Source organism: Argentina silus (assembly GCF_951799395.1).
Source record: "Argentina silus genome assembly, chromosome: 9".
Lineage (NCBI taxonomy): Eukaryota > Metazoa > Chordata > Actinopteri > Argentiniformes > Argentinidae > Argentina > Argentina silus.
In genome coordinates, this window is record NC_139663.1 from 3,342,943 (window position 1) to 3,412,222 (window position 69,280).

The 69,280-nt window shown below is 43.4% G+C and overlaps 8 protein-coding genes across 12 annotated transcripts in view; 4 read left to right on the forward strand and 4 right to left on the reverse strand.

Annotated features, from left to right (window-relative positions):
• The window catches only part of rab40c (RAB40c, member RAS oncogene family), a 20,481-nt gene extending 15,388 nt beyond the window's left edge, over nt 1–5,093 (reverse strand). The window contains exon 1 of the mRNA XM_083676845.1: nt 3,413–5,093. Within this exon, the coding sequence (XP_083532971.1) occupies nt 3,413–3,554 (142 nt within the window). The 5' untranslated portion in view covers nt 3,555–5,093. The remainder of the gene's footprint in view (nt 1–3,412) is intronic.
• Nucleotides 5,094–8,944: 3,851 nt separating this feature from the next.
• On the reverse strand, nt 8,945–17,382 carry pigq (phosphatidylinositol glycan anchor biosynthesis, class Q). 4 transcript variants are annotated; one of them, XM_083677790.1, is made up of 15 exons: nt 17,338–17,382; nt 16,286–16,507; nt 15,699–15,885; nt 15,383–15,570; nt 14,842–15,038; nt 14,564–14,695; nt 14,067–14,187; nt 13,594–13,720; nt 13,310–13,463; nt 12,046–12,157; nt 11,824–11,904; nt 11,356–11,470; nt 10,715–10,776; nt 10,264–10,431; nt 8,945–9,460 (listed from the first exon to the last, which is right to left on the reverse strand). In XM_083677790.1, exons 2-14 carry the CDS (start codon nt 16,436–16,438, stop codon nt 10,279–10,281), a joined length of 1,782 nt encoding a protein of 593 aa, XP_083533916.1. In that variant the 5' UTR covers nt 16,439–16,507; nt 17,338–17,382; the 3' UTR covers nt 8,945–9,460; nt 10,264–10,278. The 4 variants fall into 4 exon arrangements, with proteins under 4 accessions (XP_083533916.1, XP_083533915.1, XP_083533913.1 ...); XM_083677789.1 differs by having other exon boundaries at nt 10,249–10,431; XM_083677787.1 differs by having other exon boundaries at nt 8,945–10,431.
• An 8,734-nt stretch (nt 17,383–26,116) lies between these two features.
• eef2kmt (eukaryotic elongation factor 2 lysine methyltransferase) lies at nt 26,117–29,385 on the forward strand. The gene is made up of 8 exons (XM_083676365.1): nt 26,117–26,313; nt 27,203–27,265; nt 27,383–27,463; nt 27,579–27,680; nt 28,006–28,139; nt 28,354–28,598; nt 28,715–28,864; nt 29,268–29,385. Exons 1-8 carry the CDS (start codon nt 26,218–26,220, stop codon nt 29,372–29,374), a joined length of 978 nt encoding a protein of 325 aa, XP_083532491.1. The 5' UTR covers nt 26,117–26,217; the 3' UTR covers nt 29,375–29,385.
• An 869-nt stretch (nt 29,386–30,254) lies between these two features.
• Nucleotides 30,255–34,055, reverse strand: alg1 (ALG1 chitobiosyldiphosphodolichol beta-mannosyltransferase). Its single transcript, XM_083676364.1, has 13 exons — nt 33,777–34,055; nt 33,501–33,578; nt 33,200–33,303; nt 32,909–33,057; nt 32,667–32,756; nt 32,334–32,444; nt 32,119–32,240; nt 31,744–31,782; nt 31,528–31,587; nt 31,321–31,431; nt 31,101–31,215; nt 30,773–30,848; nt 30,255–30,393 (listed from the first exon to the last, which is right to left on the reverse strand). Exons 1-13 carry the CDS (start codon nt 34,033–34,035, stop codon nt 30,256–30,258), a joined length of 1,452 nt encoding a protein of 483 aa, XP_083532490.1. The 5' UTR covers nt 34,036–34,055; the 3' UTR covers nt 30,255.
• Nucleotides 34,056–34,782: 727 nt separating this feature from the next.
• cUnh16orf89 (chromosome Un C16orf89 homolog) lies at nt 34,783–38,170 on the forward strand (the record flags this gene model as incomplete). Its single annotated transcript, XM_083676429.1, has 8 exons — nt 34,783–34,951; nt 35,449–35,601; nt 35,768–35,918; nt 36,277–36,394; nt 36,539–36,701; nt 37,112–37,216; nt 37,376–37,465; nt 37,762–38,170. 8 exons carry the CDS (start codon nt 34,783–34,785, stop codon nt 37,863–37,865), a joined length of 1,053 nt encoding a protein of 350 aa, XP_083532555.1. The 3' UTR covers nt 37,866–38,170.
• Nucleotides 38,171–38,288: 118 nt separating this feature from the next.
• On the reverse strand, nt 38,289–51,111 carry ift70 (intraflagellar transport 70). Of its 2 annotated transcripts, none has more exons than XM_083676219.1 (19): nt 50,983–51,111; nt 50,431–50,496; nt 49,786–49,995; nt 46,502–46,558; nt 46,249–46,384; nt 45,939–46,043; nt 45,431–45,559; nt 45,098–45,147; nt 44,162–44,314; nt 43,676–43,741; nt 43,486–43,539; nt 43,090–43,155; nt 42,697–42,767; nt 42,029–42,239; nt 41,020–41,091; nt 40,682–40,785; nt 40,190–40,268; nt 39,338–39,467; nt 38,289–38,922 (listed from the first exon to the last, which is right to left on the reverse strand). In XM_083676219.1, the coding sequence occupies exons 1-19, from the start codon at nt 51,034–51,036 to the stop codon at nt 38,786–38,788; spliced, it is 1,950 nt and encodes a 649-aa protein (XP_083532345.1). In that variant the 5' UTR covers nt 51,037–51,111; the 3' UTR covers nt 38,289–38,785. The 2 variants fall into 2 exon arrangements, with proteins under 2 accessions (XP_083532345.1, XP_083532344.1); XM_083676218.1 differs by having other exon boundaries at nt 42,697–42,773.
• A 153-nt stretch (nt 51,112–51,264) lies between these two features.
• LOC310809684 (uncharacterized protein) lies at nt 51,265–55,727 on the forward strand. Its single transcript, XM_083677082.1, has 7 exons — nt 51,265–51,481; nt 51,709–52,476; nt 52,868–52,932; nt 53,087–53,148; nt 53,362–53,459; nt 54,389–54,501; nt 55,386–55,727. The coding sequence occupies exons 1-7, from the start codon at nt 51,289–51,291 to the stop codon at nt 55,683–55,685; spliced, it is 1,599 nt and encodes a 532-aa protein (XP_083533208.1). The 5' UTR covers nt 51,265–51,288; the 3' UTR covers nt 55,686–55,727.
• Nucleotides 55,728–56,182: 455 nt separating this feature from the next.
• Nucleotides 56,183–59,477, forward strand: LOC310809472 (uncharacterized protein). Its single transcript, XM_083676741.1, has 4 exons — nt 56,183–56,257; nt 57,966–58,112; nt 58,495–58,624; nt 59,224–59,477. The coding sequence occupies exons 2-4, from the start codon at nt 57,995–57,997 to the stop codon at nt 59,447–59,449; spliced, it is 474 nt and encodes a 157-aa protein (XP_083532867.1). The 5' UTR covers nt 56,183–56,257; nt 57,966–57,994; the 3' UTR covers nt 59,450–59,477.
• Nucleotides 59,478–69,280: the final 9,803 nt, after the last annotated feature.

The window sequence follows — 69,280 nt, forward strand, 5'->3', positions numbered from 1 at the left end:
CACAAGCAACAAACCCTGAAAAACCAGAATATATAAAGCATCTGTTGTTGTTATCCAGGCTAAGGTCATGACTGTGTAGTTTTGCTCTCAGAAGGGGTGCTGCTGCTGCTGTGTGTGTGTGTGTGTGTGTGTGTGTGTCTGTGTGTGTATGCGTGTGTGTATTCCCCATAATACGGGTCTTGTTATGGGACTGTGAGGTTGTAAACTTAGAAGAGACGGATGTCCTCAGCTTCTTCCCTGAGGATGGCACACCGCTCTCACTACTGGATGACTTCAACATCCAGTCAGAGAAGCTTCACTCGTCTGGAGTACTTGACCTTCTCTCCTCCTTCGACCTTACCCTGTCCCACTCTCCTCCGACTCATAAGGCGGGCAATCAGCTCGACCTTGTCTTCACCAGATCCTCCCATACTTCCAACCTTACTGTTACCCCTCTTCCAGTTTCTTTTTTTTTTTTATTGTTTTTAAATATGTTTTTAGGGCATTTCTGCTTTATTGGGATAGAGACAGTAGAGATTGACAGGAAGGATGGGAGAGAGAGGAGGGATGACATGCAAGATAGGTCGAGGGTCGGAATCGAACCAGGAACCTTGCGATTACGTGGTAAGCGCATTAGTGTGCTACGCCACTAAGCACCCCCCTCTTCCAGTTTCTGATCATCATTTTGTTTCCTTCTCCCTTCCCCTCAAATCCAGCCCCTCCCAGTCAGACTCTACCCACACTGTATGCTCTCGCCACAACCTGCGTACCCTCTCCCTCACCGCTCTCTCTTCCTCTGTCTTATCCTGCCTACCCTCTGTTGAATCCTTCTCCCTTCTATTCACTGATGCAGCCTCCTCCACCCTCCTGTCCACTCTTTCCTCATCCTTCGACTCTCTCTGTCCACTGACCTCAAGGCCGGCACAATCCTCTCCATGCGCTCCTTGGCTGTCTGAAACCCTGCAAGCTTGTAGAGGAAATGGAGTAAAACCAGCCTCCCTGATGACCTAAAACTTTATCTCCCTCTCCTCCTCAACTACACCTCCTCTGCATCAGCTGCTAAAGCTTCTTATTACCATTCCAAAATTCAACCCTCTGCCTCTGACCCAAGGAAACTGTTCTCCACATTCTCCTCATTCCTCAACCCACCTCCTCCCTGTCTGCAGATGAATTCTGTCATCTACTTTGAAAAGAAGGTTGATGAAATTAGCAGTTCTTTCTCTCTACCTTTCTCTCTACCTCTCGCCAACACCACTCCTCCCAAACCCACTGCGCTACACTCGATCTCTGGTTTATCAGCTCCCCCCTGATGAGATTCTAAAACTGATCACATCCAAGCGGGCAACCACCTGCCCTCTCGATCCTATCCCCTCCCCCTTTCTCCAATCCATTTCCAAAGACCTCCTTCTGTTCCTTACCGCCATAATCAATTCCTCTCTATCCACAGGATCTGTCCCAGCTGCCTTTAAGACAGCCAGAGTCAAGCCTCTTCTCAAGAAACCAACTCTTGACCCATCTGCTGTCCATAACTACAGACCGGTATCCCTTCTCTCCTTCTTATCTAAAACCCTTGAACGTGCTGCCTCTAACCGACTGTTTCACTGTCTCCTTCAGTACAACCTCCTTGACCCTCACCAATCCAGCATTAAGGCTGGGCAGTGTACTGAGACTGCTCGCCTTGCTGTCACGGAGGCCCTCCACTCTGCTTGAGCTTCCTCCCTCTCCTCTGTTCTCATTCTTCTGGACCTGTCTGCTGCATTCGACACAGTAAACCACCCGATCCTTCCCTCCACCCTCTCAGAACTGGGCATCTCTGGCTCTGCACTCTCCTGGTTTGCATCCTACATGGCCGATCGCTCTTACCAGGATCTGTCCTCTCCATGAGCCTTCACCACTGGTGTCCCCCAGGGCTCTGTCCTAGGGCCCTTACTGTTCTATACCAAATCTCTTGGCTCAGTAATTTCCTCACATGGTTTCTCCTACCACTGCTAAGCAGATGACACTCAACTCTTTCCCCCCCTCTGACTCACAGGTGGCAACACGTATCTCTGCGTGTCTTGCAGACATTTCTGCTTGGATGTCAGCCCACCACCTCAAGCTCACCCTTAACAAGACTGAGCTGCTCTTCCTCCCTGGGAAAGCCTGCTCTCTCCAAGACTTCTCCATCACAGTAGAGAACTCTACTGTGACCTCCACCCAGACAGCCAAGAATCTTGGGGTGATCCTTGACAACCACTTATCCTGTGCGGTGAACATCACAGTGACAGCACACTCCTGTATATCCTTCCTCTACAACATCAGAAGGACACGTCCATTCCTCACCAGAGAAGCAGCACAACTCTTGGTCCAGACACTTGTGATCTCCCGCCTTGACTACTGTAATGCACTCTTGGCAGGGCTCTCTGCCTCCATCATCAGACCTCTGCAGCTCATCCAGAATGCTGCAGCCCGTCTGGTGTTCTCCCATGTCACCCCCCTCATTTGTACTCTTCACTGGCTCTCGGTAGCAGCTTGCATCAGATTCAAGACCCTGGTGCTCGCCTAACGGACGGCAAAGAGAACAGCCCCTCCCTAACATGCAAGCAATGTTCAGCCCCCAAACCCCTGCCCGATCACTCCGCTCTTCCACTTCGGCTGGCCACCTGGCACTGCCGCCTCTATGTGGATGCAGCAGTCGCACTACTCGGTTGCGGCTTTTCACTGTCCTGGCGCCCCGCTGGTGGAACGAGCTTCCCACTGCTGTCAGGACTGCAGAGTCACTACCCATCTTCCGCCGTAGACTGAAGACCCATCTCTTCAGGCTACATCTTGACTGCAACTCCTAAAGAACTCTTTATCCCCACTACCCCCTGTACAGTTTCTCTACTGTAAATAAAAATCAAAAAAAATATTTCTAAAAAATGATTCCTAAAAGTAATTCTTCCTTCTTCTAGCATTGTGACTGCCAATGGCCCCTAGTCCTAGCATAGATTTTTTTTCTTATGATGACTGATGTATAGATGATTCACTTACTTAGACAAATGTACTTGTTGAAACTCGCTTTGGATAAAGGCTTCTGCTAAATGTCTAAAATGTAAATGTAAAACCAGGGGTGGTGAAAAGGTCTGGTCTATTTAAACATCTTATTATAGCCATCCACCCAAACACACTGTGTTCCTACCCATGCATAACACATGCACACACATATACTGTACATGCACACACACCACTTATCATATAGAGAAAGTACATGCATGAGACAGTAACCTATCTGTGTGTGTCTGCTACAGTGCATAAGTATCACACAAAAGTATACCTGATTTTCTGAAAAGAGAAAAATGCTAGTGTTTTGTTATCAATGACTGCATTTGACTGAAGCAAAAACATACAAAAGACAATAATTCCTGATTCATAAACAAAATCACCATAATCTCCTGTGCAATGAGTGACTCACCGCTGCTGTAGGCATAAGGGGACTCCGCAGATCCATCCTGCAGGCTATCTAGTATCTCTCCCTTCCCCACATCGCTATCTCCGACCAACAGAAACTTGAGCAGGTAGTCGTAGCTCTTCACCGGGCTGCCCTGGGTGCCCATCTTCCCTCACATCTGCGCCCACACAGGGGTGGGGGGGAGAGAGGAGTGAAAGGGTACGTGGGTAGACCCTTTAACGAATGCAAAAGGAGGGGACCCCTTTGTTATCTTGCCCGGGTCCAAAACAAAGGGAAGTTATGTCATGAACCTGTCTGGCAATGACAAAGTGTGGAGAGTCTATGTGGTCCTCTTCGTTTGAATTCTTGTTAAGTTCCACTGTATGGTCGATATTGAGTATTGAAAGAGGTTATGCCAGCTTGAAATCCTTTGTAGCTTGACAATTGCAGCAAAAAGCGTTGTGTCATAAAAAAAGGTAAACAGAATGTTTCTAACTTGAAGTAGTCCTTAAGGAACAAGCTATCTGTCAAGAATGGGTAGCTGAGAAGCACAACATCCCCTGGCCACAATTAGTCAGGTTACAGGTGTTGGTCAAAAAAAGAACCTCGATGAGAGCAAGCACCTGGTAAAAGTCTTTCCAACTGATCAAAATACCCCATTTGCTAACCTCAAATGTATAACCTGCATTTAACCATCCAATTGTTTTACTGTGGAACTGGCAAAGCACCTCTTCAAGCAAAACATCTGTTAGAGGTTAAGACTACGTTAACATTTAAAATACATAGCTGTTGCTTGATCAACAGACGGTAAGATAAATCTTGTTGTGAGCAATTTGGCAGGAGCCTCTCTCGAGAAGAAAAACACATCTTTGTTCTGGGGACGTCAACTCGATAGACCTGAATCAACCAGCTAGGTACGCTTACTGACAAGCTAGCTTTGCTAGCTGGGTCCAAGTGCTCATTGTTCGCATAACGTTAACTTGCTATAATAGCTAGCTGCGTATGGTTTCTGTGTCACAACAAAGAAAGTCCAGCCAAAATATGTATACTGTGACACTAATACAGGCAACGTCGTTGGCTAACATTAAACAAATGCCTATATAGTAGTTATTGAAGCTTGCAATTAGCAGCCTTGTTGAAGAACGTCTAAATAGTCAGCTGAGCTAGCTGGAGAACAACAACAGCTTTGCGTCGCTGGCATTGACAGGAGAAGCTAACTAGGCTAGCTGGTAATGCTACTAGTTGGCTAGCTGGCTATCCATGGCATGACAAGCTGACAAGTGTCAAGTTAATTCAACGACAGAGGGCAACTTACTAGCCTAGTCGACAGCACATATATGTCGTTCGTTTAGAAAATATATAGCTTACTAAACAGTCTTAAATCATTTTGAACTAGCTATACCAGCTAGCTGACTATACTGGTTAAGGAGCTAGTAAGCTAAGCTAGCGAGCCGAGGCGATAACTTCACCCGAGTGAGTCCGAGATTGAAATTCAGGCCCCTCTCTGTCCGGACAACATAACTTCACGATCTTTTCCCTGGTTCGTAGTTGCTTGTATTACTATTCCCTCGTCGTATAAAAGTACAGTTTAGGATATTGGCTCCTGTGCAAGTCAATTTAAAAGCATTTGATAATCTCAGTCCATGTGATCATCCAATTTTCCTCCACGCTCAATCATATTTGCGATAAAGCACAACACTGCTGCTGTTGACAGATCGACACACTGTGCACTGTCTGCCACTCGATGTTCCCGCCCCCTGATCTAAGTCCCGCCCTTCCCCACCTCTGACTGGATACTAATTTACACAGTATGATGCGATAGGTTTTAAGCAAACTCCATCAAACAAGCTGTCAACAACAGCAACCATGGCTTAGAGTTGAAGTGTGAGTAATTATAAATGAATGGAATAATAAGACATAAAGTAATGTAAATAAAATATCACGACTGGCCACAGTAGTGTGAAAACAGGCCTACAGTACAGTAGGTTTGCATGCCAGAAGACCTTGCGAGGGGAAGCTATAGTTGGCTGAGGAGGATTTGAATCTGTGTCAAACCTGTTCATGACTCAGCTGTCTTGCCGCTGCCAGGTTGTCTCCTGAAGACAAACACCCACCAATTGAATAATGAATGAATGACACACAACCAGGAGAGAGAAAAAAAATATGTGAATAGCAGCAACATGAGTTGCTTGGACCTGGATGTATTTCCACTTGTGTATGTCTATGGAGAAGCCAGGTAGAGCTGCAGCCTTAAGACTCTGGGAGACTTCCAGGGTCACACATGTCATTTTAGGGTTTGGGGTATAGATAGCAATCACAATCTAGAATCAGGGTAATTTCAACCTCAAACTGTGTTTTTTAAGAATATTCAGGTTTTTCAAATCACATAACAAACTGGCAGAACAAAGAAATGTGGTCCATCCCTATGGGAATATTTGTCCTATATGTGAAAGCCATGGCATCACTCATTGAAGTCCTGTAGTGTATGCTACAGATACAGCACCTCATTATACCCACAGTCACTCTAAAGCAACAATACATGGTATCATTTTGAGTTGTGTGACCTGTGTGCTTGGAGGAGTACATAGAGAAAAAGTATTATTCTCAGTCCCTATGGAAAAAAAGATGAGATTTTCCTATCTCAACAGGACTTAGTGAAGGGAGTGTGTGACAGCTGTCAGAGGGTTAATAGTGTGGTTAAAGGGTAAGAGGTTTCGCCGGTTAAGGGGAAATGTTGCTGAAGTAATCCCCCTCCCCCTGAATAGATTATCATGCAAATGACTGGAAGTCTTTGTGCCGGCCCATTTAGATTTGAGCATGGAGAGGCTCTCTAGGGGCACAGAGGGACATCTGGACCCTACACTGCTAGAAAACACACACCGTGACATGTGTACAACCAGTCACACACACACACACACACACACACACACACACACACACATGCACATACGCGCGTGCACATTTTTGGCATTTAGCAGACGCCTTTATCCAAAGCGACTTATAACAAATACATTTGTTTAAATAAGTGAATAATCTATACATCAGTCATCATAAGAAAAAGTAATCTATGGTAGGACCAGGGGCTATTGGCAGTCACAATGCTAGAAGAAGGAAGAATTTATTTATTTAAAATTTTTACAGGAGAGAAACTTGTACAGTGGGGTAGTGGTGATGAAGAGGTCTTTAGGAGGGACAGTTGAGATGTAGCCTGAAGAGATGAGTCTTCAATCTACGGCGGAAGATATGTAGTGAGCTGTGTCCAGCTACAAAACACGCAATCACACACACACACACACACACACACACACACACACACTCACTCAAAATATGGCAACTATTCTCTTTAAAATAAGCAGATTTTCCCTGATAAAAACCTAATGCTTGATTAGAGGGTTAAACCAATCATACTTCCATCAGATAAATGTAGATTCTGTATAAGCCTCTTCTGAGCCGTAATAAAACAGATTCCCTACAGGGTGTGTGTGTGTGTGTGTGTGTGTGTGTGTGTGTGTGTGTGTGTGCATGTGTGCATGTGTGTTCCATATCATCAATCACCCAGATTTCCTCGCCAGCTGTGTGAGCCATAAACCTGGCAAAGCGAGACTAACCCTAAGCAAGCCTCATACAGTAACAGTGATGTCATTCTGGTCTAGATTAGATTAGATTAGATTAGATTAAACTTTATTGTTTTAGACAAATTTATTGCACAGTTGTGGAGTACAAGTACTGAAACAACAAAATGTAGTCTGGCATCTAACCAGTGCAAATAGTGGCATAGTGCAAAAGACATGAAATTGTAGACAGTGTATAAATAAATTGATATAATAAGTTAATATACATGAGATGAATATCAATATGATATGTACAGTTGAAGGGCAATAGGTCTTGAATTATCTTACATATGTAAGGTGTATAATTAGAGATCAATATAATAAATATGGTATGTGAAAACAAGCAGTAGTGCAAAAGCTAAATTGAAGCCCTGAGTGGTGTGCAGCCAGTAGAGGTATCGGGGGAGGGTACACTGATACTGGGAGTCAGTTGGGGGGGGGGGGGGGGGGGGGGGGGGGGCTGGGCTACCACCGGGATTCTGAGTTCAGCAGAGTAACAGCTGCAGGGAAGAAGCTGTTCCTGAGCTTGCTGGTGAGGGAACGGAGACTCCTGCACCGCCTCCCGGATGGGAGGAGGGCAAACAGTCCATAGCTGGGGTGAGAGGTGTCCCTACTGATGCTTTGCGCCGTCCGCAGACACCGCCTACGCTGGAGGACCTCGATGGCAGGGAGTTGGGCACCGGTGATTCAGTTTTCACCGCAGGGCATTCCGGTCAGAGACAGAGCAGCTGCCATACCACACTGTGATGCAGTTTATCAGCTCTCGATGGTGCACCAATAGAAGTTGACCAGGATCCTAGGAGACAGATGGGCTTTCTTCAGTCTCCTCAGGAAGTATAGAAGCTGCTGCACCTTTTTGACCAGGGTGGAGGAGTTCCATGGGTCCATGAGAGGTCCTCAGAGATATGGACACCCAGGAACTTGAAGGTGGAGACACACTCCACCTCCGTCCCACTGATGTAGATGGGGGTGTGCCTGCAGCCCCCAGCTTTCCTGTAGTCCACAATGAGCTCCTTGGTCTTCTTGGTATTGACCTCCTCAACTGTAGGCAGACTCGTCGTTGTTACTGATCAGGCCTACCACCATGGAGTAGAGGAACAGTTGGGTTACTTAAGAGCTGATCTTGAATCAGATGTTACAGACAGTCTATACCCCCTTTATGCCAGTGAAATGGAATATAAATCAGGTCCACTCATACATCCTAACTACAGTAGCTAATTAGTAATGCTCTGTAGGATGAATATCACAGAGGCAAACTAAAGAGTGAGAGAGAATATCAGAGCTCATAATATCAGCTCTCTGTGATTCTTGTATTTCATTCCCAAACAAAGTTTAGATATTCAAATAATTCCAAATTGCCCCTACCTCCGAGGCACTCCAGTTTTTAAATAAGGGGAGAGGTTTTAGCAATATGGTAATTCTGAACTCTAATTATAATCTAATTATAATTAATTCTTCACCTTGCTTACTAATAGCCTGTGGAATTCTTGCCATTTTGCTAATACTGTACCTGTCTAATCGCCTCTGATCTACAGTAGTGCCTTGAGGGTTGATTAGGAATTCAGATAGTCAGAAATAGTTTGTCCATACCTCTGTGTTTCAGAGTGGGATAAAAGAACCAAGCAGCCCAACATTTTCGTTTCTACTTCCTCTACCCATCGCTTTGAGTTGTTGAGCCTTCTTCTTTTTATAACTCACTAGGGAACACAGCTTGTTTCCCTGATGGGTGGAAAATGCTGACTTTAGCTCTTGATTAATCTAGACATGAAATCTGATCTTACATACAGTAAAACTTACATCTGCTGAATGACTTGACACTAAAATCTAATGTGCTGATTATTAACTAAAATAATTAGGTTATGAATGTGAGTGATGAAGTTCAGAAATCAGAAATGGCAGGGTTCACATTATAACAGAAGAAAAACAGACATCTGTTTTTTCAAAAGACATTCAAATAACCTTGGAATTTATTGAAGGGCAGTGGAACACTGACAGAGGTATAATTGACAATAAACAGCAAAAGAGTAGTAAACATGATCAAGTGGAATCAAACTAAAACATCAACATTATAATCCATGGTTCTGATCTATGATTTATATTGTGTATTTCATTGCATGGCACAAAAATCATTTTATGGGGAAAAAAGGAAAAAGGAAGACAAAATTAGCATATATAGTTCAGTACTACTAGTCATTAATTGGTCATAAATGTACTGTAGCTACTGTATCATTATGAAGGATTCAAGGGTAGTCACTATTATTTGACACACAGTTAGGCACATGACTCATAGACTGGCACCTGTTTGGACAAACCTATGGGCCCTGACCAGGAACAGCAAAGACGTATGGGTCTGTTTTACAACATGTAGGTACAACACAACCATCGACGTGCCCCCTGTGATTGGCTCTCCCAGGACAAACCCTGGCTGCTGATTGGAGTGTTGGTGAGAAATTCCTTTGAGCTAGAAAACAACAGGGGGAATGTTCAGGAGGCCACAGAATGGTGCAGATAGAAATATGATGTGTAGGGTGGACTGGACATGCTCTGTTCAAAGTGACACAGAAATGACTCTGTTCTAGGCATTTTGTTTCTATGTTCTGAAGGTTTCATACTATTGAACATACCCATTGACAGTGAACAAGACAAACTAGCTAATACGGTTAAAAATGCAATATTTGGGTGGGGGGAGCACATCATTGGCACATCATTAGCATAGAAAAGTATCTAGAAACTAAAATAACAATAAATACTAAATGTGTTCAATAAAGTCTTTCACTGACATAAATTCTCTATGGATAAGAATATCTCTACACATTAGGAGGACAGCAAAAACAATCAGTTTGTCAAACGTTGATGTCAAACGTTAATCCAAATATAAAATCAATCTAGAGTTAAATAAGACTATCTATAATCAGTGCAGTTACTGCTTTTCAATACCTGATTTCAAGGAGGACTTCTAGTCCCTTCATAAGCACTCATGAGCAACAAGAGTCTCACTCTGTAACATCTTCTCACAGTATTGTTTGTTCACTCTAAATGAACACCCCGTCAACTCCATTTCACTCACTCACGCATGCTTACATGTATGCACATGTTGCACACACACACATCTCCCTCCCTCCTCCCCGTCACTCCTTTGGTATCCTACTCATGGTTTGTTCATGCCTGTGTCTCTTCAATCCTGGTCCCTCGTACCATCTCTCTCCCTTTGTCTCCCCTTGTCTCTCTGTCTACAATTATCTCTCCCACCTGTCTCTTTCCCACCATTGTGCAGTGGGCTCAGTCGATCTTGGTGTCCTTGCGTCTCCAGGGGTAGATGAGCTCTCCCACAAACAGCTTCTTGACCAGGGCGCCCCACGTGTCTTTGGGGTAGCAGCTGTAAGTAGGGGTCCGGTAGGTCTGCACTACCGTACTACACTTCAGAGGGTTCATCTGGACAGGAGAGAGAGGGAGTGAGAGATGAGAAAAAAAAAAAGAAAGAAAAAAAAAAGAGAGAAAGTGTGTGAGAGAGAGAAATCGAGAGAAAAAGAGAAAGGAAGAGACAAAGAGAATGAGACATGAGCCAAAGAGAAAAAAATGTCAGTGACAGACAGCGTGAATGCGAAGGAGATAAAGAGAGAATGAGTGTGTAGATAAAAGTTGATGGAGTGACAAAGAGAGAAGGAGAGAGAGAGTGAGAGAGAAAATGTGGAAGAGAAAGAGAGAGATGACCTACCTCCATCATCAGGTGAAGCGGTGTGCCAGGCTCTTCACACAGCACCCTGAACCTCACCCCCTCTGCAGGGAAACCAGACACCAGCTCTACTTTAAAACACTTATCCATCCATCCATCTGTCCTCCAGCCACCATCCAACTACCATTCCATCAATCTCTCCATCCGTCAACCCACACATCCATGCATGCTTCCCTCTCCATCTATGCAGTCCACCCACCCCCTCACCCATCGACTGATAAAAGATTACCCATCCCATCCACCCATCCATCTATCTTAGTTACATCCACCCACTCATTAAAATACCCATCCATCAATCAATCTCTTGCTTGCCCGTTTGTAAGGCCTGAAAACGTCTGTGAACTATGAACGTCATAGTTGAAGGAAGGTAATCACCTCCCCACATTTCATGGTTCTGTCCAGTCCACCTACTCACCTACTCAAACTATCCACCCACCCATCCATCCACCCACCCATCCATCCATCCATCCATCCATCCATCCATCCATCCACCCACCCATCCATCCATCCATCCATCCATCCATCCATCCATCCATCCATCCATCCATCCATCCATCCATCCATCCATGAACCCGTCCATCCACCCATCCATCCACGAACCCGTCCATCCACCCATCCCTCACCTGCCAGTCTGTAGGGCCTGAAGAGTCGTAGCCCCATGGCAAACAGAGGGAAGGAGTTGATCAAATCCACACTGAGGTGGAGTACGCCCTGGAACAACACCACCACCAGGCGGAGCTAGAGAGGCAGAGAGTAAAGGGGGTTTAAAACATCCAAATGTGGCACAGGAACTGGGCAATACAAAACAACAGAGCAGTGAAAAGAATGATAAATGTTTGCTGTTCCAAACCTTCCTATTTATTTGAGGTAGGGATTCAACTGCTGTGTTACGAGCAGACCTGTGTCAAAAGAGTATTTGTTTCCTTTCAATTACTTGAGGTGTGCTTGATTTAGTTTGAGTGGCAAAGGTTTGCACTTGGTTATAATTCAGTGGACAAGCTAAATCTAGCAAACCTGCAGTAATTGGCAGAATACTTTTTTTTGATGAAAGTCAGATTTACTTGCTCAACTGAAGATGATACAAGACTTACCAGAGTAAAGACCAGGTAGTACAGAGCTGTAGTGGGCAGCAGGAACAGCAGGATGGTGAAAAGCAATGTCCCAATGAACAACTGGGAAAACAAACAGAAAAAAATGGTTGACACACTTAATGCTTGTGTGTGTGTGTGTGTGTGTGTGTGTGTGTGTGTGTGTATTATTCCTGACCCAAGTGAGGGGGTGAGAACCCAGGTTTGAGTGTGAGGAATGTGTACCTGGTCCAGGTCGTAGGAGCACGAGTCCACTCGCTGTCTCAGAACGTTCCACTTCTTCCCTCTGAAGAGCCTCCACAACGAAGACAGAGCATATACCTTCAGACAGTACAGCCTGCCAGAGGGAGGGGGCGAGAGAGAGAGAGAGAGAGAGAGAGAGAGAGAGACAGAGAGGGAGAGAGAGAGACAAAGAGAGAGACAGAGAGGGAGAGAGAGAGACAGAGAGAGAGAGACATAGAGAGAGAAAGAGAGACAAAGAGAGAGACAGAGAGAGAGAGAGAGCTTTAGTGCCATTTTGTAGGTGGTGGAACTCCCCAAAATCAGCTGGTTTTCCATATTCTTTGGTCCAGAAATGAGTCAAATTCCCACTATGTGCCTTCTCCCATGTTGAGGTGGTACACATGATACTGATACTGCATTGCAGACAGTACTACACACAGAAGTGAGGGAGGATATTTTTAGACTACATTCAGACTTAATTTAAGTCACTCTCTAAAACACGTTTACAAGCATTCCAAGAGCTCTTCCAACATAAATGAGTAACAAGGACAGGGGTAATATAAGTTCAGTGGGTGCGGCAGGTAAACTATCTTTAAACTATATACATAATTCACCAAATACTCTTTTAAACAGACTAGATATTTCCATACATTTTATGAACATTTTGGTATAAATCTGTAACCCACAGATCATATTTCATAAGTACCTTTTTGGGGAATTATAGCTTGCCAAACCAGTTATATGACTATCAACGACAGACTCTCACTTGGTATGGATAGCATGCATGAAAGCATGCAACCCCAAGGGCAAAATGACAACAATGCCTTTGTGGAACTGTGGAAGGTGGACTTCCCCATCTTCAACTGTCATCACAAACTTCTTTCCATCAATGGAATATAACCTGGGTATAAATAGGCTGAACAGGTGGATGTGGTGTGTGTGTGTGTGTGTGTGTGTGTGTGTGTGCATGTGTCACTAAGTCTTTGATAAGGGTGCGAAAATGAGGTCACACCTGAGGGTGCTTTACCCGGTTCTACCCGACTGCATTTCTACAGCGATGAAGAAAGAAGTCAGACATGTGAGAAGATTGCCCTCTACAGGTAAGACATGACAGTGCCTAAATCAGAAGTGCCGATACAATCCTCAGTCAGCCCAGCAAAGCAAAACGTCTTTTGTAAATTCTGTGTTTTACCTTGTGTGTCATAGGCCTATACTGTAAAGACAGATTCTAGCCTTACCTAGCTCAATTGAAACAGTTGAAACGTACCTGGCTCCATACACATAGAAGCAGTAGATGTGGAAGGTGAGCAGAGCTATGATGTCAGAGAGCACTGAGAGGGCAAAGGTCAGGCCCAGACAGGCAGACAGGCCCACGTACCACAGGATCATTTCAATGAACGGAGACATCAGGTGGATGTAGCCTGGGGAAGGAGGGCAAATATGGGACACAGACGCAGTGTGTGTGTGTGTGTGTGTGTGTGTGTTGATCCACAGCAGAATGTGGTAGAGGATATGTATATGTGTGTGTGTGTGTGTGTGTGTATTACTCACTGATCCATAGGTGGATGTGGTAGAGGAAGAAGCGGCCTAGCACCTGGTCCAGAGCTCTGTTCATCTTCAGCCCCGCCGGAGCTCCCATCAGCCACTGCAGGAGCTCCTCCAGCTTTTCAGCAACGTGCTACGAAAACATGGTACGAGAGACCTACCAATGAATTCAACGATGCTAACGCATCACAAAACATCAATTGGTGCCTCACAACAACGGCTGCCTGGCGAATGCGTGTTTGTTTGTTTGTTTAGAAAGTTCAAACATCTTTATAGACGGTAAGTTTTATAACTGTAAGTCGCTTAGGGTTAAAGTGGGTTAAATGACCATACCATTTCTACACTGCATGCTACCACAACTAAAACGACCCCTTCAAATGGCTATAGTGAGAAATGGTGAAGAGAGTCAGATCAAAGACATAGAAACACGTGTATAACCGTATACAGCATGTGTCGTGGGTGCTTTGTGGGAGCCTTACGTCAGCCGCTGGCACCAATGTGTTGGCCAGCTTGCCGATGCGGTTCTCTCGGTAGAGCCAGGATATGAGCAGCAGTCCCAGAGCCACGTCCACCAGGAACGATACAAAAATGTTGGCTTTCCTATGGAGAGGGAGAGAGAGAGAGAGCTGTATCAACCGGTGCACCGTACAGACAACGTTTAAGTTTACATGGACCACACCGACACAAAGGACAAAGTTAGCAAGATCTAAAAATGTGGTGGTAGTGGCAGGAGTGAAACTGATCTTGTGGGTATCTCTCTTTCTCACTCTCTCACTCCCCCCCCCCCCCCCCCCCCTCTCCTCCCCCCCCCCCACTCTCTCTCTCCTCTCTCTCTCTCTCTCTCTCTCTCTCTCTCTCTCTCTCTCTCTCTCTCTCTCTCTCTCTCTCTCTCTCTCTCTCTCTCTCTCTCTCTCTCTCTCTCTCTCTCTCTCTCTCTCTCTCTCTCTCTCTCTCTCTCTCTCTCTCTCTCTCTCACCTCATGAAGTCTGTGTGTTCCGTCGCTCTCCTCTGTGAGTAGACAGTCTGCAGGTGCTCTGTCCTGTAGCTCAGCTGGACGCAGGTAGACAGCTTACTGGAGACGAACCTCACCGGGCGCAGGTTCAGAATCCTGGAAAAGAGAAGGAGTGAAGAGAAATAATGTCTATTGAGAGTTGCCAATTATTGTCTGTATGTGTGTGTGCACCGTGTGTGCATACATGTATGTGTGTCTGTGTGTGTGTGTGTGTGTGTGTGTGTGTGTGTGTGTCCTCTCACCTGCAGCTGCAGAGCCAGGTCCAGAGAGAGTGCAGCCAGGTGATGAACATACACACAGGCACTGAGGCCTGTTTCATCAGTTCCACTATGATGCTGGCCTCACGGCCCTCCGTCTGCCAGTGGGTCAGCTTCAGAGGCCCGTCGTCATACTTGTCTAGGAAGAACAGCGGCTCGCTCTGGGCTACCGTCTGGAACATCTACAACAACACCATACAAATGAATTTGACAGTACTGTTCGCAACAATATGAGATGATATCAATTCAATCCGATAAAACATGAAACAGATACACAACTTTGTTATTTCTTTCAGGCTCTATTAATAAAGTAGCACAATCATATCATGTACCAGACTTGGGTCGAAAGGTATTTGAAATACAGCGTTTGCTTGTCTGGGGTGCTAGATGGGAAGGGATTTTCACTTTTGGGACTATTCCATTGGTATCATTGTAAGTGCAGCTTAGAAATGATATCGTGACATATTATTTGAACCTAGGTCAGCTATGTACAACATGTAACAGATGTACACAGCTGGTACTCCACCTGGCGCAGCTCTGACGAGGGCTCAGCCTGGGGGTCGCGTATCCCGTTCTCTACTGGGTGGAGCTGGGACAACATGACCTTCCTCTGCTCGTAGTGGACGAAGATCACTTTGTCTTCATCTCCGTCACCTTCACCATCACCATCACCATCACCATCCTCCTTCAGCTCCTGCTGCACGGGCTTCCCGTCTATGGTAGGGACAGCAGGACAATCTTATCACTGATTAATTATCGCCGATGATATCAACGGAAATATCTTAGCCTATATGAAAGTTTATGACAGAAAAAGTTGAGTGAAATGTTTCAGTTAAACTCACTCTCATCTCTGCAGAGCACCTGGCACCTGAAGCCGATCTGACCCATGATGCGGCTGAGCTGGAGCCAGCGTCCCTGGGGGAAAATGGTGCTCAGATCCCTGAGGAAGCTCTCCATGCCCTCCTGGCCCTCCTTGGGCATGCTCCAGGAGCCCAGCACCGTCAGCTTCACCTTGCTCTGCTCCTGCATCTGGCTCAGGGGCACAAAACCATGGGAATAGGCTATATCTGTCAAATTTCAATCAATCAAATGTATTTTACTTTACTTTATTGATTCAACATGACAGTCGAACACATAACTGAAATTACATGAGGATTTACATGCATTAAAATGCACAGGATAATAAATAAACATCATAAAACATAGATATATGTAGCTGACGCTTTTATCCAAAGCGACTTACATTGCAGTGAGTGCATACATTTCAGTATATACGGTCCCAGCAGGAATCAAACCCACAACCTAAGCGTTGTTAGCGCCATGCTCTACCAACTGAGCCACAGGGGACCACATATGACACACAATGTTTTAGAACTATACAGTCAAAGGTTGTGATTCAGGTTATAGTCCATTTATTAGTGCCACTGACCTGGCTGATGTACTCTTTAACTTGCCCAGGGATGAAGGGGTAATGGATGACGGCCAGCACCACGGCTGAGTCTTGCCCAGGGATCCATTGTCCCACCAGCAGCCCGCTCTCTGCCCGGTTACAGCACTGAGGGAAAAAGATCTTCAGCACCATGACGGCTGCTCGTATCCAGGCAAGCTCAAGTCAAGTCCCCTGGGTTTGGAGATGGCTTGGGTCACTTATCTGTGGAATAGCAAATGGATAGCACTGAATAAGCCGAAGAGTAATGTGTTGGTTTTAGTGAAAGGTGAATGATCAATACAGTTTAATTTAGGCCTATGATATGTCATCTAGCTAGTGGAATTATGAGTGTCTAGTATAAAACTATTAGAGAAAATATGTTGTCAATAATTATCAAATGTTAGGAGGGCAACCCCATAAAAAACAGAGTTCAGTTTGTTTCGTCCTCTACTGCCCTCTTTTTGTCCTTCAAAATATTGAGCCTTGTACACGTTTCTATGGCAACCAAGCCTGAGGCATCTTCAATTGATTTGTCAGGCTTTTTAGCAATCTACCACCACATTTGAATTTGAATCTGAATTATACATTTATAAAGTATCTTCATTTCTCATTGACTTGTTCTGGCATAGACGTGCTGAAACAAATCTAACTAGATATCAACATTACGAACATACTCCGTTTCTATTAGCTAGCTACCTGCTAGCTATTTTTGCATTGATTGAGCAAATGTTGCTGTCAAAGTAAGAAAACCACGGCCTGGCAGTCGACCATCGTCCAAAGGTTAATAGTTTGCTCACTAACTTTCATCTATCGTCTTATCTGCGGAGATAAATAATTATTACAGCTAATTTTAAAACTGCTAGCAAACGAGATAGCCGTTATTAGTTAGAGTTTGCGCAAAATCAACACACCGACTCTGTTAGCTGCCTCCCAGTCCCTACATGTACATTTTCACAGCGCATGAATAGTACATTTGAATATTATATAAATACAATTCAAACAGCTGGTAGCTACGCAGAAACGAATCACTTGCCCACTACAAGACGATTTACCCTTGTTAGCAAGTTATCTTGAGTAGGCAGCCATCTTTATTGTTGATAGTCCGTCACGAACTACAATCCGGGTAGAAAAACAGTGCAATAAAAGAATTAAAAGAGTTCTCGCAATTATCTGAATATTTCGCGAACAAAAATATTGATGATTATGAGATTTAATCAAAATAAATGACTTTATTATAATTAAATAACCTAATAATATTCCACACTCGAAGCATGCAATACGTTTAGGCTGTTTTAAATCTAAAAAGTAGGATATTCTCCGCATTGACAAAAACATCACATTATTCATAGGCTATAACATTTTATAATAAGGTCAGAAGTACAACTTTATCCACGAAATTACACTACTCACCTGCAATGTTGAAAATGTGTGTTGGCTGCCACTGACGTTATCCTGCTGAATGAGGAAAAACTGTAAGAAAGTTATCTCGATCCTCTCAATGACACTGCAAGAAAAGAGCGGGCTGAAAAACCTTTGGCAAGATAATTTAATCTATGACAAATTGTACGAGTTTACATGGTGCATCAGTTTGACATGACATGTACAGTACATGACGTTCAAACTGATAAAAATGCCTTTCAATGTACAGTTAAGGCACATTTGTAAAACTTTTTGTAAAATGGGTGATCATTTGGGCTAACCGTTTTTGAGATAATAACAGGGGTGTGGTGTTAAAAGTAATATTATCTGAGTGAAGATGCTTAGGTGCAGAAACAGAGACAGATCACATTTCATTGAAAATATGCATCTCTTTTCCTGCATATGAAAAATAAAAGTTTGATGATTAATATTCATAATTTCGTCTAAATAACATTTTCAAATGGGATACATAAGAACACTTTAATTGCATCCATGCTTAAAACCACACACACACACACACACACACACACACACACACACACACACACACACACACACACACACACACGGAGTAAGTATATTTCGCGAGGGGATGCTGCCTAAAAATGCCCTTAATCAAGCAACGGGACGGGAGAATAACATTGTGGTTAGCGTGAGTGAAAAGCGTTGAATCCAAAATTTATTTTTTAATTGTGTGACTGCTGTTTTTTAATTACTACTGTCTTTCATATTCGAGCATTATGAAACCCCTTTAGATGGTAACAGTGATTAAGGGCTATACCAATCAAAGAACGGAATTGAATTTTATTATCTACGGCTTTCTATTTCACTATTGGTCCGTATTGCTTGGGTTTTAATTATCTATTATTATCTATTACGTATTAATTATCTATTACCATTATCTATTACCATTGTTTGTATCATGTTAACATGTAGGCTACTGCTGTTTATTTATTGTTTTCCGATTTCACTTTTCTTCTCTTGTACTATTGTTTCTCAGATTTTTATGTACTGCACTCAGAGCTGCAGTCTCTGTACGAAAATGTGCTCTATAAATACATTTTTTTTTTAATTATTATTATCATTATCATTATTATTATTATTATTATTATTATTATTATTATTATTATCATTATCATTATCATTATCATTATCATTATCATTATCATTATTATTAGTTTACACAAGTTGAATTGTCCCGTGATCAGCATGGCAACAGCCTTATTGTGACGTCATAGTTATTTTATGACACCTGCTTCAATGTCAGTAGGCCTACAATCGTACAGTTCAAAAGCCGTCACTGCTTTGTCAAACGTGTTTTATGCTCAACGAAGGCGACTCTACGGTTCAAGGACGTTTTCATATTTGCTTTGATAATGCCGAACAAAAAAGAGGTAACTATTTCGTGAATGTGTTATTGTGTTGATGTGACTGGATCTCAACATGTGTGATCTGATTGTGTATTTTGAAGGCTAAGAGGAAAAGTAGTGGCAAGAAGACCATGGTTGAGAAGGCCACCAACACAGGTTAGAGATTATCTTTATAATGTCACAACACTTCCCTATGGTGGGGAGATTGTGTTATTCTGTTCAAAGTGTTTAAAATGCACACAATTATTAATTCAAATGTGCAGTTGGATGAAAGACGTTTATTAGGAATGCTGCCTACCAATTTGGTCAGTATTTATGCAAGATGTATTCTATCATATAGAGGCCATATATACTGTATTTACATACAACTTTTATTTTCTCCTTGTATTTGCCAGCAGCTCCCTCCCCTCCACCTGGGCCCCAGTCTCCAGACAGGTTTGAGAACCGAGCTGCAGTGATTGAGCTCTTGGAGGAGAAGGCACATCAGAGTGCCAACACCCGCTCAGACCAGGAAGAAGAGGTCTACCCCATCCTCATCAACTTCCTGAGGAGTCTGACTGATAAGTATGTTTATGTCTCTATGTAATGGAGGTTACTTTCAGTAGGAGGACTGTGCTCTGGGCAGCCTAGTGGAAATCGGAGGACGGGCTCATTGTAATGCATGGAATGGAATGAGGAATAGTATCAAACACGTGTGTGTGTGTGTGTGTGTGTGTGTGTGTGTGTGTGTGTGTGTGTGTGTGTGTGTGTGTGTAGCTTTGTTGTTGTTATGGTGTGCTGTGTGTAGCATAGTTCTTTCTATACTGTCTTGTACTGTACCTCTACCATGTCTGAAACACTGTAAAGCAACAGCTGAAAAGGTTTCCTTGTTTTTATCATTCAGGCAATGGCGAGTGATCCGTAAGGGCATGAGAGACCCTGTAAGTTGTGATTATGTATGATTATCAATCAATCAACCATTTTGTATAGCACATTTCATGCACAATGCGCTTTGGTCATAACATTCTCACCTATCAGTCCTGATTTGTGTTTATTTTATGTGTTTATTCTCTTGTTGTGGAACAACAGACAATGAGGATGCAGCTGGGCCGACTGTGCCGCAGGGTGGTGAAGGTCATCTGTGAGACGGCCTTCCGGGTCTTCCTGCCGGCCCTGGTGCAAATCTTAGAGCAGAGCGACAGCCAGGAGGAGGAAGCTTCAGCCCCCGGGTCAGACCTAGAGTGCTCCTCCAGTACCAACCCCCAGGACCAGGAGGCTGTACCCACTCTAGTCTCCTCTTCCCCGAGGTAAGCTGTCAACTAGGGTTCATTTACACATCCACATATGAAGGGGCCAAACTACTCTTTAAAGGGCCTAAGATAGATCTATTTTTACATTAAGGTGAACCACATTTCAATTGTTATGTTTTTAGTTAATAGGATACATACAAGTAACATCCTTTGCCAGTGAAGTTCAGTTTGGGGGACCGTTTTCTTTACTCACTAGTGCCCCTAGAGGAAATGTTTGTGATGCACAGTTTTAAAGGTTTATCAACTACAGAAAGACCCTCATTTTTAGGCCTCATTAAGCTCAGGAAGCGAAATAGAATTTAGGAAAGAACCATCCAGAAAAGAACCATCCAGAAAAGGAGAGATTATTTTCTAATGTAAACATATTTACTGAATTTAAGCTACAATAATTGTTTGGCATAATGTTTCAGACATCAGACTGTAGTGTTCATATTTGTGTTTGTGTTTGTAGCTCCAAGACGTACCTGCAGAGGGCTCCTGTGAGAGACCCCCTCAAGGTCTACTTTGGGGTGACGGCGGACACCATAATCCAGGCACTCGGCGACGACAGATCTTCATCACCTGGACTGACCAGAGCTCTGGTGGAGGAAACACTCAGCCAGCTGAACTCCGCCTTCTCAGTGGTCGTAGCCTACACCCCCTCCGGAAGATCCTCCCCAGTGATGACTGAGAGGAAGAACACCATGCCAGCCACCGAGGAGATGGTCCGCGTGATCTCTGGCACTCTTCAGGCGTTTGGGGTCACTGGACAGGGTATGTCAGCATCGCCACCCCCGGAGAAGGTAAGTATGGAGGTAAGTGAAAAGATTCTTGCTCCGATGACAGGTGAAGTAATGACCGCCCTTGTTGAGACCATGGAGGGCTGCAGGGAATTGCTAGGAGGTGGACAGGACGCAGCGGATATGCTCAGGGAAGTGGCACTGAAAATAAAGATGTTATCCCAAAGTGATGACCGAGATGGCTCATATCAGGGAGGCTCACATTCCTCAGAAGAGACCAGAATTACTCCCGGTGATTCTGGAGCCTCTGAGGGTATGGTGAGCCAGAATAACCTAGCCATCATCGGGAGTCCGGAGTTCCACACAAAAGCATCAAGGGCTGTCAGTGGAATTCTCCAGAGAAGTGGATCTTCTCAGAGCTGCTCTGTGCAGTCATCTCGGCCTGTCAGTGCTGCTTCTAGTCTAACCCATGTGCATGGCTCTCATGTCACTTCAACATCTGCCACGAATGCTTTCAATGCTGATTGTGACGCTGAGGCGAACAAGATGGTCGATACATTTGTGGCAGATGTGAAGGACGTAGCAGCACAGGCCATGGAGGTGGGGGACAGTTCAGCTGAGTCCTCCATTAACCAACCCAGTGGACGGCCCTCCAGGAGGCAGAGGGTCTTCTCTGCCACGTTGAGGCTCTACAACAATCTGCAGAGTAAAGTGTCAGAGTTCTTTAAAATGGGCTCTGCCACCATTGGAGCAGATTTGGCGACGTCATCACCCCTCGAGGAGCCCCGACAGGTAGTCAGCTCTGAGGACATAGAGACCCTCTCTCTGAGTGAGTGTTCCCAATCGCTGAGGGCTGGATGTCACTCCCAAACCCTCCTTGTTGAGAGTACCACGGAAGTCATTGGGGAGATACTGACTACATTTGAATTAATAGCAAAAGTGGAGTCTGAGTCCTCTGTCGGGAGGAGGTCTTCTGAGGAATCCCTCGTGGCTGGCGTTTTTGTGGGGGATGTGCTATCCCAGCTGAGGGTTTTCACACCTTCAAACAGCCCCTCCCCCTCAGAGGAAATGCTTGCTAGTCTTCAATTCTCTTACAGGTCGTCCCCTGAACTCAGTGCAAAGCTGAGTTCTACCAGCATCAAACACAATGAGACCTCCATAACCTCTGTCCCAGCTATTAATAGACTCTGTAGTGAGGGGTTTAAAACTAAGGCCACTAAGTCAGTGAGTGAGGTGCTTCTTCGATCTCCCAGAGATGTATCCGCTCATGTGTTCACCAATAGGTCTGAGCCGTCAATCCGTCTGTCAAGCCGGACCAGCCTGAGCCCCCTGGTTGTGGAACATGAGGCCTCAGAAATGATTGAGATGTTCGCCTCTGATTTTAAGGCGGTTTCACAGTCAGCTTGGGCTGGTAAAAAGATAAAATCTTTATCCGTCGCTATCAGTCTCTTTAAGAGACTACAGGGTATGGTTAGAGGGTTTTATGCACGTTATGGGGTTATGGCTCAGGATCAGGTCCCACTTCAGGGAGAAGAGCTTCTGGCGTCAGCTGAAGTTAATGCCGCCTCTGTTTTAAATTCAAATGCAAAGTCTCCTCAGTCTAGCATGAGCCAGCCTATTCTATCAGGGGTGGGGTCAGGGGTCATGAGAGGTCAGGAGTCATTGGGAGTGGTACTCCGTAGGGGGCGTAGCGAACCTCTCAGAGGGTCCTCCCAGGTCAGTCAGGTGTTCCTGGACACCCAGACTAAAGAGGTGGTCCGCAGGCTTGCTGTGTTGGTTAGGTCTGACGGGTCAAAGGAGGAGGGCTTCTCTTCTGTGCCAATGACATGGTCGAATGAATCCCTGGTGATCTCACAGTTTGTTGAGGGTATCATTGGCTGGCTAGAGGACATCTCCTCCTCGACGTCATCGTTGGAGCTTGTGAATGTCGCTCCAAATGAGGTCATTAGAGAGCTGACCTCCATTAGGTTTAAGAGGAGGGGAACTCGCGCTGTAGGTAAAGTCCTCATTAAGTCCTCCGAGTCCCTCACCAGTGGGGTCAGCCGCTCCCATTTGGACCTTTTACAAGGTTCCTCCACCATGTCCGCTGCCGGTACGGACTCTGCGGCAGCGGATATTTTTGGCACCATTGTTGATTGTGTAAAAGGCCTTTTCCAGAGAGGCGGGCCTCCTATCACTGTTGGGCCCGCAGACTCTGGTCTTCTGCTGGGCAGCTTTAGAGACCCGGAGGCCTCTGAGAGTGGGGTTAGCGTGCCCGAGTTGGACATTTGGTCCACGTCACAAAGGCTATACAACAGTCTGCGCCATAAATTAAGCAATTTTCTGTATTTGCGTAAGCAGCCCCAGTCCAAAATCCAAATAGCGCAGGCCAAGAAAAGTGTTAGCCAAATCCTAGGTGTAGTCCAGGAGGAAATATCCAAATCAGACCTGTTGAATAGGACAGGGGAGCTCTCTGGGTTATATAGCTTGGTGGGAACTATGCTAGAGAACTTGGAGAAGGTTTACTGTGAAGACAGTGAACCTAGAACCACTTCCTCTATGTCCACATCCTCCTCTAAAACGTTGAGGTCAGAGAAGACATTGGAAGATATGTCTTTTACACTCCCTGGGACCCCATCTCCATCTGAGCTCCAAAAGGTCATAAGTTGCTCTATTGTGCGCAGCTCAACAATTGACATGAGCGATGAGGATGATGATCATGATCAGAATGATTCAGTGCTGGAATCATCATTGGCTTGTGGTAGGGACACCATGGCTGCCATTGTGGACACCATATTCAATCCTGCAGAGCTGCAGCAGGCCTCTTCCCCATTGTCTGACCTCACTGCCCCTCTGGGTAGACTGGAGGAGCTCCTGTTCCAAGGGAAGGTCCAGGCTCTGTCCCGTGACCTGGTCGACCGACTGAAGAGCCTGATGATTGAACAGAGAAAGATCTCTGTGCACCATGCGGGAGCTGGCAGAAGTCTCTCAGACTCTGTTCTCTTAAAATACACACAGGGAGAGAGAGTTACAAGGGGGCTCTGTCCCCCTGAGCTGATCTACGCTTTCGCTGAGGAGTCAGTGAAGCGTTTGTTGGCTTCTCTCCTCATCCCTCCCACGTCCTGGGGCTTGGATCAGAAAGCCTCCTCCTCTAGTGTCTCCTCCAGCCACAGAAGCTCCATGGTCTCCGGGAGCACCTCACAGATCTACAACCAGACTGTGAACCTGTTCACGAGGGCCATGGTCCAGCAAGTCATGGACACAGTCTCTCTGGAGCCAGAGTCGCCAGAGTCGCCAGGGAGGGTGACAGCTCTGGGTGAGGTGATTGACGGCTGTCAGCCTATCACATGTTTCCCCTGCCCCACGCTCTTTGGTACTGGTGGGTGCCAGAGTAGCGTGAAGGCGAGTGGCTCTGTAGAATCAGGGTCAGTTAGTATGTGTGTGTCGCCGACCGGGTGTGAGGCTGAGAAGACCCATGCTGAGCCCAAAGGAAAGAGGAGGTCCAGGTTCCTCACGTTCCACCCTAAGCTCAGCCAGCTCAAGGCCAGCTTCAAGGTAAACCAGATTTTACTATATTTTATACATTCCCGTCCGAGTTTCACTTCTCTCTGTAAACATTACGACTGTTAAATGTGATCTGTCGTCTATATACACAAGCTCATCTCATACACAATGTTTTAGGAGTTATGGTGTCTTACTAATTCCATGTATTACAGATAAGCCTATCATTGCCATGTTATTTTGTTTTGTAATATTTGTTTCTTTCACAGCTCTCCAAGAAGAGCAACAGGGAGGACAGCCAGGCCCCAGAGGCAGCACAGGAGCCGAAGGTTGAACACTGCATCCGTAAGTCCACTGATAGGAAGATCCATAAGGTTGATATGAGTTCAACTGCATGAATCAGTGAATCCACTATGAGATAAAATGTAATCCTTGCAAAACATGAATTGTGTGTGAAGTTAATGTCCTCTCTCTCCCTCTCCCTCTCTCTCTCTCCCCTCCCCCTCTCCCTTCCGCTCTCCCTCTCCCTCTCTCTCTCTCCTCTCCCCCTCTCCCTTCCGCTCTCCCTCTCCCTCTTGTCTCTAGCGGCCCTCTTCAGGAGGATGGTGTCAGCTATCAACAAGGGCCTGTGTAACCCCTTCAAGAAGACCTCCAGGAAGACCCAGAAGCCCACCTAAATGATTGATTAAACGTGTTTGTGTTGCATTCAATCTATTGTTTTGCCTTTTCTTATTTTAAAGTTGGATTTAATCATGCATATTACCAGTGTTTAACAGTCAACACGTCTGTCTGTTTCTACTACTGACAACCTGCTCCAGTCAACACGTCTATCTTTTATCACTGTTTTATCACTGAAAACCTGCACAGCTCAGACTAGCTGTTGATGTTATTGATGTTATTGATGTTATTTTATGTTTAGATAAATGGGGTGGTGCAAATGCTGCAGACTGAGAATGCTGAATACTGTGGTCTGGAATGTGGAGTATAATCTGTGGGTTTAAAGGTGCAATCTGGAATATGGAACAACAAAAAAGCTGGCTCCATAATTGTAACCACTCTTAATTTCATAGACAGAGCTTTGGATGCAATGACTGACCATCCCTGAGATGAAAATTCTCTCTAAATATAATGGGTAGTTTTAAGCATGTCTGAGGTGCTGGTTTAGTCTTTGTGACAAATAATAATTCCAAGATATTGACTGAGACAAGATGCCAAAACACTAGTAGCATGACTTCAACAACGGTGCTTCTAATGTTCAGATCATCTCAGCTTTACTCACATCAATACTCCTTTACTACTCAGACTGAAAAAGCTAATTTAATTTTCACTTTTTTGCACTCAATTACAAATATTTCCTATCATTGAAATTGTGCTGTATATATTTTCTAAATCATTTTATAAAATACAGACCTGTTGTAATTGTTTTTTTAAAGAGGAAGTGATACTACAGCAGAACCACAGTCGTGTGTGATAGCTGGTTTCTGTGTATACTCCACACACCTTTAATAAAACTACAATAACCACATGGCTTCACAACAGGACCAATGCCTCATGGGTAACACGGAAGAAAACAAACGGGGGAAACTCATGTTTTTTAAATTTAGATCTAACGGAAAATTTATGATATTTAACACTCTAAAGATAAGACTAAAAAAATGAATGTCACTTGTATTAGGAATAGAACAGATGTATTGTGTGCCTTCCAAATGTCTTTTTTCGCTATGAGCCGATTGCCTACTTTCCCTTGGAATGTAAGTAGCCTAGCTTACAGTATTTTATAAAGATGTATTATTATAATAACGTGATCAATTACCATATTATAGAAACGTTCACCCACATAGAGATTAAAATATCATGTGCTTTGCCATTTGATATTTGAAATGGTAAATAGTATAGCTTTGCACGACAACAGTGTTGGCGTGAATGGGAGGAAACTCAGCACTGCAACCTTTAGTCAGAACATTACAGGTGACTTGGGGCTGCTTGTAGTTGTCCAGAAAGGCCACTGAGTTGTCTGTAACTGTACAGTTCTGGCCTTCATACAAGTGAAGTAGCCAGCCTGTTTACCCAGTGGTCGTGGGAGGAAGGTCTTTATCCTCTATGGTCAGGAGGAGCAGTTGCCTGGAACGTTAATTGATGCTCAGCATCGCCCAGAGCTGGGTTCTCAAGGGGGAGGCCTCCCTAATAGCATTAGAGTTGACTAGCCCAAGGCCGTGTGTGGTTTGGTCCTCTAGGGTCAGGAACAGTTGCACAGCATTGGCTCCCACTCATCACTGGAGCCAAAGTTCTCCACTCCTGAGCTCTCATATGGAACTGTCCAGTATTGAAACAGGCGGACACGCATTTTAGCTGTAGGCTCTCAAAACACCAGGCCTAGGTCTAACCATACTTTTCTTGTGAATCTTTTTAATGACTCTAGTCTCTGCCTTGGAATAGTCTAAAATGCTGCTTAGTCATGAAAACCTGCATTTCTATTATGTTTAAATGATGTGTATCATTTTCTGTGTTTTAAATTGCTTTAAGTTTCTTTGTACTCTTTAAGATGATGCATAGTTTACACCATCTAGAATGTCTCCCTTGTTTGTAGGTAGACAGATATTATTTGTTCTGCCTTTTAATGGTAAACATGATTATTCACAGTTCCTTGAAAGAGAACTTGAGAACGACAGATCATCAGAGTTGATTGCAGATATTTTGAAACAGGTAAAAACAATGCACTCTGCCACACTCCATCTCTTAAATTGGGGATTTGTTTAAATAACCCTTGAGACAGACAGCGAGAGGTACAACTTTAACAATGTTCATATCCCCCTTTCACAGACATGCCTTAGTCCACTGGTTCGCAAGTATCCTCCATCAGTCAAATACAGGAGACTGTTTCTCACAGAGTTGATCAAAAGGGTTAGTTTCTGTTTATCTTCCACTTCGGGACACGTTTCCCTTATTACCTGTGTGAAATGGATAATTGTTCTATATGCCATGATTTCACACAGGGGTTTTCTTCTCTACTCTACAGCATGAAGCCACAGAGTCAGAACCCATAGATGAGCTTTACGATGCGTTGGGTGAAGTCCTGGGTGCAGAGGAAGGAACTGAGTGCTACAAGAGCTATTTGCTGGTACTATCAAAACTCAGCGTGTAATAATATATTCAACACCACATGATTTCTGTCAGGAAATCTCTTGTAGGCCTATTTAGCGTCAATGCATATAAAAATCTATACTGTATGTCAAAACGTGCACCACCCATTGTTCACTGACACGTATGAAGATTCAAATGTATTGTCTGAGACCATTACCTATCAGTCACGCACAAGCATGACTTCCCTGCAAACTGTCTGTTTCTACCACCTCACATGATGTTCTTGTCAGAGATGACTCACCAAATACCAAGTATGTCACTGAGCAGGTGATGGTAACCTGTGTGTCGTTGTGGTCCTCTAGCCTTGTGGAGATGCTGTGAGTCTGTCAGAGAGTGTGGCGATGATCTCAGATGGCACCACAGGACTGGTCACGTGGGAGGCTGCCCTCCACCTGGCAGAGTGGGCACTGGAGAACCACCAGGCATTCACTGGCAGGTAAAGTGTGTGTGTGTGTATACATTGGAGGCTGTTCACCAATAGGTTTTTATGTACTATCCATATCCATCCATGATCTTAGTTTGTAGGACAGTGTTGGGACTGGGGTGTGTGTGTTTGGTCTGCACTAGGACTGGCAAGTGGGCGAGATGGTAGTGTGTTTGTGTCTACTTGCTGTTGAAACATGTGAGTGTGTGCTCTCCTTTCTATACAGGACCGTCCTGGAGTTGGGCAGTGGGGTGGGGCTGACGGGGATAGCGGTCTGTCGATCCTGCAGCCCCTCCAGATATGTGTTTAGTGATTGTCACGCCAGCGTACTGCAGAGACTGAGGGACAACATCCAGCTCAACGGGCTGGCCAACCAAACCTCTCCCAGAGTTACTGTGGAGGAGCTGGATTGGGGAGCAGTGACAGAGGAACAGCTGAGAGAGATCGGGGCCAACACTGTCATTGCTGCAGGTGAGGTGATAGCCACAGCTTGCTCTACAGGATAGGATAGAATAGAACTTTGTTGTCCATCCGACATCCATGAGGGAGAATTTCAAAGGCTATGTATGTATCTATGTATGTTACAGATGTGGTGTATGATCCTGATATTATTGGCTGCCTGGTGAAGCTTCTGTCTAAGATCCTGAGGTCGTGTGCCCAGAGTAGCCCTCCTGATGTCTACATATCCTCCACCATCCGAAACCCAGACACATACAACTGCTTCAAGCACCAGCTAGGTAAGAGATTCTCAAGTGCAGTTCAACATTCTCTGTAGGAGATACTCTTATCTAAAGGCACTCTTGGATGGTAAATTACATAGAGTCTTTTTTACAGGTTGAGAAAAACTCCCTGGCCCTACATAGAACGCATTGTTCACTTATGAAGCAAGATGAAAGTTATGATTCAAAGCAAGTTAGTTTCAAGATTCAAGCTAAATGTGAGCCAGATTTAACTGAGGTGTTTCATTGTCACTCATCTTTGCTTCGGCTGTTACTCATTTTGTGACAAATGTTTCTGTAAAACACTATTGTATAAATAATATTTTATGTAGTACAAGAGCACAATTAGAATCCATCATTCATAATGACCTCCACATACACTGAAATTAAACCACATAAGTACTTTTTTTGCTCTCTGCAGAAAATGTCGGAATCAGCCATGATGTCATCACAGGACCAGTCACCCATATCTTCTCCTACAATAGAGTCTCCACCATAGAGATGATAAAACTGAACATACATGTATGACACCAAGACAGTCTGTGTTTCACTGTATAATAACGTTTAAAAAATCTTCATTGACAATAGTCTTAAATAGATTAATTTCCTTCATTTGAGACTCTTGGGATGGAATCCAGAATTACTCAAAAGTCTGTCATCCCCAGAAACACACCAGAATCAGGCATGATCTCATCATAGTACCTGTCACCGATAGTCTTCCCATACAACATAGCGATGATGAAGTTAAACATGCATGAAATCAAACCAGTCCATGTATTACTGTATTAAAAAGGGATTATTTACACAACCCTAGCCCAGAATGTGTCTCATTTATACATTCAAGTGTTATTCATACATTCAAGCCTTTTAAAGTGTGAAATACAGAGATCTGCAGAGAGCAGCAGAAAAGCCTGTGTAACAAGCCTTTAACCAAAAGGTCCCCAACACCAAGAATGTTTATAGTATTATTAGCAATGCTATTGCAACTTTTGAGACTACATGATCAGTTCAGCTTCACTGTAGTTCCATTTCAAAACTGTTCAATTGGTCATCTTGAACGCAGCACTTCAGGTCAGTAGTTGCCCCCACCCATTGTTATACCTTTGACCACTCCTGCTGCGGCAGACATAATATGGTTGCATTCCAGGTTGCCTACAGTACATTACATCTTGCAATGCCTGTATAAGTATTTAAACATGTCAGTAACCTCACATCAATATGATACATCCAACGAAACATCAATATGATATAGCAATCTACTGTGCTGCACAGCCCAACTGTAATGTAGATGATATGGAATGCAACCATTGGTTCATTTGCGCAGCAGAACTGCTTTATAGACAATCTGGAACACAGCCTTTGTGTCAAAAAGCTCATGTCCCAGGTATAGGGTGGTCTATGGGAGGGAGTCAGCGAATGGATCCTATGAGCAGAGGTAAGACGTTCTCGTCCCAATTTTCGTCCCATCGTTGCCCCTCACTGGCCCGGAGATTCTTCCTGAACAGACCCAGCCTGCCCTCAGCGTTGGGGAAATCTGACAGCAGGGACTGCAAAGACAAGAGACACACACACAATGTGGCTATAAACAATCAAATATGTGCAAGTAGTAAAGGCTACTAGACATGGAAATATCACAGAAGCACAGTAACATTTGCTGGTAATATACTTGTGCAATTTTGCGATTCAATGTTGAGGTCCTTTCAGTTTCAATTCAGCAAATTCAGGGGATGAATTGGACGGAAAAAATGTTTAGTGAATTTGTCTCCAATTTCCTGAAGATTCCGTTGAAACTGGACTGAACCAAATCCACACTCTTCAAAGATTACACAGTGTTGTGTGTAGCTGTAGAGATTACACAGTGTTGTGTGTAGCTGTAGAGATTACACAGTGTTGTGTGTAGCTGTGTAGAGAGCCTCCACCTCCTACCTTGAGCTGCTCAGCCAGTTCCTGAGAGTCTTTGAAGACCAGCCCGTTCTCCTCATGCTTCACCAGTTCATGTAAACTAAATGAGGAAACATGTGAGTGTTAGCTAGTCATAGCCAGGGATTGAGTATATGCATGTATCAATACATTACGTGAGTAATAGCTTAAACTAAACAAAATGTTGTTCTTTCTCTTTTGTTCTACCTCTTAGTGCACAGAGGTTTTGCACCATGCACTTTTGCTGAGAAACCATAACATAGAGGCTAGGCTAGCTGTATCAGGGCTAAAGATCTCCCATCTACTCTTCAGTGTTCCTCATAAACCCGCTTACCAGTTGAAGTGGATGGCACAGACAGGCAGGCAGCAGCCAAACATGTCCACCACCTTCATAGGCAGGTCCAGACCGCTGGACGACTTATGTAGACACACCCCCAGATCAGCAGAGCCTGGGAGACAAGCAGATACACACATAACCATGTCAGTATAGTCTCTCTCCCTCCCTTTCTCACGCACACACACATGCACACAGTCTTGCTACATTACACACTTACCAAGTAAGACGGGGTAGTCCTCAGCCTCCAGCCAGGGGGTACAGATCTTCACATGTTCAAAGTGTAGCGTGTCTATCAGCTTCCTGTAGTACTCCTTCTGAGGACCCTTACCTACAAACACAAGTTAGACGGTTTGAAACTCACATGGCGAGTATTAAATTAGTTGATAAGCAGTTGAGTAAAAGCTCAGCTTTTTAGATTAGTTACCAGTGATCACGCAGACCAATGATGGAAGAGAGGCTCCTTCTTTCACTAAGTCTTCATACTCTAAATATAGACATATGAAACAGATTAGGAAAACATGTTGATTCCTTTTGTAAGGAAGTTCAGGGAATAAGCATATGAGGCTTCAGACTAAATGTTGTTTTTTTCCCTTGTTCTGAACGAAGAAATTATAGAGCAGTGCAGTAACAAGTTAATTACCTTCAAGTGCTTTCAATAGAATCGAGAAATCTTCATCCTCTGTGAAACAGAGAGGGAAACAGTAAGTAAGACACCAGACACACAAACAGCGCACATTTGACTGAAACGGCCACATAGCTATGAGTATACACCACAATGTGCTGGTCAATAGTTACATATTTTGGCACATTAACATAGGAACATCACTCTTCAGGGTTTTCCTTTGAGATTTTATAGTACTTTATAATTCTCTTGAGAATTCTCTGTAGAATTCTATAGTTTCCTTGTTCCTATAAGTTTCCTCCTACAGTATAATGTTTCTATAGTGTATGGCCTATTCAGTTCCTAGAGTTCCTTCTACTACAGAGTTCCTCCCTATAGTTCCTCACTACTGACCGGTCCAGCTGGTGCTGCTGAGCAGTAGAGCAGGTCGTCCAGGGGTCAGGGCCACAGTGCTGTCTTTGGGTTCGCGACTTGTAAACGCTGTCTTCTCCCTCTCACACTCAGTGGTCTCACCACTGTATGGGAGAGACGTTAAGTGTATCAATGATGAGGTAATAACAACAATATTGAGTGAGTGATTGATTGAGATGGACAGATAATCCACACACCATGACTGGAACTGAGGATAGGTCTTGGCCAGTCTCATGAACAGATTGTGCTGGATCTTCACCGGCGTCTCCTTGAATATTGCAGGTGGCTTGTCGTACAATGTGGTTGCCCTAAAGAGGGGTGAGAATAACGATAATGACACATTCAACAACCTCTGTGTTGCCTGTAAAACAACTGAACATTTTCTGCGTAAAAAAACCTGATAATGTATACAAATGGATCAAGTGATAGGAACTGGCCTTTCAAAGCATGACATTCACACCGATGAACTGTTATCCATCTACTGAAATGTGCAGAACAGAAACACCACCAGATGCTCAAATGACCCTTACTTGATCGCCCAGTTCCTCTGAAGGTCCTCCTTCATAGCATTGGTCACACATAGGTTATAGCTGGAGAAACGGCCAAAGAAGCGCTCATACCTGAGAGAGAACAAAGACAAGAGACAAGTAAGTGACAATATACAACCAATCCCTTTCAATTAAATTGTAATAAATGAGGAACATTTAAAACGACACACACCATGCTGTACGATATGTGTAACACATAGTTGTGACATGGCTGTTATACTGACCACTTTGCCAGCCTGACGATTGGGTGCCCCTGGCCGTGGCTGAGTGCCATGATGGTGTAGCCATAGTTGTGCCAATCTATGATGAACTTGGTGCCACGCAGACAGCAAACCAGCCAGGCCACCGCAATGCTGGGCAAGCCTGGGGGGTTCTGGAATAGAATTAATAGAATAGATGACTGTTAGCGCTAGAAATTCCAGCAGTCAACAATGTGGACTTTTGCAAGTATGTTCTGCATTCACACCCATACGCACACACACTAAGCATCAGGGTGTACTGAATAAGGCGTGTACCTGCATAAGTATATGGGATTGGACGTCCATCTTCACTAACACAAAGAGAAGCTGCAGCGACTGGAGAATCACTTTTGTAACGTAAGTGAGGATCCTGGGGCCCACTGAAATAAAGACAGTCGGATTTATTTATGTAAGAAGTGTCAATAACTCTATGCCAGAGATACACCACTGGATACAACATGTCAGGTCTGGAAGGTCATTTGTGCCTCCTGGCTCCATTCTGTAACTAGTTATTATTGGAGTTAATTAACAGATCTGGAGCCAGGCAAGGAGTAGCCTAAATGCTGTTTACCAATACCTTGGAGCCCTTTCACTTCTGCAATGGAGGTGATTTGTATTCTCTCATCTTCAAGGATCTCCTGGTGAGGTTTTGTGCCTGAAAATGAAGTAAGATAGATTATTGAAAGCTGCCACAGACAGGTATGGTCGCAGGCAGCCTGCATCATCCAACTTGTGTGGTTGTGAGTGAATCTGACAGCATGCACCAGTGACAGTCAGTCCACTCTGGTGCAATAATGAGCTAGAAGTAAGGCAGTTATAGTACTGCGTGGATATTATTATTCAATTAATTTACCAAGGAATCCAACAAACGTCACGCTGTAGCCGTTCTTGCTGAGGGAGATGGCATGGTATTGCATGCGGGGGCTACGACCAATATCTCCCAACACCAGTACACACACACGCCGGTCCGTGAGTTCATTGCGTCGCCGTAATTTCTTCCTAAAATTAAAGTATGAGGCATAAACAACGACCGCGAGAATTGTCCACCATGCACCTATACTGATCAGGTAATACCCTGCCGCTGATCCTAATATCATTACTATGCCTGCCATAACAGCAAAGTTATTAACATCCGCCATGATTGTTGTTGGCTCGATATGACGTGGCTCTCTCGCTCTCTCTCATACAAAGATTTAAAGGGCCAATGCACTACGTGCGATCGAGTATACTGTTATAATGATAACCAATTATCTATGTCTATGACTGTAACATGGTTGGACTTGTAACTGTAACCGCTTCCATAATAGTAAGCTATACTTTCTCTGAATTGAACAAAGTTGAAATATGACACTGCACCCCGTCAAAACATAAGAAAGTTGTATTAGGCCTAATTTTAACTAGCCTATATCACACCTGGCATTTTTTGTTTTATTTTACTAAAGCCAAGGCAAATTTCGTTTTAAAAAACTGACTTGTCTCAGACTTACAATCATGTTATTCAAGCAATGTACTTTGTTCAAGGAATTAACAGCCGACTTAATTAAATTTCCTCAAAACATTAGGTCTTATCAATTATTCTCTTATGTTCTATTATGTTCTATTCTATTATTTTACTCCATTAACTTTAGCCAACTAAATACACAACCAGCTGCTAATAAACGGAATTCCCAAGCAGGTTCTCAGGGGGGATAGCCACGTGACATCTGTTTTACGCCAAACAAGCCGCTCACTTTTTCATTTAGTTAAAGGAAAAGTCCCCCCGCATCCTCCGTCCCACTTGTGAAAGCAAGGCGCGGCAACGATCTATAAGCTACCGGAATTGATTCTTAGGACTTCTTAGGAAAATTTCTTAGGAAAACATGATAAGGTTTCACCTAGTCGCATTGTTTGCCCTTGTTTCGGTCACTGCGTCGCATGAAGAGGTCATCGATGACATTCTCAGCAGCCTCTCCAAAGGCGCATCTTTCCTTGAGGAGCAGCACCGACACATAAATCTCGATGGGGTGGTCGGATATCTCATTCTGCAGGGTATGTTGATATGAAATGCTTGCTGGCTCAGCATCCTGCGCAGCCTTTTTATTGCTGTCCCGTTAGAACGCTTGAGTTTATTTGATTACACAGTGTGGCAATAGCCTATACAAAATGTAGCATAAGCATATTGAATTTGTCGATATTTAATAGTCTACAGTTCGCCCAAGAGAACAGAGTTTGTTTATTACGAGGGTGTGCCCAGTGCGCTGCATGACTTACTTTCACTTAAAAAAGAGGAAATATTCAGATAATGAATATATGATTGTTAATCAAACTGATTGAAGATTGTCATTTTTGGATTAAGGGTTAATGTAGATAATGTTTTTGGCCACCTCCATCAATCTCAAAATTAAGTTTAGCTATAAGTCTATGTCCCATTTTTGTAGACACACTATTTCAATTGGTTAGATAAAAAAAGATATATATTTTTGGCCCCCAAAACGCGGTCTGTTTTCCTAATCTAATTTTCATGTTGTTATTCTTTCACTCTGTAGCGGAGCTGAAGGAGGCAGTCCGCACCTGGCCACACACAGACCCAGTGAGCTGGTCCCAGCGCACCGCGGCGGTGGTTCTGGTCAAACTGCTCGACCAAAGTCTCGCAAAAGCGGTCACAGCGCTGGAGGAGACCGACCCCAAATACTACCGAGGTAAAAACGAGTCTAGTTGGATCTTTATTGTTCAAAACGTTTATGACAGGCCTCTGACTCTCTAAGTAGAGAACAAAGTAAATCCTCAATCCGGTCATCATTGTCTTTCGTTATCGAAGGACCTTGAGGCTGAGTTGGTTGTCCCATGACCCTTGTGCCCCTCCAGAGTTTGAGCCCCTGTTGACCTGGTCATTCTGGGCAGTGCCCCAGGAATGGAGCTCTACAGACCCCTCGCTGGCCTACTCCTCTCACAGGGCCATGGAGTGTTATGACGAGCAGCTCAGTGACAAGTGCATGACCCTGCTCCTGGGCACTTGGTAAACACGCGCACACACACAAATCACTGACATACTCTACACTAGCACCAGGTAAACATACTGTACATTCATACACTCACTCACACATGGGCGTTGGTTAGGGAGGTCACATAAAAGGAGAACAACTGTCCACTCACAATCTGTTGTGTCAAAGCCTTGTGTAAGGCCAACTCTTTATTGAGTTAGGGATGCAGTAACATGCCACGGTCACACTATAGGGCAGCGAACTGCAATACGAACTGCAATATTGTATATTTTAATAAGACCAACAACACACTCGTGCCAGGTTGCTTGATTCTTGCAGGGCACTTTCTAGGAAACAATCTGCTAGCCTAAATAATTGTTTTCATATTGGAAGGAAGAATAATGGAACCCCTTGCATCGTGACCAAGTCCTGCAGAGACACAATGACGCAATTCGGGTGTCCTCACTACTCCCTGTCCCATCAGCTGCTCTACTTCATGATTGGGACAATGGTAAGACGCAACATGGTTTGACACACACGCACGCACGCACACACACACACACACACACACACACACACACACACACACACACACACACACACACACACACACACACACACACAATGAAATAGAATCTCTCTCTCCCTCTCTCAGAAAGGCTGTTCTAACATGCTGAAGGGGGACATGCGTGTGTCACGTGCCAACCTCACAGAGAAAGGCTACCAGAGGATCTTCTGCTCCAACATGATGAAGAGCAACAAGGAGATCATCAACGACGGCTTTGCCGGCCAAACGCAGGACATCTTCATCGAAAACAGTCAGTGTTAAGAAAACGCAGTGTTCACTGCAAGTTCATCCAGAATGTTTACAGTTGTTAAGGACAGGTGTGGTTTATTGCAGGATGTGTCAGTTTTAACACAGTTAATGTAAACATTGTCAGTGATTCCACTGTGCAATTTGCCTTTCATCTGCAATTGATTGAATTATTAGGACTGCTGTCATAGATACTGATACTGTAAGTGTCATAGATATGCTTCTTTGGCAGAGCAAAGGTACATTGTTTTGAGAGACAGTTAAATCTGTCTCAAGTGCAAGGCAATTAAGAGTAGCCCCTCCCCTGAATCCAGAAGGTACAGCCCAATAACCAGTCTTTTAATTAACTGTTACCTGTAGAATTGTGTTATTTCATCTCGTCAAATATTCCAACAACATCCTCACTGTTCACAGTACTGCTGTGTGGATTGGCTGGCTTCTCTGACTTCTACAAAGCTGATTGGCTGCAGCATGTTCTGAGGTTGCAGGACCAAGAAGTGGGATGTTTTGGGAAAGACGGTAAGAGGGCGTAGACAACATTTGCACTCATATCCTGTGTAAATGAAACCACAACAATGGTATGGCTCAGTTGCTCGTCCTCAAACAAGGCGAGAAAAGTATGTTTAAATGACCGTGTGCCTGTGATGTCATGTGTCATTTTTGTATGCTTGTGATCAGAGAGAGAGATCTCCCAGGTTATTGAAGATGAACTCTTGGAGACACTACAGCCTCACAGAAGAGTGAAGAGAAGAGAAAAGACACTTAGAGGTGTGTGTATGTGTGTGTGTGTGTGTGTGTCAGAGCTCGTCAATGGCCACGTTCCAGACCATCTGCAAAGCAGTCAATTAATCAATGGTTGCTTTCCACGTCGTCTACATTGCAGTTGGGCCGAGCAGCATAGTAGATAGTTATATCTTATTCATGTGGTTATCCAGTCATCTATCCTATCATCTCAGATCTATAAAGAGAGCTTCTATGAAGAGAGGGCTAGGGGTCGATTTAGTCCAATTGGAATTCTACAAAATAATTAATTTGAACTGAGTGTCACTCTTCTCTCTCTACAGATGGCTGTTCCAGTCACATGACGGGCGTGGCTGTGAGTGCCCTGGGAGGGTACCTCAACTACTATCTGACAGAGCAGGACATCACAAAGAGACCACTCTCCTGAACCCAATCACATCTGGGGTGTGTTCAATGTGCTGAAACATTCAGAATGTTGCATATGGAAATGGAATGTAAAGAGCTGACAGTTCCCTATACTGCATGACAGACGACCATTATCTATCTACACAACACATTTCTATCTGAGCGTTTTGTATCGTTGGACCCCCCTGGATAGGCCCCAAGGTTGTATTCAGTAAGCAATTAAAAAAAAAAAAAAAGAGTTATTGAGTTATTGAATTTGGCAAATAAGAATGTGTCTTCATATTTTCAGTTTTCTAGAAATGTTGTCCTGTTTGTGCCAACTAAAAGCAACCCTTAATACACTTTGACACTGATTGGTCAAAGGCTATTTAGCATTCAGTGTTAAGCTAACAATACCTGCATGACCAGTTCAAATGCAATTGTTAGATGGCGAAAACTACACCCATCATGTACATTTCTTTTTTATTCTGTAAAAAAATAAATACAATTGATAATAGACAAACACACAATGACTATCTTTTCCAACAAACATTAAAAGAGGAGTTACAGACTCACAAAATGGTCAGGGCGGACCCACATACAGCCATTTGTTCGTAGCTTCCCCAAAAGACAAACCAAACCAAAACAAACTGGGTAAAACGATACAGTATCTCTTTAAACATGTCTCTCTCACTGTCTGCCAATATTTTTCTAGCTGAGCTAAGCTTCTGGCGCACAAAGTAATGAGTCCCATGGGTTCTGTGTGTGTGCGTGCGGGCGTGCATGTGAGACAGACAGTTGTTCCGAACAATGCTACCATATATGAGGAGTCCAAAATATGGAATAAAAAGTAATTTGGTCTTTTTTTATGACTTTTTACAAATGGAAGCCAATGCTTTAACAGTCTTTGGTGTGTAGATAACGAGTTCCATTTGATGACATCGCTGATTCCATTTGAAGAAATCACTGATTCCACCCGATGACCTCGTAGAAGAGAGCCTTGAGCAGACGGGACTCGTAGGTGACTGTGTTCTTGCCAATGTGCATGCGGTCCTCCTCCAAGGGCTGCTCTATGATGGCTGGCTCATCTTTACCATACACTGGAGAGCGAGAGAGAGATAGATGGAGTGAGGGAGGTAGAGAGAAGAGTGAGGTAAAGCAAGAAAGAGATGGATGGAGAAAGAGAGATAGAGGGAGAGAGAGTCAGGTACAGTAATGGATGAGAGGGAGAAGGAAAGAAAAACATTTACAGTAATCCCTTGGAGGAGAGAGCTGGAAATCAATTAGCTGCCTGAGGTTTCAACAGAGTGATGAAGTCCCAAATTAATTTCTTCATAGCTAAACCAATAACACTCCTCCACTGTCCCTTAGCAGCGCCACAGGGATCATAAATCCCTTCTCTAATGAAGAATAAGATCAGGACTGTATCCTAACCTCCACACCCCTCCCTAGGCTGTGCAGTACCTTTACAGTGCTGTGAGTGTGTTTGTCCCCCCTGGGGGTGTAAGGCCTTACTTTCACAGTGCTCCAGGAACTGAATACACTCCTGCACCACAGAGTCTCTCAGCATGATCATGTGCTTGGCCATGTTTTCCAACAGCGATAGGAAACAGCGCTTGGCGTAGAACCACGTGTCCGTACCCAGCTACACAGAACAGAACACAGAAAAAGGGGAGAATGATGTAAAGAGAAGTCATGTACACTTTACACATTTGTGCTCCTCCCGTACACACTCTCATACACACACACACACACACACACACACACACACACACACACACACACGCTCATCAGTGGGACTCAGGTGGCCCAGTGACAATCCCACAGGGTCATTACACCCAGTCAATAATCCCACATGTCTAATAATACAGAAACACGTCTTGACATGTACAGACACAATATTGTTTGTAGGACTTCTGTAATTCTAGTCAGTCAGTGTAGGTCTTAGAGTACGTTGCCTTTTGTGTAGCCGAAGATTTCTGTGGAGTGATTGTAGATTTTTTGTGACAGATGTAGCCCTTGTTTTAAGTGTTTGGTAGGCTTTGACAATGGGGAGGGGTTCAGTGGGAGAATAACAACTTAAAGAGGACCGTCACCCCTGCAGAGCAACTGTGTGTGTGTTCAGCTGGGCTAAGTGGACACAGGTGCAGCACTCTTGGTGATGTTTTGGTTGGACAAAAACAAAAGTCAGAGACACAGAATAGAAGAACATCAAACCAAGCCCTTTCGCATCAACTAAAAATACACCCCTGCGGGGAAATAGTTGTCAGAGGTGACTTGGCAACGGGGAAGCGACAGAAACATCAAAAACACTCCGTTTTAAGAACTTTCTAGAAAACCTAAGACGAAAAAAACAAAATGTCGGACCTTCTTGTTGTACGGCTCCAGACTCTTGATCACACGGGTGATGCCGAAGTCATAATTCCCTTTGGCACAGTACAGGGTTCTGAAAGAGAAGACATGGGTATTAATATACTGTAGTAGTAGTGTCGTCTTCTGGGGAAGAAACAATTCAAAACATGCTAGTTGTCAAACTTTTTTTGGCCAGCACGAAACAGCAAATTGTCAGTATTAGAACTTGTAGTGGCATTTAATCGGAAGCCTCTCTTTTTGCAATGTCCATGAGACAGAGTGATAATCTATTTACACAGTGTGTATATGTGATGCAGGGGATGTCAATTGTGCAATTTCCAAGTCTGGTTTGAATACAGCACAGAACTAAGTAGTTGAAATAATGGTAGTGTCTTTGCTTTTTTTATGCTGTTAAACTACCACCCTTCACGACAAATGCGATTCCTGTTTGTAATTGCTAATGTAGGCCATGATACAGTGAGGAGTGCATTCGTCAATATCACTCACCCAATCACCAGGTTGACAATGCACAGGTGGAAGACCTTCTTGTCAGGGTCGTCGTAGGAGATCTGCTCCTCCTCTTTCTCTATCTTTCTCATCAGCTCTTCTGCCTGAGGAGGTGAGGATAAGGGAAGACATATTATATACTAGTCATATTACTGTATACTGCTCTGTAGATTAAGCACACACACATACAGATGTGCATGTACAAAGCAAGCATATTTAGTTTAAGACACAAACACGTGCACACACGTACACACACACACACACACACACACACACTTAACACACACACACACACTTAACACACATTTAACACCTTTAACACACACAACTCCTCTTACCTCTTCATTCTGGCTGGTCATAATGTAGGACACACAGAGGTTAGCCAGTACCACAGCACTGACGTTCAGGATCTGGGGGAGGACAAACACACACACACTGTTTAACAGTTGAAAGACTATCTAACAATGCTGAAATGGAAACAAGATGAAAAGAAAGCATATTATTGAAAAAAAACTAAAAAAAAAAACGTCTGGACAAGAGAATAGCAATGAAAAGAAACTAAAACGGCTGCTCCCAAATGTGAACCTTACTGTGATCTTCCACATTCGGGAGCAAACAGTGTGCACAGAGGTATTTTACTTTCATTTCATTGAGAAGGGGAAAAAAAAAAAGAGAGGATCGACGCCACTCCAAAACCACCACACGAAAAATAATCCCATGCAAGGATGAGACACTGCATTTAGAAAGCACTGCATTGCGAGAGCACCAGAGAGAACAGGGCGACCGGGCCGCTTTACCGAGGGCTTGCGTTTGCAGGGACACTCCTGAATATTACACTGCTCCAGCTAGCGAGCGGAAGAACGGAAAGAGAGACAGTTTTTATTCTTTATAAATGTACTGTCTGTCACTAGTGCAGACTGGTCAAATACAAAAACATGAACATTTCAACGGTAGTGTATTTGAAACCTCCTCTCTTCATCTCCTATTTACAATGAATGGTTTATGGCCGAGGGCCACACAGGCTGGGTATCGATTCACCCTGACTATGAATGATTAAGGATCAGTCAATTCACCCATCCATCCATCCCTCCACCCACACACCCATTCATCCATCCATCCATCCACTCACCCACCTACCCCTCCATCGATCCATATACCCATGAACCCATTCCACCCATCCATCCTAATGTTGTTGTAGTGCTCCTTGCCGATGGCCTCATTACACTAGTTCTCATGCACCCATCCACCCACCCATCTATCCATCCACCCACCCAGCCATCCATCCATCCACCCACCCATCCATCCACCCACCCATCCATCCATCCATCCACCCATCCATCCACTCACATTGTCATAGTGCTTCTTGACGATGGGCTCATAGAAGCCGATGGCCTCCTTGTATTTGTTCTCCTGCATGAAGAGCACGTGGGCCACGTTGAGCTTCCAGGTGTCATGCTCGTTGCAGAACTCCACCGACTTGCGGAAGATCTTCTCCACCATGTTGTAGTTCTCCCTGTTCCAGTAGATCTTCGCCTGAGCCATCAGCACTGGGATGTACCTGCAAGATAAGACACCAATCAGGGGAGAGAAAGGAAGCCACCATTCGGACAGGAAAGTGGAAAAAGGCGACCAATCAGACAGGAGAGTGGGGAAGACAAGTCACCCATCACAGGACAGAAGGTAAGGCAACCGACCACCTGGGCACAATCAGAAATGAGAGTGAACAGAAGTGACTAATCAGGAGGGGGAAGGCAAGAGAGGTCACCAATCAAAGGAGAGGTGATACGACAAGCCACCAAACAGCTGAAAGTGTATGTCAGACTAGAGAAGTTGCATCAGAGTGTATTCCACCAGCCAAGACACCACTAGGATCCCTCTGACTGAATGCGCTTTGACTGAATCGTAAACAGGACAGAGTTGTATAGATTCAAGACTATCAGGGACAGATTAGTGGTAACTTGGTAACTTATGTTGTGTAATGAGATGAGTACTGAAAGGGCTACAACTGAACTCACTTCTCCAACATCTCGTCATAGTCCTGCAGGGCCTTCTTCAGGGAGTCGTCATCGCGGGCAAGTCGAGCTTCCTGCACCTTAGAGTAAACACAGATACGGTCAGCGGCATCTGAGACAGCCTGAGATATGGACTTGTACATCTCCTGAATGTTACCTGAACGTGACTCTCTCTATGTTGTTATCTCCGTGTCTACGTTTAGTCTCGGGTTTTGTGTGGACCCCAGGAGGGGTAGCTATCGCTATGGTAACAGGGATAAAACAAAGCTCCAGTGGAAACAGAAGAGATGGTGCTGTGAGAGACTTAATAGGCTCAAGTGTGAATGATCAGCCAGCCAGCCAGCCTTACATCTTAATAGGGGAGGAAAGGGGGAAAGGAGAATGGGAGAATGTAACCTGTTTGGCCAACTTGCGCAACTGCTTCGTCAGCTTGGCGTTCATCTCGTCGAACTTCCGAAACGCCTGCGGTCGTCGAACACGAGAGAAATACAAGAGACATCAGACTACAACATATGAATGTATCAGCTGCCCCCCCCCCCCCCCCCCCCCCCATGTTATTTTATTCCAATGGGAAGCACAAGGATAATACAAGGGATGTAGTGGAAGAAAAAAGCTGGGTAACACCTAAACACCACAACACAGCGAATTTTGAGTGTAAACAATTATTTTCTCCCCATCTTAAAACAAGTCTGCTGTGAAGGGCATTCACACGTGTTTACCCTCCACAACAACCCTGAATAAGACCACTGAGGGCTGTAAAGGTTGTGTTATTATGGGATGTTTGTGTATCACCTCCTCTGGAGCAGTCTGGCAGGTCAGCATGGCATCCAGAAACTCATACAGATACTGGGAAGGACAAACCAGATATGGGTGTTAATATTATAGGTCATATCATATTATATTGGCTATATGAACTTGATTTAGCTCAAGACCTTATAGCTTGACACAAAAAGGGTGAAAGTGTGCCTCTGTAGCTTCTTACCGGGGTGAGGAACTTGTATGTGAGATGTGCATTCTCAGCCAGCACGTCAGCAGCCAAGTCAAAGTACTGAGAGAAAGAGAGCGAGTGAGAGAGAGAGAGAGAGAGAGAGAGAGAGAGAGAGAGAGAGAGAGAAAGAGAGAGGGAAAGAGAGTGAGAGAGAGGGGGAATAGAGAGAGCAAACCCAGCGGGGACATTAATTCCATTTTAATTAAAATTGCACGAGCCTGCTGAACACACTGTGTTTTAATCAAAGCACAGATGACATGGGGTGCTTTCAGATCAAACTGAATAAAAAATAGGTATCTCACAGCATGGGCATTGATTTCAACATGAACATGGTCAACTTACACACACACACACACACACACACACACACACACACACACACACACACACACACACAGTAGAATAACTGTGCAGTGGAGGGGCAGACCAAACCTGGGTGGTAATAGTATTCAGTGTGATCTCCGGTGTAGGGTAACGTACCTCATATTTGCAGTAGAGCAGCAACAGGTTGCCGAAGGTGACCGGGGGGAAGGGGATCTGCTGCAGCAGGAAGGCCAGCTTCTGAAAGCCCTCTGATGGCTTCTTATCCATGTTCATCAGAGCCTGGTTATGGAGAGTCACTGGGTCCAGCTCCTACATACAGGGAACACACACACACGTTAAACACACACACACACACACACACACACACACAGTTGTCTACAGTATGGTAGAACACTCAGCCAGATCAGCTGTGAGTAACATGTATGGACACTAGAGGGCAGCAGCGAGTCAGACAATGGTCATTAAAAGGTGCTACACACTTAAGACTAGCACACGAGTAGAAGCCAAACTGAAATCTTTGCCTAACACAAGTAGACATGTTACAGCAGCTTAATGTCATTCCAACCGACAAGTATGGTTAGTGATGCCTCATGCAATCTCACATGCAATCTCTCTCTCTCTCTCACACACACACGCACGCGCACGCGCGCGCACACACACACACACACACACACACACACACACACACACACACACACACACACACACACACACACACACACACACACTCTCTTTTATGCCACGCTTCCATTGGTCTGTTGTATTTCAACAGCTGAGTGGCAATTAAAGCCAAAGGACACTGCCATACAATATTCATTCAGCTGGTGGCTGTATCTACCCTGTACGCAGGACTTGACTGGGCCTGAGCAGCCTGGGGCAGTCCACTGAATAACACTGAGGTTAATAAGTGCATTCCTCCTTTCTCCACCTCCGCATATCCAGTCTAAACAAATAACCATATCTGTACCTTCACTCAAACATTCTCCCTCTCTCACACCACACACACACACACACACACACACACACACACACACACACACACACACACACACACACACTGATTAGGTAAGAGCCATGGTCAGTGTACAGTACCTCCTCTGATCTGGGGGGCATGTCCGTCAGAGCCTCTTGGGCTGCATCATCTGGAGAGATTCAGACAGCAGAGCTCAGGGTAGAAACTGACGCTTTAGAGTACTACCAACTTCATACATAAAACATCGGTGGCACTTTACTTTACGGAACAGAAATCCCCATGTCAATTTGCTTGAGCCTGCCTGGAGTGCAGTGGGATGGGTGGAGTTTGCACTTTTGGGACTCACCAATTGGTTCCATGGCACCAGGCAAGCTCAATGAGCCACAGTTAATGTATTTTAAAGTTTTGAAAAATGTCAAATACTTATTTGAATCCAGCCAGGTCAGACTTACAGTTCTTGAGCTGGTATTCGATGGCAGCCTTGAGGTTGAAGGCCTCGATTAAGGCCGTTTCGTGCAGCACCAGAGTGTTGCCCACGCTCCTCACGTCAATGCCCTCCGTCGTCATGCCAACGCTCAGCTCTGGGGGGCACACAGACATGCAGGGTGGTCAGGGAAATCAACAGGTGGATGGGAGTGACTCAGAAAAGTAAAGTGTAGGGTCTCATGACACATTCAACAAAGTACATTTTGTAGAAACACAAAGGGTAAGACTTTCTTTGAACCACCTGTGCATAACTCATTTACAATGCAACACAATCATAGTGCATTATAAGACTTACTATGAGCGTTTGCTATCAGCTGGAGACTCTTTTTAACTGCTTTTGTAAAATCATGTAAAGCCAAGGCACAAACATGAAGTACATTTAACACAGTGGGTGGCAGTTTAATGTATTCAGATGTACAGCGAACAGGTCAGCTACTGTATCTTACTGGACAGAGGCAGTCCTTTTGCTCTTACCTGGGTGTTCCCTGATGCCTCGCTCTATAATCTCTCCAATGTATTTGAGCGCTTGAGCGTACTGCTTCAGACTGTAGTAGCACAGGCCAATGTTGTACGACAGATCTAACACCAAGAACGGAGAGCGTGTTTTTTTTGTTAGAATATACCGTATACAATAGACACCCAAGTCAGAGGTTCCAAACCAACACATAGAATAATGAAATAAAATCTGAATAACTACACGACAGAAACTAGGGTTATATAGTAACACCAGATTATACTGTGTGTGTGTGTGTGTGTGTATTTCAAGAACAGGAAGTGAGGTCACCTGGTTGATAGCCCAGCACCTGCATGGCAGACATGAACTTCTTGCAGGCCTCCTCATACTCTCCCTCCTTGTAGAGCAGACAGCCCATGTCCACATCATAGTCTGGGTCCTCCTGAGGCAACTGCTCTACCAACGTCTGGGAGAGGGGAGGGAGCATTTAGTCTGCCATGTTCTCTTTACATCAGACCTGGGTTCAAATAGTATTTGGAATCCTTTCAAATATGGGAGTCACAAACAAATGGCCAGTATTAACCTTTGCTCCAGAGTACTCCTCTTCCCCGTATTTGATAGCCGCTTGCAGTTTAATCATCTGTATAAAGAGAGAAAAAGGTCTGAAATATTTTTAAAAGAATATGGTATCAAGGGGTCAGAGAACTGCTGACGGATCCGCATCTTCATTCACATTTCTTTCTAAAGAAAAGGTCACTCCCAGTGCAAGAACACTATATTAGGGAAATCCTGTGATGGTGCAAATGATCAGTGCAGATTAAAATAGTTGTATTTCTTGTGCACCCATTGAGACAACAAATCTTTATTTCATTATATAATGTTATTGCTATGTAAGGGAGGACGTGACTGGAGGGTCAACAATGCCTGGAGGTTCAACAATTCCTTTCAAGTTAGTTTTCAGCTCTTTGATGTTTATTTTTAGTACAGAGAACACATTGCTGAGACTTTCCCTTTGTATATTAAATGTTAGCTTCCTTAGATATAAGGAACCTACTGTATCAAGGTAACATTGGTGTGAAAGTTCTGGTTGTTTGTTTCTAGGCTTATACGTTATATCAACATTATCTTTATGTGATGGTTTAGGGTTGTCAGTCTTAAAAGTTATATCAACAATACCCTAGACTCTAGGGTTCAAAACAGCGCCGCTCTAACACGATCAAAGAGAATACGCGGTAGAGGTCCACTGTTTGAGGCGAAAAGAGACAGGGTTCCCAGAGGAATAAAAACGAAATAAAAATGAAATATCCCAGTGTTCCTAACAAAACAAAGAAACCAAAACCATTTCAATTAAAACGATCCGACTTTACCGTGGAACGTAGCGGACGTATGAGCGCAACTTTGGAATTATTCAAAACAGCGCCAGCTCTAACACGATCAAAGAGAATACGCGGGAGAGGTCCACTGTTTGAGGCGAAAAAAGACAACGTTCCCAGAGGAATAAAAACGAAATAAAAATGAAATATCCCAGTGTTCCTAACAAAACAAAGAACCCAAAACCATTTCAATGGAAACATCGGACTTTACCATGGAACGTAGCGGCTTTGGAATTATTCAAAACAGCGTCCGCTCTAACACGATCAAAGAGAATACGCGGGAGAGGTCCACTGTTTGAGGCGAAAAAAGACAGGGTTCCCAGCGGAAAAATGTATAAAAATGAGTTCCTCACAAAACAAGAAACCCAAAACCATTTCAATGGAAACGATCGGACTTTACCTTGGAACGTAGCGGACGTATCCGCTCTAACACGATCAAAGAGAATACGCGGGAGAGGTCCACTGTTTGAGGCGAAAAAAGACAGGGTTCCCAGAGGAATAAAAACGAAATAAAAATGAAATATCCCAGTGTTCCTAACAAAACAAAGAACACAAAACCATTTCAATGGAAACGATCGGACTTTACCTTGTAACGTAGCGGACGTATGAGCGCGGCTTTGGAATTATTCAAAACAGCGCCCGCTCTAACAGATCAAAGAGAATACGCGGGAGAGGTCCACTGTTTGAGGCGAAAAAAGACAGGGTTCCCAGCGGAAAAAATTATAAAAATGAGTTCCTCACAAAACAAGGAACCCAAAACCATTTCAATGGAAACGATCGGACTTTACCTTGGAACGTAGCGGACGTATGAGCGCGGCTTTGGAATTATTCAAAACAGCGCCCGTTCTAACACGATCAAAGAGAATACGCGGGAGAGGTCCACTGTTTGAGGCGAAAAAAGACAGGGTTCCTAGACGAATAAAAACGAAATAAAAATGAAATATCCCAGTGTTCCTAACAAAACAAAGAACCCAAAACCATTTCAATGGAAACGATCGGACGTTACCGTGGAACGTAGCGGACTTATGAGCGCGGCTTTGGAATTATTCAAAACAGCGCCGCTCGAACACGATCAAAGAGAATACGCGGGAGAGGTCCACTGTTTGAGGCGAAAAAAAACAGGGTTCCCAGAGGAATAAAAACGAAATAAAAATGAAATATCCCAGTGTTCCTAACAAAACAAAGAACACAAAACCATTTCAATGGAAACGATCGGACTTTACCTTGTAACGTAGCGGACGTATGAGCGCGGCTTTGGAATTATTCAAAACAGCGCCCGCTCTAACACGATCAAAGAGAATACGCGGGAGAGGTCCACTGTTTGAGGCGAAAAAAGACAACGTTCCCAGAGGAATAAAAACGAAATAAAAATGAAATATCCCAGTGTTCCTAACAAAACAAAGAACCCAAAACCATTTCAATGGAAACGATCGGACGTTACCGTGGAACGTAGCGGACTTATGAGCGCGGCTTTGGAATTATTCAAAACAGCGCCGCTCGAACACGATCAAAGAGAATACGCGGGAGAGGTCCACTGTTTGATGCGAAAAAAGACAGGGTTCCCAGCGGAAAAAATTATAAAAATGAGTTCCTCACAAAACAAGGAACCCAAAACCATTTCAATGGAAACGATCGGACTTTACCTTGGAACGTAGCGGACGTATGAGCGCGGCTTTGGAATTATTCAAAACAGCGCCCGCTCTAACACATCAAAGAGAATACGCGGGAGAGGTCCACTGTTTGAGGCGAAAAAAGACAACGTTCCTAGACGAATAAAAACTAAATAAAAAGGAAATATCCCAGTGTTCCTAACAAAACAAAGAACCCAAAACATTTCAATGGAAACGATCGGACTTTACCGTGGAACGTAGCGGACTTATGAGCGCGGCTTTGGAATTATTCAAAACATCGCCCGCTCTAACACGATCAAAGAGAATACGCGGGAGAGGTCCAATGTTTGAGGCGAAAAAAGACAACGTTCCCAGACGAATAAAAACTAAATAAAAATGAAATATCCCAGTGTTCCTAACAAAACAAAGAACCCAAAACCATTTCAATGGAAACGATCGGACTTTACCGTGGAACGTAGCGGATGTATACAGAGAGCGTCTGAGAGCTGTGGACCAGGAGCTACGTGTGTGTCTGTCATCCATTCCTGCAAGAATAGTGTGTGTGTGTGTGTGTGTGTGTGTGTGTGTGTGTGTGTGTATGCGTGCGTGTAAGAGTAGTAGGCTACATGCGTCATGCATTTGTTGTTCGTCAGAGACAGTATGTATTCTAATGATAATCAACATTAAAAAAAATATATACATATATATTGGGGTGCCTTGAGATTTTTCATTCATGCAAAGGGTGCCGCGACTGAAAAAAGGTTGAGAAACACTGCCCTAGAGTGACGATTGAGGCTGTTGTAATCTTTGGACTACATCATCAATGTTACCTTGGTATGATTGATGTTTTTTTTTTAGTATATGAAACATTCTATCAATGTTACCTTGCTGTGGCTGTTAGGGTTGTCCAGGAGGAAGGTGGCCTTCATGGCCTCTGGGTAAGCACAGGCCCCATACAGAGACTGGGCGTAGTACAGTTTGTATTCCTCCACCTCTGGGTGTAGCTGGGTAAGCTGCTCGTAGCACTCAGCCGCGTTGGTGAAGTCTTGCATGTGGTAGTAGCAGTAGCCCAGCAGAGACAGAGCTGCCCTAGACTAGAAGAAGAACCAACAGCCAAGGTTTAAGTGAAATCCACTGTTTTTACAGAAACACTAGTGAACTTCTATTGACCTTGAGTGTCTTAATATCTTTTGTTGACCCAGTTTGATAATCATTTTATGCATCTTGGTTGGACGGTAAAGTGCCAGTAAAACATTTCCTATTCTTTCAAACATAGAAAGCTTTTAATTAAAATTGCTAATGTTTCACAAAGGTCTTTTGACCGAAATGTTAGGTAGAAATTAATCAAACAAGCAAGAGCAGTGTGCAGGAGTATTTCTTTATTTGAGGTATTGTTTGTTGCCCAAATATTAAAATGATATTATGTGAGTGCATTGAATGGTAAGCTCAAACGCAGGACAACAGAACTTTCAATTTGGTCACTTGAGGCCTATCTTACACAGTAACTCTGTGAGCAGCAACAAACGTACCTTCATTTGTTTCTGGAGTTCATTACTTAGGATGTGGATGGCCTCTCCATACCGGCCATCTTTGATCTTTCAGGAGGATTGGGAAGAGCACTATTAGGTTTGCAAGCCAGTTCAAGCCACTGCCAAAGATATTTTCAGTATCTAAAAATAACATACTGAAATAAACCCCTTGCTTATGATTAATATGACTTATATAGTTGACTATATGAGAGTACACAACTATACTAGCTATAGGTTCCGAACTACATGTTATTGTGATAGATATAAGACTTCGCAAACAAATCGCATAGCCTCAAATCATGTTACCAAATGAATGCTGCTCTCATGGAATGTCATAATTGAACACAACCGATCCATTTCATATAAATCAAGTGTTATTTGTACATGCATGTTGAGATGCATTTGCTCCATTGTTTACGTTTTGTTAGTGGCCCTACTTTCAGCAAGGAGGGTTACTTTACTAGCTGACTAATCTCTACCTGCATCACCTTCGCAACTAGCTAGCTAACGTTAGCATGTTCAACAATTACTCATGAAATGCAAGCGACTCACCATTTTGTAGACCGTGGCTGTGTATTCACCATCTTTAATGGTTGTCAGTGTCATTATATTTAAGAAGCTAGCTTGTCTGCTTGCCAGATATACTATGTAATATTCTTTGAAATGACGGAGCTTATTCACCAAAAACAAAAGTCATGGAGCGTGTTGCTGTTACTTAGCAACCGTCCCGGGAAAGGAAACCCCAAAAATGAAGGATAACCAATGAGAGATGTATTTTACTAAATCAACTTCCGGTTTTCTTCCGCCTTCTTTAAATTCTCATGTTACTTATGCGACTGCGACTATTATTCCCTCAAAATGTCGAAATTACAGTCGTTAAATGTGTTTCTTACCGAGCGACTATCAGCAGCAGCCGTCGAAATATTCGTGGTAATTGAAACAACTATTACAGAGTACCAGGAAGAAATCTTCCGATCACAGAAAGAGAACGAACGTCTACGAAGGCAACTGGATTTGCTTTCCAACCCCGAATTAAAACAACATAGAGCAGGTTTGTACCAGTCAGCGACAAGTACTAGCTACTATCTTGCTTAAATAGTCTCATATATGTGGCCATATCTGGACTGTTGATCAGGGAACCTAGGCCTATTGCAACTTGAAAGTCATGAGTTGCATGAGATTGTTTTTGGACAACTGTGTGAGTAAAGTTATGTCTAACATAAACTAGATAGCGATCTATTTTTTGAACAATGCGCATCTCCCTTTTCTTCTCTTCAGATCCCCAGCAACTCACTCCCCCAGTTCCTAAAGAGGAGGTTTCTCTTGACCAGCAGCACTGTGAGCTGGAGTGGAGCCCCAGTCTGGGACAGGAGGACCCAGAGCCCACCACACAGATTAAAGAGGAACAGGAGAAACTCTGGATTCATCAGGAGGAAGAGCAGCCTCTTGGGCTTGAGGCTGAAACCATAGAGTTAATATCTCCTCTCTGTGTGAAGAGTGATGGTGATCAGGAGGACCCACTTCAGCCATCACATCTTTACTTTTACCAGACCCAAACTTTGGAGAACAGTGGGAGTAACCTTCTTCCCAGCAACACACCTGAAGAGATTCAAACATATGCTGATGGAGAGGACTCAGAGCCTACAAGTGACTCTCAGCCTCTCTCTGCAGTAAATCCAGACTGTTTTCTACCGCAGAGTGAGAACAAAGGACAGATGGTACATAAGTGCTCGTTCTGTCGAACATGCTATCTGTCAGAAGCTGCACTCCAGCACCATGTGCTAATTCACACCGGTGAGAAACAGTATTGTTGCCACTATTGTGGCAAGTGCTTCAGACAGAATAGTTCATTGCAAATTCACATAAGGGCTCACACAAGTGTGAGGCTATACAAGTGCCATTTTTGTGTGAAAACCTTTACTACCGCAAGTCAGCGGAATTTCCACCAGCAAAGTCACCCTGGAGAGAAACTTCATCATTGCAGCACTTGCGGCAAAGGCTTTGACGCTGTGAGATACCTTAAAGTCCACGAGAGAATACACACAGGTGAGAAACTGTGTCAGTTCCTTACCTGCAAATTATTTATGTCTGCCAGAGAATACACACTCGACAGAAACTGCATGTATTCAACACCTGAGGCAGACATGGTTTTTCTTACCACTATGCTGATGACACTCTGCTTGGATGTCTGCTCACCACCACAAGCTCAACCTTGACAAGCCAGAGCTATCTTCCTCCCTAAGAAGGCCCGCCTGCTATTGTGTCCCTCTCCCAGACAGCCAAGAACCTCGGGGTGACCCTGGACAACCAACAGACCTTCCAAGGTCGCTCTGTCTTGTCAAGGTTGAGCTTGAGGTGGTGAGCAGACATCCAAGCAGAGAAATCTGCAAGGTACACCTACTTTGATTTAAAAAAAAAATCAATACTGTTACTGTAGGACTTGGGTCTGAGCCTAGAGCAGCGAACGGTCCTCGTCGTCAGGCAAGACGGTATGAGTTATCTGTAAGTTCTGTTTATTTTTATTTTCTCTATACCTTTACAACAATTGCATACATTAATGATAGTTAAGTTATGCCCTGTGAGTGATTTGTATTTGCATACATAATCTTCGAAGGCTGTTATTGTGCCAATGTTGATCCTCCTCTGTTTTCCATAGCGGGCAGTAAAGGATCTATACACTCGTGGTGGTGAGATGGACCAATATAAGCCTCAAGAAAAGTGAGTTTATAATTCAAATATACTTGTTTGAGAACATTTAAATGTCTTATGCTGGTTCTTTGTTCTCTCAAATGTTAGCCACATCAAACTAGTTGTGAGTATCTATCATGGAAGTATAACTTGCTTGAATGCACATATTTTCATAAACAGACATGATAAACCAGAGAATAAAAAAAACGGCATCTTCTGGCTTTTCATTCTCATGTGTTCCAGGAGGAACAGTGTCCACAATGCGCGTGTGTGGAGGCTCTTAGTGGACCAACTCTGTGCTAATTACAATGGTACAGATTGGAGTGTGAAAGACTTTGAAGGTGAGTTTTCTCATACTTGAACTGCCTCACACACTCACCAAACACTTTATTAGGAACACCTGTACACCTTCTCATGGTGGACATGGGGTAATTGTGTGGGGAATGTTTTCTTGGCACACTTTGGGCCTGTTAATACCAATCAATCATCGCTTGAATGCCACAGCCTATTTAAGTATTGTTGCTGACCATGTGCATCCTTTCATGGCCACAATTTACCCATCTTCTAATGGCTACTTCCAGCATGATAATGCACCATGTCACAAAGCAAAAGTCGTCTCAAATTGGTTTCATGAACATGACAATGAGTTCAGGGTTCTTCAGTGGCCTTCCAAGTTACCGTATTTGAATCCAATAGAACACCTTTGGGATGTGGTAGAACGGGAGATTCACAGCTTGAAAGTGCACTTGAAAAATCTGCAGGAATTGCGTGATGCAATCATGTCATCATGGACCAGAATCTCAAAGGAATGTTTCCAACATCTTGTGGAATCAATGCCACGAAGAATTGAGGCTATTTTGAGAGCAAAGGGAGGCCCTACCCAGTATTAGTATAGTGTTCCACCTCTTACAACTTTCTAATGTTTTTTTTATTTTGTTTTTACATGTCACTTCTAGCCTTTTTCACACTGCATCATACAATTCTATCATGGTGGTAGTGTGTCTCACAGTGCTCAAAATAAATGATTGTTGAAGTTGGTTAATTGGTACTTACTTTAGAGAGCTGTGACATACATTTTTATGTGTAAATAAATCTAAAATTGTCATGATAGAAAAAATCGTCTTACATCTGATTTCTTGGGGGTCCAGTAGCATATGTGCCTAAGCAATATATTGGTAGTAGTGAGTAGTAGGCATTAAATATCAAGGTTGTGTGATTGTTATAACCAGTTAACTTGCATTATTAATACAACACATTCTTGTCTCATCAGACGCAGCAAGAACTAGATACTGGACGGAGAGGGACAAGCACATATTGACACACACCCCAAGCAGAGCTGATGAGAGGGGAATGAAGAAGCGAAGGCGTCGACGTCAGAGACAGGTCCGTTTTTAAATGAAACACTTTGACCCGTCTTATTTGACATTTCAGTGTCAACGTTTCTTTTACGTTTCTCTGTGACACCACATTATTCCACATTATATCAATTCTGCCAAGTTTACCATCCCCCAGAAGGAACATGGCTGTGAGCTCTGTGGAATGTCTTGAGGTGTCAAAGCTGTGATGTCATCAGTTCGGATGTAATAAGATCGATTGTGGTTGGGTCGTCTCATCAACAGCTCCTAATTTAAATACTGTGGTTTTTAGGGTGATAAAAAGCAGAGGTCAGGGAAAAGCTGTTTTTCTTTTCCTGTGTCCTGTTATCATCATGTTGTGAGTAGCATTGTTTTGAATGACCAGTGGTTATCTCTCTCTCTCTCTCTCTATTAGGATGTAACATTTCTCTATGAAATATTCGCCTTGTAATAGTTTTATAAGTATACAGTATTACTAAAGACTCACTTGATTCATTCTATTTGACCTTTCTTGCACTAATTCAGCACAAACGCAACAATTCTTTGCACATAGTGATAATTACATTGGAGTCAGATTATCAATATTACATATGTTTTTCTATTAACAAACCATAGCCAAAAGTCTCTGCCAAACCTTCATGTGGAGACTGATATGAATATAAATCAGTGCACACTACTAACACCTAAGATGAAATATGAAATGAATGCAAGCTGGCAAATGGGGCTAACCAATGAGTACAAATTCAACGTTAGGAAGGGAGTCACATGATCCATTGTTTATGAACTGTTATGAACTGATTGATGTGCAATAGGCCTACTCAACAAGGCCTACTTTGTGCTATGTTATGTTTATGTTATGTTGAGCAAATAAAGGGTATCATAATGACTTATATGCTATTGCATTCTACACAGGCTTTAATTCGTCGTTTCAAGGAACTGACACAAGAGGAAAAGGAGAGATGGAGAGGGGCCACAGAAGACATGATGTCCGATGTGGAAACTGATCCCGAGGACCCTCAGGGCTTAGTAGTCTTCTCCCCATCCTGGCGGTCCCCTGAGTTTGAGAGCCTGATAAGGAAAGCAGAGGAGCGTCGGCAGCAGAAGGGCCCATTTGAGAAAAGGCACCGCCGCCAAATGCTGACCAATAGCGTCAGACAACCTCCTCAGCCGCCGTACCCGGGACATCTGATCCAGCTGGCCCCTCATCATTAATGCTGACCATCACTCTCAAATTATGTTTTTAATAAAGATGAACATTTAATATTACTTGAATGGTTCCATTCCTCATTCATTTGGGATGTTGGGAGAGAATGTGAGAATGTGCATGGGTTACCAGGTTCTTAAAACTCACCCGGGACAGTAGAGAAGGAGATAATTGTGAAAAACACACTTATAAGAACACTGCATAGCCTACTGTCAGTTTTTCTTTCTCTCTCTCTCTTTCTCTCTCTCTCTCTTTCTCTCGCTCTCTCTCTCTCTCTCACACTCACACTCACACAAAGCAGTGAGGATATGGACTTTCCCATATCCAGAACACACTGGGCTTGATGTCTGGGGCTCTGCCTGTAAGCCAAACCATACTGACCACATGGCCCCGGCAAGACTGAATAAGGGTGAGAGAGAGAGAGAGAGAGAGAGAGAGTATAACTTAGCTCTCAGTGCATGTGCATGCATGCTTTGTATATGTAATAAAGGGTGTGTATTTGGAATGTTTTGTGCACAGTGAAACCTTGCAGTAGAGTTGAAGGGAGCAACAAGGCAACGACTTTCTCTTCATTGACCAGGTAAGTAAAATACCGATATAACCATGGGGTTATCTTCAAATGTCATAACTTATTGAAATACTCAATGTTATCATTGAATTCAATCAACAACCCTTTGACATGTATCTACAGTACGTATATATCAGCATTTAGAGGAATTATCAAAGAGAATTTCCATAAGGGAAAAAAGGAAGAGGAAGGACCTATGTGACCTATGTGAACAATATATTTAACACATCTGAAGTAACACGACAAAATGGAATAGATCAGGTGTGTGAAGTGTTAATCCACATTAATGTTTCTGCAACAGCAACTGTTACATAATATGCTTTCCAAATATCTAAATAGTAAAAGAAAACTGTAAAAACGTGTTTTTAAAGGAATGTATAATGCTATGAAACACATTTTGTAAGACTATCTATTCAGTTCTGTAGTACAAGATAATTCCTTGATGCTTGATGGTTTTTACATGCATATCTGTAGCAACTTACAATATAGTGGGAGCTAATGCGGCAAGCATCTGCCGGGGAGATAATGGCCCCAACTCAATCAATTCACCAGAACGATAAAACAACATTAACATCAACATTAAACTAATTTCAAATTCAACACAAACACTTAATGCACAAGAGGAATTTTGAGTTATTGTGAGAACACGCTATCTTCAATTGATATTAAACTGGGGCCTGTGAGAGATAAGATGTCGGTTCTTTTCAGGATCACCTGCGTTTAGCATAACATGATGATCTTCAGGGGGAAATTTGCTGCAGCATGCACTGAGAGAGAGAGAGGGGGGGGGAAGTGAAGGAAGGGTGGAGGAAGTGAAGCATAGAGGCATGAACAGAGGGGAGAGAAAGAGCGGATGGATAGGGAAGGGAAAACATTGGCATAAAGAGAGGGAGGGAAAGGAAGAAGGAGTAAAAAGAGGAGGCATGCAGATAAAGAAAAAGAGAGAGAGAGAGAAAGAGGGAGAGAGAGAGAGAAAGAGGGAGAGAGGGGGGGATTAAGAGAATGAAGCTGAGGACCATGGTGAAGCCGCGGTGTTGTCTCTGCGTATCTTCCCCTGAGAGAGTGTTTAATTTGGCTCTGTCAGGTGTGATTACCCAGTGGTACAGCGACTGACTGACACTGACTGACAGGCCCCATAGTCATCCCCTCTGTCCCAATTCTCCACCCTTTTCCCTTCAGGTGTGGACTTGTGCACTACCGCTTGTGGATTTATAAGCCTAGGATTGATGTAATCATGGGCTCTTACACTAATCCTGTACTTTTCAATCCATGTACTGTAGTGGAGTGCACAAGGAAAAGGGTGGATAATTGGGACACAGGAGAGGCAATCACATCTCCTCTGTTCCACCCAGTCACATAAATGTGAGGGTGGGAAATCAACATGACTTTCTTTAGAGGATCCCATTGTTGAACGGCTCTCTTTCCTAATCTTCATTTAAAGGGGATACTGTAGTTTATTCAAAATATGAATTGACATGAATATCTGCTTACCCATTAGCTGTCGTCGATTGACTCCCAAACAGTTTGAGTGCATACTTTGAATATTTGATAGATACTGCATGCTTTGCAAAGCTTTAGCCACAATAATGAGATGGACATTTGTTTTGCAGTGTTGTAGATCAACATGAGCTGGCGTCATGATGAAAACTGGTGAACACTGTACTCCTGACTGAATGCAAAATCATATATTATGGTATTAACCGTTTTTGATTGTATTTAGGCCATTACTGGACAGGTGGAGGTGTGACCATGGTCCCCAAGCTAAGTGTGCTGCTGTTATTGGCCGTTGCCGTGGTAGTGGTGCTGGGCCAGAAGCGACGCCCGGTGACTGCCAAGGCAACGGAGGAGTGGAACTACAAGGATGGCTGTGAGCTCTGTTTATTCACTGGGGTCAAAGTTCAGGGGTCAGAGAGCATCATGATGATGTAATGCTAGAGGTGAAAGTGAACGATTATACAGTAAGAGCCAGCCATTTCGCTCCATAAAATGAGGATTGTTATCAAACTGGTTTCACTGGTATACCAGGCCTCTTGATTGACTCTGATTGAGTCTGACACATACAAATTGCCTGAAATTGATTTCCTATGCATAATCATGATTGATGAGTTTCATCTTGCAACAATGTAGCATTGTTAACTGCAAAGATACTAGCCAGGCTACTAGAAACAGACTGTGAGAAGCTGAAGCAGACTGTTTTGTCGGTAAGAGAGGTCAATTATTTTGTTTTTGTCTGATATGGAATGTTCCAGCGGAGAAAGTGAACATGCGCGGGGTGGCCAACATCACCCAGGTTCTGGACAACTGGAGGTTCGACATCCTCTCCCAGATGAGAGCCATGCTGCAGAACGACCACCAGGAACTACTGCCTGACTATGCCAGGTAAAGAGAGAGAGAGAGAAGCATATAAAGAGAAAGAGAGAGACTCAACTCCAAACATGATCTACTTTTAATATGTGCTCAGGAATAGATATTTATCTTATGGTATTTTCTGTTCCTCGACTACAGCTGAAATGGACAGAATAGGACATTGTGTGGTCAGTCATGTAATAAAAACACTTGGAACTGGAATTTGATTTTGCCACAGTATGCAATTAGGGAAGGGGTAAAGGAGACAAGAGACAGAGTTCCACACAGGGAAATTGAGAATTTCCTGCCTCTTCTGATGGTTTGGAGGGGCAATCGTCTTTGTGTGCCAACAGTGCAATCACGTTATATTTGAAGTTCTCATTCTCTCTTACTGTTTTTTTTTTCTCCTCCTCCCACTTCGTCTTCTGTGCCTCCCTGTCCTCTCCTCTCACTCTCTTTCCTCTCAACTTTCCTCTTCTTTTTCCCCTTCTCTTGCCAATGTTTTTGTTTGTTTGGCCTGCTCTCCCTCCCTCTCCTCTCTCTCACTTTCTCGCTGTCTCTTTCTCTACCCCCATCTTTTTCTTTCTTTCTCCTTTACCCCCCCCCTCTCTCTTTCTTTTTATTTCTCTTAGGATCCATCCCCTGTCAGAAGCTCTGGATGACCTCTACAAGGAGTTCAATGCCCTCAAGGCTCACCTCGGTGACCTCACAGAGAAGTTTGTTGCCATAGAGACCTTCATTGATGAGGTGAAGATGGAGAGATCCACTAATGCCAACTCTGGCCCTGCCCCTGCCCCTCCCCCCGCCAATGGCCCTGCTAGGAGGAGATTGGTCAAAAAGAAGGTCCCTGCCTCCTAAACACTCCTACAGCTATTTTGGTTTGGAACCTAGAGAGAGAGAGAGAGAGAGAGAGAGAGAGAGAGAGAGAGAGAGAGAGAGAGAGAGAGAGAGAGAGAGAGAGAGAGAGAGAGAGAGAGAGAGAGAGAGAGAGTGAGTGCGAGAGCAGTGTGTTCCCTGTTCCCTAAAAAGCATGTTTACTATCTGTGGTGCTTTGTTTTCTGTAGACCGTATGATGTGGTGCTATATGAAATAAGTACAAATAAAGCTCTTTTGCATTACAGAAGTTTGTCAGTCTTTTCTGATTCGCTTGCTGTCGCTGGTACAATTGTGACTTCAGAGGTTGAAGTACCAGTATACATCCACTAGAGAGGCACGCTGGCATGTGTTGTTATTGCTTGAAGTCAAACTGTCATAGAGCTCATATTAGTGGGTCATACTGACAGCAGCTGTGGTGTTTGTGAGAAATGTGGGAGTAGGCAATGATAGGATAGGAAACTTAATCATAGCTAGTTTATATGACATCACGTCCTTGAAGGACTTCACTTCAGAATGTTGTGCCATATGAGTCATTTATTTACTTCAAAATGGAGGATTAGAGCAGGCTGGTATTTTCAGCTGTGCCCTAATTTGGTGTATGACATCAGCACATAAGAAATCCCATACACATTAATACAGTAATGTGTAATCTTCACCAACATTCAATCTTGAGATGGGTCAACTGAAAAATGACAAATGAAAAAGGATTGAAACTAAACAAATAGATATGAGTTATGTCGTAGAACATATCACCAAGGGCAAGCAGGGACACTCATGATTGCTGTTGCATCTGAAACCCTTCACCATTTTCAACCTCATATTCATTATCTCCAGCACAACACCAGTGTCTACTGTACATATCTGAAAACAGCAATTTTCTACATTTGTAGTCAAAAAGATTATAATCATAGCAGGTCATTTCCTTAGGACCTTTTCTTCTTCTCTAGACACTGGTATGGTGCTGGAGATAAAGAAATATAGTTGAAAATGGTGTGCCATTTTAACAATAAAAATGCATGCAAGCACATTTGTATACTGTCTTTTAGTTATACTATATTCAATTTGAGATGATTTGATGGATCATAATGGTGTTACAAGGCCTCTACCATTGACAATCAGATAAGGGGATTTTCATGCATCCTAACATGGCCTTTATCCACCTTGAGATCCACAATGAACTCAGACTGAGGTGATGAAATAGGATAATACTTATCTTCTCACACTAATCTTCTGTCTTCTCTTGTGTCAAAACAATGTGGCTCTGACAACGACAAATCTTGTTTTTTGGGGTTTCATATATCAGCCTTAATCCTACTCACAGACCCAAACAGAAACTCAATGAGATTATGCTCTATGTATGATAATCCATTCTTGTATCAAAGATAGAAACAAAAAATGTATACATTTTGTCTAGAAACCATGAACTATGTGTCAAAGTACAAAGCAAACTCAATATACAATCCATTTATAGGCCAAAGTAGGAATCTGACTTCTCATATATTGGATTTAAACATTGACTTTGTGCTTATATGTGCAATATTTGATCAAACTATGAAACAAACCCTGTGACAATAGCTATAAACTCAGCTGTACCCACCTCCTTCAACCTGTCACCCTTTTCATCTTCCAATAATCTATATGTGGGAAATACTTATATCAGTCTGTCTTTGTGGGACACTTTCCATTTACCCCGGGGTTGTAAAGATATGAGTATACTCCCCCACCCTCCTATTCATAGCTAAATTCATATTGAGGTTTGAATATGTCATATTATCACTTATTAACTTTATGATAATAATGTCTTTTAAATTATAATCTCTTCACTGATGATTTTAATGCAAGGATGTTATGAGTACAAATATTGGAATGCAGTATGACTGAATTGTTTGAGTTATCAAAATTGGCTGAACATTATCATATGGCATGATAATTCATGAGAATTACAACACGTCATATGAAATACTGAAATATTTTATGAAAGCCAATGGGGTTAGATCTTTATTGTGCAGACTGACAATCTCCATTGCCCCTCTTCAGCCTATTAAACGGAACTTTGAAATTGGAAATTTAAATAAGACAGTCCTCCAAACAGTTAACGCTAACTTGTTTTGACTGTGATATACAGTAAAAGCTGACAGAAACAGTATGTTTCAAACAAACAATACTTTTAAAAATCATTTGATCAAAGTCACATCATTCTCTCTGAATGACATCTAGAGGTGACCTCAATTGACATGACATAATTCAGTCCCACCCCCTGATCAGAATCAATCTCTCAAGGTTGAGCCAAGTGTCCTCATTACATTACCTACTGTATCTCCAAATATGTTTATCAAAGAGTTTCCATGTTTTAAATCAGTTTCTAATGACATACTGTATGGTCCTATCACCTTTATTTCTGTCCTTGTTTTCTGTTTTGTCCATCATATCTCTGACCTGACTTCCAGCTTATGGCCACAGTCATACTGGCCTGCATAACGCAGGACAACCAATCTGTTGTCTGTTTTGATTTTAGGGTGGATCTCTCAGGGAATCAGGGTCTACTGGGGCCATTTAACCCCGCTGTAAACCTACCTCCACTCAGAACTGCAGTCTTACCTCATCCATTCTTCTTTTACCTCAAAAGAGGCCCTCAGAAGGCCTGGCATAGGAAAGTAATGCTCTCAACCACAGACCCTGAGTCAGTTTTGTATTATATAGACCTTGGGTAGTAAGAGCTGATGCCAGTAGAAAGAAAGTGGGCCACCCAGAGAATGTGGGTTGACTTGCCGCTAGGGTTTCTGGTTACAGGAGGTACTTGTCATTGATCTCACAGACATTTACAGCAATCAGAACTCCTTTCGCAGTAAAAGGGATGGTTGGAGCACTAAACAGGAAGACTGAACAGTTGGTACTTTGAATAAACTATGGATCCCATCCCTTCCAGCCCCCTGACAACCTATACATCTCTATGTTTATTCCACCTCTGTGTTGATGTCTTCAATCATGTGGATTTTTCTTGCTCTGCTGTGGTTGTGCAGTGTGAGGTGAGGCGGGCTGGAAATGGCTCAGCTGTACATACCCTCAGAGTGTATTGATTTAGCTTCCTCTGTTGACAGTCTGTGGGTATTGCAGCCTAGGCCCCCTTAGGCAGTGCACAGAGTTCCATTCCGTACATTTGCCGATTTATTGCTTATACTGTAGTTGTGAGGTGTTCTGCACTAAATTCATGATACAGTATACAGTATGATCGTTTTGAAGGATATAAGTGGATTTTGAAAGGTTTTGGTGATTGGGTTATGTGTGAGCTTGTGTGGGTACTTGTACTGTATGTGTGAAGTGTTTTCATTTTGGAGAGTGAGTTCGGTTTTTAAAGGGGGTGGATAGAGTATGTCTCCCAACTCTGGTTTCTAAACAGATATCTATTGAATTCAATATCCTTATACGCAACACAGTCTCTTGGCAAAATATGTGGGCAGAAATGACAGTACAAGGCCACCATAAATTGCACAGATGGTGGTATTCCCTGTGTTGGTGGTATTCCCTGTGTTGGTGGTATTCCCTATGTCCCCCCTCCCATTTCAACCCATGTGTAGGCTACCATATGTGGGCAGGAGCTGAAATCATCTAATTAACTATAGCTTGATCATTCAGCCCCACTACCTCCAGTATCTCCCTAATCCTTACTAAAAAAAAAACTCCTCTCTCCTCCATTGACTTCTCCAGCTAGAACATTGGATCTGACATACAGTAGTTTCTCTACATAACATAATGGCAAATCCTGTTTTATCTCCCTCTTGAGGATGAGCCATGAACATACATTTGTATGGGAAGAGGGAATTGGATAAGGGCAGTATTCTTCGACATCAATCAAGTCTGGCACACACAAACACCTGATGATTGATCTAGAATAACTTATTGAAGAGAGAACATTGCATTTTGGGTAAATACTTAACCTGCAATACAGTTCCTGTCGTACTAAGTCATATAATGGTCTAGACTCAAGACAGAATCTTGAAGTTTTCAAGCTAAGGATTTAGTTTTATTTATGACCTTTGCAATTCAATAAACTTCTTCCACGAATATATCTACAGTCGCTAGGTGATTGAGAGGGCTCTCTCTCTCGCTTGCTGGTTCTTGGGTATTTTTTGCTACACACTGCATTTGGATATTATCTCCACTTGGCCCTGAGGAGAAAAAGAGAAGGAGAGTTGAAGGATGACGCGGTTGACTTGCGCTTCGAGTGCATTCAAATCAGAGAGCAAATCTCAACCGCCCCAGGAGAACGCAATGAGCCCCCCAACTTTAAGATCTTAATCCATGAGGATATTGAAGAAGGTCTTACAAGGGCTCACTGGACCAAGTCAAGTGACATTCTCTCACCTCCTTCTGAGGACACTCCCCAGAGTGACAGCCAGCAAGTAAACTGCAATAACCCAGCTGGCCGAATAAATCCAAAATATAACACTTCTAAAACTAGTTTTAGTCCCTGCCTGTGATAGTTTATTTATAGACTTTGGAGACTCTCTGTACTCATACCCTGTCATCTGGGTTAAGGATTTGATATAGGATCGGGGTAATCAGAGGAATTTTAGAATCAAAGTTTTATGGAATGGCAAATATAAAGCACAAATCAGATTTACTCACCAGGAGTGGTTTACTTTGTTTAGAAAGAAGGGCAGAGTGAAATCTGATGTTTGTCTGACAGTACTCACATTCACATCCATGAATCATTACCATGGTGTTTTGCATTCAAACTTGCAATGCCTGGCTTCAGAACTCCAAAATATGAGATTTGCTCTGCAAAGCAGGTGTGCTTTCTATGTGGATTCAGAAGCCAAATCTGACCTCTCTTGTATCATCCCTTTTGGGGAGATCACACCTATGAGTCACAGTGGTAGTTGTCAAGATGAGTAAGAAAATGTAACTCTATTACTATGCAATTACACAAAGTCTATGTAAGGGCATGTTTATACAATGTAATTACTGGAGTAGTTACAATGTTACTACACAGGTATAACAACTTAATGCAAAGTGTTGGAATTAATGTTTGAGGTCTTATATCCATAAAGCCACCCTAGCTAAAAGAGATAGCAATTAGTAATTTTGGGTGGTCATGTTTTTTTCAAATGCAACATTATTCGTATTCTAAGAAAGCCTCTACCCTTTTTAATTGTCAGCATTTTGGTCACACACCGGATATTTAATGAATAAACAAGTATCTAACTCAGGCTTGGAGAGGGTTGAAATCTTAATGACAAACGTTGCCATGGGCAATACAAATCCCTGGCAATGTCTGGGACTGTGGAAATGTGTCTCAGCAGGACAGAGTGTAAATATTAATCAGCCATATTGGAAACTAAAAAAGTCATTAATTGTTGAGTAAAAGTGCAATTTGAGCAGAGCTCATTAATTTATATTTTGGCTATTTATGTTTTTTTTTTCATCAAAGGACTTTCCCAAGAAATCTCTTATTGTGAATCATAATTGAGAATGCACATTTCATCGAGGTGATTACAATTAACTCAATTTTCATGCATACTTGAATAAAAGCAATAAGATAAATGTATCACTTTAATTAAACACAGAAATATTTTAATAGACAATATTGAATTTAATGGAGCGAGAAAGACTCAATGAGATTCATGTTATATTTGTACACACAGAAAACTTTCTGTTTGTAAAATGAATTAACAAAATGAAGTTTGAGTCCTGGGAGAGGTTCAGATACCTCATTACAGTATGACAGGATGTGTGGTTGCCTCAGGATTACTTTTCCCATTATCCTCAGAAATTATGCTACAGATGATTATATATGCATTATGACACTGTCTTGGGGGGTACGGTACTGAAATGGTACAACTAATGGATCGACTAAGTATATTTCTATATGGAGTTACATAACTGTATTCATTTCATTTTGTAATTAAATGTAATATTGGGATTCAACACGTGCGCACACACACACACACACACACACACATACACACACACACACACACACACACACACACACACACACACACACACACACACACACACAGTTGTCTATAGTAGAACGTTCAGTCAGTTCAGCTGTAAGTATGCTTCTAACTAATTGACATGTTTTCTTTTCTTTTCCCAATCACAACACTTGGTGTCTTGGTGTTGATTTAAATGAAAAGCGGCACAGCCTGGGAAGTCTTTGGGTCCCCAAACATATTAACAAAATCCCCAAATTAGTTTTGTTGTTTTATTTCCAGGCAAAATCCCTCTGTTTGAACAAAGAGTGGTCTAACGTGTCTTTTTTCCCCACAGACACACACACACACACACACACACACACACACACACACGTACACACAGTCACGTAAAGCAAAGACGCCTCGGACATCTGGGGATTGGGATTAGAGGAATAACAGGGAGATAGAGGGGGGATTACATGGTCCCTGTTAAAACCTCCCATGTCTGTGTCTGTGGGCCAGAGATCACAGCAATGTTGAGGTAGTGTTGTCTCCGTGTGGAATCAGGGCTGTGCCTCTGACACAAACCTCAGCAAAAACAATTACCAGGTGATTCTGGGTGGAAACTGAGACCCTCTGACAATCCCTTAGATGGGCGCTCTACAGTGGCAGGCAAGCACGTAAATCCCCCAAAATCCTTTAAAGGTCTGGATTATAACAAGTGGAGTTGTTTAATCAAATGTGTTAGTGTTGGGCAAGAGCAAACTTTTTTCGGTGTCTAGTGTGTTGAGAGTTTCATTGCATTCTACCTTAAGAGGTGTTGGTCAGGAAAAAGATGGATAAAATATGGCTAGCTACTCAAATGCTTCTATCATTTCATTATGAACATAAAACAAAGCAAGCCAAGCGAGAATGGTTGGATGTTACGGGGGAAAAAATTAATGCCTGGTGCTTCGTACACGGAACTGTTTTTGATGGTCTTTTAATGATGACTATGTGAGTGACACGCACCTTTTCAGAATGACATTCGGAAATGTCAGGTGACAGAGGAGAAGCCTAACCCTTGAGCCCTGTCACAGCACTTGACATGGTCGCCGCAAACAGGTGACATCGCTTCCATAACATCTTTTGGATCGGGCCAATCTCAGGATGGTTCTGCTGACATTTTACAGGGATCCTGGTGACAGTGGGTTATGGGCTGTCTCTCATAAGGGGTCATGGTTTCAGTAGGAACTCTCTTTGACATAATATGATTTTGAGATATCTGTCACCAACTGTTGAAATGTTTTGAGGACGAACAATGTTTGTCGTGACTGCAGGAGACCTAATTGTGTTGGCAGACATAGTATTAACATAATTAGAACATCAAAGACAAGACAAGAAAAGAAGTTTAATTTTTGAGTTTTGGATTTCAGTTTGAGTTGTATTCAAGTGTGCTGGAGTTTTAAAAAGTTTAGTAAAAAGGGATGGAACATTTAGAAACTGTGAGTAATATGGCAGTCCCTCTATCCTCCATCCTCTTCATCTATCTCTCTACCCTTTTATCTACTCAGTCTCCTCCACCCCTCTTTTCCTCCTCTTCATCTTCCCCTACCATTCATCATCTCCCTCTCTCATCATCTCTCCCTCTTTTTTTCTTTCTCCATCTCCCCTCTCTGCCTTTCTCCCCCCTCTCTCTTTCACTGTCACTCTGCCCCCCCTCCCCCCACACTCTCTCTCTCTCTCTCTCTCTCCCAGGCTCTCCCAGGCTGAAGGGACACTGTCATTTCACTCAAATAAGGCCCCAGCCACCTCAAGGCCTGATGGAAACCACTGTCCCATGAACAGACCATAATAACCCCACCCACCTGTTACTATCAGCCCCTCTGACAGATCAACCTTCCTCCCGGATCCTCTCTCCCACAACAATGCATGTTGCAATGCACCCTCTCTCTCTCTCTCTCTGACTCTCTCTCTCTCCCCCTCTTTTTCTATAGGTATCGCTTTCTCTCTGGCCTTCTTATTTCCATCTCCCCTCTGCATTTATCCCCCCTCTCTCTTTCACTCTGTCCTTTATCTTTATCCTCCCCCTTTCTCTCTCTCTCTTTCTCTCTCTCTCTCTCTCTCTCTCTCTCTCTCAGGACATCCATATTGTGACACAGGTCGACTGGAGGGTCGTCCCTGCATCAGGTGTTCTGAATGGTACTATCAGATTAAATGAGGTGGCACGTTATATTCGATGGGACCCGATTCCATTGCCCTGTTTTAGCCACACGTGAAATGAGGTTTCACTGTAACGGTCCCAATGCTGATTGAGATGTTGGGGGAATGTTTTCACCGCTACACACCCAAGGGGTATTTATTCCAAAGGGGGCAAGTTTTAAGACTGCATGGAGCACTGGGTTGAATGGAGTAAGGAAGAGGGATATGTGTGCCACACGCGCACACACACTCACTCTCACTCTCTCTCTCTCTCTCTCTCTCTCTCTCTCTCTCTCCCTCTCTCTCTCTCTCTCTCTCTCTCTCTCTCTCTCGGCTTAGTGCTCTATTCTTCGCTATACATATCTGATTCATTGTGCCTTGTAAATCTATGATTAAATAAATTTTATTTCCAAAACATAGAGCTATCTCTATGTATTCCTATCATACAATGTCTTTTCACAAGTGGGTGATCTCAGTGGCGTTCACTCAGACCAAGGTTGAAGATTGGTTCCTGTTCCCACTGTGCTCAGACACAAGGGAAGGCAGCGTTTACAGTAATTGGGTTCGTGGTTCAGGTAATTGTTTGTTATGTAGCCTGTGTCCCTTACCTTCACTTGGGTACACTACTCTTGATATGTATGCGTGATACAATTTAGAATAAGTAAGTTGTAATTCCTTTACTGCTAGAGATCCACAGAGGGATGTCGGATATTGGATGACTTAAGTTTGTTCAAATCCTAGCCTTAAGGGGATTTGTTAAAGCAGTCACTCCAATTTGGCGAAAGCCAATAGTCCTTGGAATGCAATGGAGTACCTGGCAAAATGAGTGATGCAAATCAATAATTCCCAACCTGCCAATCAAACTGGGTGAAAAGTCATATTCTTTAATCAACTGATTGTATGGCTCGTCCACGTACATACATACACTCGCACACAGTAGGCTACACATACTTACTGTGCATATGCACACACACACATACTTACACATAGGGAGCGAAAATACGCAAAACACACAAGACACACAAAACACAGGAACAACATCAATAATGAACAAGGAGATGTGCTTTGTGTCTTTGTGTGTGTGTGTGTGTGTGTGTGTGTGTGTGTGTGTGTGTGTGTGACTGGCACACAGCTGGTGCAGCTGGCATCAAATGGCAGAGCATGGTAAAGCAGGAGACAGAGGAGGCCATGCAGTGTGACAGCAGTGGCGGCAACCTCATCTACATCCATCTGGGACAGAAACCACACAGACACACACACACACACACACACACACACACACACAAACACACACACAAACACACACACACACACACACACACACACACACACACACACACACACACTCACACACACCTTTGCAGAAAGCTGTCCTTGTTGTCAAGCTGCTGTCAGCTTTATATTAAGAACAGGGGTGCCACAATGTTCATGTTTTGCTGTAACGTCCTTGATTTATATACCACGGCAGCTGTAATTGGATGTACCTGTGCAATGTGCAAGCTATCATAAAACAGATAAAAACGTATAATTATGAAATAATTATCCAATTTGATCCTTGGAATTCTGGCGTGACTTTTGAAACAACCTAGCAACTGAACAATGCAACCTTGTTTCTAATTGGCTAAAATGATGAAAGGGCTATGGAAAATGTAATTCCTTCGATCGTTTTTTGTCAGTAAAAAACTGCTAAAGCATATTAAACAGACCCTTG

Coding starts and splice junctions, on each gene's coding strand:
- pigq (XM_083677790.1), bottom strand. CDS start 16,438: ATGGTGCTGAAGATCTTTTTCCCTCAGTGCTGTAACCGGGCAGAGAGC. Junction 12,158..13,309: donor TTCTATGTGTATGGAGCCAG/GTACGTTTCAAC, acceptor TCCCTCTGGCAG/GCTGTACTGTCTGAAGGTAT. Junction 11,905..12,045: donor GCTCCTACGACCTGGACCAG/GTACACATTCCT, acceptor TTGTTTTCCCAG/TTGTTCATTGGGACATTGCT.
- eef2kmt (XM_083676365.1), top strand. CDS start 26,218: ATGAATGTCACTTGTATTAGGAATAGAACAGATGTATTGTGTGCCTTC. Junction 26,314..27,202: donor TGCCTACTTTCCCTTGGAAT/GTAAGTAGCCTA, acceptor GATTATTCACAG/TTCCTTGAAAGAGAACTTGA. Junction 27,681..28,005: donor GCTACAAGAGCTATTTGCTG/GTACTATCAAAA, acceptor GTGGTCCTCTAG/CCTTGTGGAGATGCTGTGAG.
- alg1 (XM_083676364.1), bottom strand. CDS start 34,035: ATGGCAGGCATAGTAATGATATTAGGATCAGCGGCAGGGTATTACCTG. Junction 31,783..32,118: donor CAGCAGCACCAGCTGGACCG/GTCAGTAGTGAG, acceptor TCTGTTTCACAG/AGGATGAAGATTTCTCGATT. Junction 30,394..30,772: donor AACTGGCTGAGCAGCTCAAG/GTAGGAGGTGGA, acceptor TTGTCTTTGCAG/TCCCTGCTGTCAGATTTCCC.
- ift70 (XM_083676218.1), bottom strand. CDS start 51,036: ATGACACTGACAACCATTAAAGATGGTGAATACACAGCCACGGTCTAC. Junction 46,044..46,248: donor GGTGCTGGGCTATCAACCAG/GTGACCTCACTT, acceptor TCTTGGTGTTAG/ATCTGTCGTACAACATTGGC. Junction 39,468..40,189: donor TGGAGCCGTACAACAAGAAG/GTCCGACATTTT, acceptor TGTTCTGTGTAG/CTGGGTACGGACACGTGGTT.
- LOC310809684 (XM_083677082.1), top strand. CDS start 51,289: ATGTCGAAATTACAGTCGTTAAATGTGTTTCTTACCGAGCGACTATCA. Junction 51,482..51,708: donor ATTAAAACAACATAGAGCAG/GTTTGTACCAGT, acceptor TCTTCTCTTCAG/ATCCCCAGCAACTCACTCCC. Junction 52,933..53,086: donor CAAGACGGTATGAGTTATCT/GTAAGTTCTGTT, acceptor TGTTTTCCATAG/CGGGCAGTAAAGGATCTATA.
- LOC310809472 (XM_083676741.1), top strand. CDS start 57,995: ATGGTCCCCAAGCTAAGTGTGCTGCTGTTATTGGCCGTTGCCGTGGTA. Junction 58,113..58,494: donor GTGGAACTACAAGGATGGCT/GTGAGCTCTGTT, acceptor GGAATGTTCCAG/CGGAGAAAGTGAACATGCGC. Junction 58,625..59,223: donor CTACTGCCTGACTATGCCAG/GTAAAGAGAGAG, acceptor TATTTCTCTTAG/GATCCATCCCCTGTCAGAAG.